Source organism: Excalfactoria chinensis, chromosome 9 (genome assembly GCF_039878825.1).
Source record: "Excalfactoria chinensis isolate bCotChi1 chromosome 9, bCotChi1.hap2, whole genome shotgun sequence".
In the NCBI taxonomy this organism is placed as follows: domain Eukaryota; kingdom Metazoa; phylum Chordata; class Aves; order Galliformes; family Phasianidae; genus Excalfactoria; species Excalfactoria chinensis.
In genome coordinates, this window is record NC_092833.1 from 16,510,414 (window position 1) to 16,582,502 (window position 72,089).

The 72,089-nt window shown below is 42.2% G+C and overlaps 1 protein-coding gene across 3 annotated transcripts; it reads left to right on the forward strand.

The window, feature by feature from the left end:
• Positions 1 to 21,609: 21,609 nt before the first annotated feature.
• GOLIM4 (golgi integral membrane protein 4) lies at positions 21,610 to 48,289 on the forward strand. Of its 3 annotated transcripts, XM_072344472.1 has the most exons (17): positions 21,610 to 21,951; positions 32,620 to 32,694; positions 33,457 to 33,506; positions 34,134 to 34,187; positions 34,697 to 34,847; positions 35,996 to 36,078; positions 36,515 to 36,598; positions 38,276 to 38,314; positions 39,443 to 39,601; positions 39,939 to 40,271; positions 41,177 to 41,415; positions 41,889 to 41,968; positions 42,441 to 42,553; positions 43,490 to 43,657; positions 44,388 to 44,456; positions 45,813 to 45,893; positions 46,249 to 48,289. In XM_072344472.1, the coding sequence occupies exons 1-17, from the start codon at positions 21,765 to 21,767 to the stop codon at positions 46,408 to 46,410; spliced, it is 2,127 nt and encodes a 708-aa protein (XP_072200573.1). In that variant the 5' UTR covers positions 21,610 to 21,764; the 3' UTR covers positions 46,411 to 48,289. The 3 variants fall into 3 exon arrangements, with proteins under 3 accessions (XP_072200573.1, XP_072200574.1, XP_072200575.1); XM_072344473.1 differs by lacking the exon at positions 38,276 to 38,314 and having other exon boundaries at positions 21,613 to 21,951; positions 46,249 to 48,288; XM_072344474.1 differs by lacking the exons at positions 36,515 to 36,598; positions 38,276 to 38,314 and having other exon boundaries at positions 21,615 to 21,951; positions 46,249 to 48,288.
• Positions 48,290 to 72,089: the final 23,800 nt, after the last annotated feature.

Sequence of the window (72,089 nt, forward strand, 5' to 3'; positions counted from 1 at the left end):
CATTACAGTAATTAACTTAGCAGCTGGGGTAACAGACATTTACCATTTGTCTTCACAGTATCCCTGATTTAGGATTGTTCCAAAAACCGATTTGGACTTTGTTCAATTCCCATGCACAAGATGAGAAACAGGGATGCCAAGAGAGAGACTTGGGGAAGAACCAGCTGCAGAGATGGTACCTGTTTGTGAATGCAGACTCTCCATCCGTGCATCCTCTGGACTCCTGAAGTTTGCTACAACAGCCTCAGAGTGGGACTGCCACCTTCGTTGTGCCAACTGGAAGGCAGACCAGCGTGACAAAAGAGCATTAAAAAACAAAGTATGGATTGCTGTGTTGCTCAGAACATCAGTTGATTAACCTTTAGCCTTTCTGAGGACTGATTAATTGAAAACTGCAGAATGCTCTCTTTCCAACTCATATTCTTAACCCCAGGATTCCCTATGGTTTGTAACTCCTTTTTCTCTGTGTTTCACAGTCAGCTCTACAGATATAAACACTTTTAGGTAAATATTTCCTTTCCGTGCCATCTCACTGGAGTTCCTCCTTCCACAACAAGCGGTAAGAGCCAGGTTAGAATTACAGCAATATTTGCAAGTCTGTGGCTAACCTGAAATTTAAGAAGGAAACAGAGGTGGCCTACAAAGCCAAACCACCTGACAGAACAAAGGCAGCTTTGTAATTTTAATTCATTAATGGAAGATATTTAAAGGATTCCTTTTGCTCACAAGGTCATAGGAGCACAGTGCGAGGCTAGGTCCATTTTGCAATTCGTCCTGGCCAAACAGAGCAAGTTCTCTACAAGACTGAATTAAAGAAGGTTTGTTAATGCCCTCAAAGATGTGAAGCAGTGTACCAAGGCAACTGGAGACTTCCTCTGCTGCAACAAATTAGCGTTGCTCCATTGCAGTGAATGAGGGAGCACTAATCTGTGGTGAGGATCTAGCCTGCATCAATAATCCTAATTATGGACTTGCTTCCAGAGGTACATTTTCTAAAGCAGCTGTGTAAGGTGAGAAAAATTAGTTCAAATTATTTTATCCAACAGGTAAGTATAAGCAGTACATAAATACATATTGGTGTTGCAGTGGGGCTTAACATCCAATAGCTTTCTGGCACTGCATCATTCCTTGATATTTTCCCCTACATCACAGAACAGTAAGTTTCTGATAACAGTGCTCACAGACAGTTTTGATTATCACCACTTGTCAGGGAATGGATAACTTGGAGAATTAACTCCATGTTTGACTGAAAAAATGCTACCTGAAGCACATCAGCACAGTGATCATTCCTGCTAGTAGAAGCCTCCAAACCCCATCCATTAATCCGGAATCAAAATCCCTGCTTCGTTCCTATTGACAGTTTTGGTTTGGGTGTGAATTTGCTGTCACCATCCTGCTTATTCCCCATCTGGGGTTGGAACTAGATGATCCTTAAGGTCCCTTCCAACCCAAGCCATTCTATGATTCTATGATCTCCTCTACACCATCCTTTCAACAGGCAGCAACTCTGCTTTCCCATTTGCCCCGAATAACAGAGCTGTGTGCTCTCATTGATGTTCAGTATTCGGGCTGAGGAGAGGGCAGGAAGGGCTGGGAGGGATGAAAAAGAAAATTTGACCCCAGTGTAGCCTCTCTAAAAGGAAAAAAATATAGATATATTAAGAAGTATTTCTTTTTGACAGAATAAGTAGAAATCTATTGATATTCAAGTCAAGTATGTATTTCTGTAGGGAGCTCTTACATCTGATGGAGAAAATAAAATGTTACCCACGTTCACAATTACTTATATAAAGGCCACTGACCTCATCTCTTAGCTTTTCGCTTTAACATTAGTTAACCAAAACCCCAGCAAGAACTGACTATTGACAGTGTAATCCTGAAGTATGTTTTACGTTAGCAGGCAATAACAACTGGGAGTAGTTTCATCTATTTCTGGATTTGGAGTAATGACACTCCAATGAGTGACTGATCCAGCATACTTACATTCAAATTAAGATCACACATCTGGGAGACTTTGCATCTTCCCTGCCCTACACAGGTGATAGCCAGATGTAACTGAGGCTCAGCAGAACTATCCCAGTTCCATTTCGAAGCAAAGAATGAGGGTGCAGGCACTTCAGAGTTTCCCAGAGCAGTGCAAACATTACAAATCATTTTCTATGAGAAACTGTTGTTTGGGTGGTTGTTTTTTCTTTTAATTTTTAACAATTCTTTACTGAATTCTTTAATTTCTTTGGGCCATTCTATTACCCACCCGTAAAGCTGCAGACAGCTGAACCAGCAGCTCATTCCAACATTCAGCAGGGTATCTGTGTGCTGTGTGCTCCCAGAAATCAAATCTGGGCAACTCGTGCTAGGAGTGTTTAAAAGCTCATCAAGTGAGGAAATGCAGCGAGCACCCTGAGGTCATCCCTGCAACGGCAGGTAAACAACACCATCTGAATTCCAGCTATTTTTGGTCTATCTGAGGGGAAGGAGGTCTCAAAACGTTATTCTCTGAGAAGACTGCAGCAGAGAAATGAAAAAATAAATAAACAAAAAAAGATTAAAATGTGTAATGAAATCACTCTCTTTTGCATAATGACTTCTTGTTAGCTGGTAGCACAGTGCAGCAGTGTCAGGGCTGAACTGGGATCACAAAGGGATGAACTCAACCCCACAAAGCAGGCACTAACAACACTGCAGCAACTCCTGTATGTGAATTACGGTCTTAACCAGCGCTAATACTTCAAGAGCTCTAATTTATCCTCTGGGGTAGGCAGCCTCCTCGCAGTTTGGTTTTAGATGTCGGGACTGGTAACTTTAATCTGCATCGCCAAAAATGCAGTTGCAAGATATATCAAAGGCGAGAAGTGCTCAGAAGTAGAGCTCTCCTCAGGGTTTCCCCGTCCCTTTGGAATTGCTCGCATATCTCAGATGTGAGCTCCTTGGAAAGTCTGCGTTTTCTCCTTTGTCTAACACAGAGCTGAGCATATCACTGCTACCGAAAATACCCAACATTCAAAGGAATACAAGTTTTGTGGGTTTGCTTCCAATTAGGAGCTAATGAAATCCCAGGAATACACTTTCACACAACTTGTCACAGAAGAATCGAAACTCCACAGTGCGTCTCTGTGTATAACTGTGCATAACTTTCAGTTCTGCTGACACAACTAGATCACACTTCATTCTGAGATGTGAGAGCTGTACTTGGCCATTTTTCCCTCTGAATTATCTGCTTGGCTACTGTCACCATTGATCTCTTAAGTCCTTGACTGAGTAATCAGTCAGACAGCTAATTAACGTAGTGGCTTGGAGAGAAAGAAGGAGGGAAGGATGAAATGAAAGAGGAGAGCTTTTTCCTCATTCTTCATGGTTTTATTGCCTTTGAAAGATGCCGTATGTATGGCATCAAGGAGCCTTGCCTGTGCTTTTTCCTTCCAAGGTGAATCCACTGCCAATGTGCTTACTGACTATTGACAGGAATCAGGAGGATTTCATGGGAGTTAGGAAACTTGAACTTGAAATCTAAACAAAACATTGAATACCTCATGGATATCTTTTCCTATTAACACTTGAGGACAGAGTGATGGGTTTGGAATGAGTAGCAAGCACAGGAGCTGACCCTCATTTTCAGTTTTCTTAGAATATACCATGATTTAAAATTCAGACAACTTCATACTTTAATAGAAAGAGAAGTTTTTCCCTTCCTCCTGGTCCCCTTCACCTTCTCATACAACAATGATCCACATGATCTAGATAATTAAAAATCCCTTTGAATTTGTTTTAATCAAAATGAGTCAGACTCCGACTCCTTCACCTGTTCTTCAAACAGCACTGCTCAGTTGACTTTAGTAAGAGATTAAAGATGTGAGGAAAGTGAAACCCTCACAGGGTATTTGCAAGCATCCTTCCATCCTTCCCTATCAAGTTACCAACCAATATCTCTTGAAAAGATAAATGAACTATTAAGAAAGTTGGCAATAGAGGGATTCTGTTTTCCTAAGCGTGGCTACATGAAAGGCACAGAGGGCTCTTCTTTGTGACAACTATGTACATAAAAAGGTTTTCATTTCCTTTATTCTCAAGAAATCTTAAGTATCCTTGAGCAGCTCTTTGAATACATTGAGTTGCCCTGATATTGCTGTGCACATATATATCAGTATTTACATATTACAAGGCAGGATTTTCACATTCTTGTCTATGGGGAGTTGATGAACTGAAAACGGTTTGATAAGTTTTCTTTTTCAAATCTCACAGGAGACAGATATTAGCATCAGCACTATCATCAGCATTTGTTGCTAAATGCAAATAAAATCATTCCAAGTATGGGAATTATGCTGACCAGGCTTCCTCAAACAGTGAGCACAGGGCTGCAGAACGAAGGTGGCAATCCAATATTTCACGCATGCCCGTGTGTCTGTTTATCTGCAGCTTACCAGGTCACACTGTGATCATACCAACCACAACCAAACACTGTTGGAATGGAATTGCCAGCTGCAATGCCCTCACCTATTACTGACTTCTGGAGAAGTCTGCAACGCTACAAAGACTTATAGAAGAAGTGTTTCAGAAGTAGATAAGGGCCCAAAGCACAGTCATAGCTCCAACAAAATCACTGAGTGGGTGAAGTACAACAGATCAAACCTGCTTTACTAATTTGAATAGCAAGAAAGCAATAAATCAAGCTAGATTACACGCAGGAAAGGGCAGTGTCATTGGTTAGAGTTGTTTTAGACTGAACTCAAAACCTGTCTAAAAATCAGAAATTTCTGAGGTCTATTTCTCAGCTATTTCTCTTATAATTAAATATTCATGGACACAAATTCTGAAAAGTTATGAGGGAAAATCATGCCAAACTAAATCAACATTCTTTTATAATTGCTCTTTAGGTGCAAACTCTTAATCTGTACAGCTTCAATGAAGCACTTCTTGCATGTGGAGCATCATTACTTTGACCTCAAGCAGCCTACAGTGCACGAAAAGCTAAGGAGAATGTCATTGTGAGCGATCGTCAGAAAAGAACTCTTCAGTTATGGGACAGTCAGTAGCGAACCTCTCAGCGATGAGCCTGATGGGAAGAAATGCAGTGCTATCTGTGCCATGGGACAAGCAATAGGTATGGCCTCACTGCGTTTGCTGGTGAAAAAGCTCAGAGAGTTCGTTGAGAGAATATCATGCTAGAAAAACAAGAAGACTTTGAGACTGGTTGGATGAAATCAGAAAATACAAAATGTTAGGTGATACACTTTGGGGCTAACAACAAGCTTTGCTATGGCACACAAAGAAAAGGAATCAACAGTCACACGGTTCTGTAGAACGTCATGGGAAAGCTTTGGTTTGCTTCTAAAATACAGTGCCACATGGAAATAAACACATACGGACCCCACTTGGAGATCTGGTGCCACTTCTGAAGTGCCAGGCACAATTTTGATTATTCAGGAGTATGGATGTGATGCAGGTATGGAAGTGATGGACAGGAGAAGAGGCATCAGGAAACTGGAAGTCATTCAGTCTGTTCAGATGAGCAAAAGTAAGGCTTGTTGTGACTAGAAGAATGAAGGCTGGGGCAGACAGATGGATCACTGTGACTGACCTCTTAAAGCACACTGCAGAGGAGGTGGGACAGGATAAGTATCAGCAACACACTTGAATGTTGGCAAAAAGAAAAGACAATGCTGGCATAAGAACGAGGCAGCTAAACTAGCCATACATATATGTGTAAGCAGGAAATTATGAAGGGATGTTTAAGCGTTTAACAGGAGAGTGTCTAGAATAGCTTCCTATTGCAAGTGATTGGAAAAACAAGAAAAAAAAAAAGCAAGCTAAACAGTGGAACTTTGTAATTAATTAAATGAATTCTAAAATATGTTTTTGTGTGATAACAGGGAACTGGATTTGGTCACCAGGTGATGCCTTTCAGTCCTGTGTTCCTGGCTGTTTTTCAGCCTTTTAATTAAGAATCCTATCACCATAACCATAGTGTGTTGCAGCCTCAGGTACAAGAATAGCACAATGATCTTTTCTTCAGTAATTCATGTGCTGAAAATGAGGCTCTACTGTAAGCAGCTACATGAAATAGCTTCAGAGGCTGGAAACTTAACTAAGGTTTGCTGATTTCCAACAAATGAACCTTTTGCTTCTGAAAGCAGGAATCATTTTTTGGTTTATATTCGGGCACAACAGAATCCTGAACCTTGCTTAGTGGTCCTTATCATCATGCTAATATAAATAACAACAATAATAACAGGCAGTCTGACCCCCAAAGCACAGCATGCTATCATGTTTCCCCTTAAGAAGAGGGCAATGTCTGTCCTTTAGATCACACAGAAGCACCTAGAGGCTGAATAAAAGCAAGACCCAGCTATATTTTTAAAACACTTCTCTTGAAACCATTCTTTGACTGATAAAGCACATCTACCAAGGTTAGCACTGGTGGGTGAGCAGGAGAAGCAGGCAGGTTCTGTAATATCTTCTTGCAACATCAGCTAAGTTGCCTCCTAAATTTGCTTTACAAGAGCTTCACCTCCAGCAATGAGGCATGCAGGGAAAACTCTGGCTGATCAGCAATTGCAATGCTGATTTCATGGATCTAATGCTTGCACAATGTACTTTTGACCTGGATACTGTTGGCTACAAAGGAATAAAATCTCACTCCTACTCCATCACTCTTTGTAACATTTTTTTCCACTTTGTTACTGAACTCTGGGTAGGAAAATATGAGAGAAACATTTAATTCCATAAAGCTGATATGGCAGACAACATTCACTTAACATCAATTAGCTTTTATTAGAGTTGATAACTTGAACCCAGGCAGTGTGACATTGACATTCGGAGCTTGGTCCAGACATGAGAGGGACAAAGTGGGATGGCTCTATGGCTCTGCTGCCCCTTCTGGGTCACTTAACTATGGGTAGCAGTGCCTGGTTACTGGTCCCCATGCTGCTCCAGATACCAGAAATTACAGCAGTGTGCTAAAATCTAGCACGGAAAGTGATTTCATATTGATTTCCTTTTAATTCTCACTGAAAATGATGTTTGTTTCCTGAACTGGCTGTGCTGGCTGTTGGAGCACTCGTGAGCCAGAATCACTGCAGTCAAAGAGAATTTCTTACATCTTCTCTTTCACGTGGGAGAGCACAACAGTGATAGTCCACAGACACACATTTCTAATGGATAAAATATTTTGTTCATTCTAAGGCTTGCTTTCACTTAGCTGAAAGTCTGCACAGGAAACAGAATTTGAAGGGTCAGGTATTCAAACAGAATCACAGAATCAACAAGGCCGGAAAAGTCCTCCAAGTTTGTCCATTCCAACCATTCACCTGCCACCAGTATTTCTCCACTAAGCCATGTCCCTTAGTACAACATCTGAAATAAGACTTTGGGTTTGTTTTCTTGCTCCCATTGCTTACAGGTGACCTAAAAAAAGTCACAAAGAGAGTTGTAAATGCAGTTAATTAACTTGAGGCTGTTTAGCACTTTGAAAATAGAGGCAGCACCTATTCTTGCTGCACTAAAAAACAAATGGACATTCAACACATGGCAGCTGTTATCTATAAGGAAGCCATTCATATTATCCAACAAACACAGAAGACAAAACTCATCCTAAATCACTGCTCTCTCTGAGCTTAAATACAGCCTGTGACAAACTGTCTAGATCACTTTGTTAGCCCATGCTCAGAAAGCTGTGGCTGCATGTATGGAAGATATGAAAGCCATCAGAGTTGCGCTGCCATACAGCTCCTGGGCTCAAGACAGAAGTTTGCACTGGGGAAGAGAAGCAGGGTCATCCAAGGCTCCTTCTGCTCCTGCATCCCATGGTTAGGTGCAGGGCACTGCGCAGGATCTCACAGCATCCTCTCTTGCTTATTTCTAGAAAAACAGACCAGAGGAATGAGGAAAGCAAAACAGGAATCAGTGAGGGGTGGGTCAAGCTCTCTAGTTCTGTGCTGATGACTGTCTGGAGAAGATTTAGCGAAGTTAATTGTTTCTCTTCCTCAAATGTCTTTTTCTATGGACAGCAAAGGCAAAAGGACAGTGGACAAAGAGCTCTGATAATTGCTCTTTGAGGATGAAATTATCATACTTAAAAGCAACAATCAGTGTGACAAAACCTCTGCAATGGACTATTAGTTTTTTGTTTTTCATGCAGAAATCCTGTATTTCAGAGCAGAGAGATACTTTTAAAGGGAGAGGAAATCAAATGTTTATTTGTCAGTAAAAGTAGAAATCAAGAAAATGTTACTTATTACTGAAGGAACCAGAACAAAAAATCTCAGATCCTTCAGGGGGTAAATATCAACATACAGATACGGCTGACCTGGACAAGCAGAGTAGTTAATGATCACTATTTATCCAAAGTGAAATTTAAAAAGTCACTTCAGGAAGTTCAAAATTCGTGTCGCTGCTTTCCCAGCAGGCACCCAGCATGGATTCCTGTGTCGCTTCTGCTGTCAAACAGGGGCTTTCCGTCCTCCACCATTCAACAAGCCAGTGATCCTCAGTGCCTGGTGAAAGACGTGATGTGATCCAGCAGAGCCGCCGTCCTACACCAGCTGAGAACCAGCTGCTTTGTGTCTCCACATTCTATCCAGAAACGAGATGCACCGTAAAGATATAATTGGCAATTACAAGGTCACATTAAATGGTACGGAGAGAGCTATTTAAATACATCAGAGTTAAGTATGCAACGAATACGAGTACATCAGGTAAAAGGCTATAGTCATGAATAAATAATGAGATAAAAATATCACAGATCAGCTCGTTCCGTTGCATCACATTGAAACTTCAGTTTGGTTTCAGACATGTGAAAGGTCAAATGAAAGGCAGAGCAAAGACAGGAGCTGCACTTGGAGAATGATTCCTTGCTGCTGTTGTGTGAGCTGACGGCAGCTCAATGGTGAGCACAAATATGTGAGCAGAACAAGAAGAAACTCTGGTTGACATCTCCTCCCCTGTCTGAGATGCAGGTTTTCTGAGTTGATAGAGTTAAGGTACATTGTTACCTACTTTGAGGGGAAAAAATAGACAATAGACGTATGCTGAAATAAGGGAATGACTTTGTGAATGTGGACAGCAGAGTGTACTCCATCTTTTCATGCTGTCATGTTCCTTTGTTGATGTCTCTCTTCTAAGATCAGCTTGCTCCATGCCTCACCAATTGTCTTTTGTTTTCTCACAGCAGGGAAGTCTCAGTTAATCCATATGTCACCACAGAAATTCAGGCTTCTCTTTGATAGGAACCAAGCATGACAGCAGTCTATTGTAAAGGTGTTTGGAACTATCATTTCTTCCAAGCTAATTTATTGACTGGGTGGCTTTCAGAAATAATACGTCTGTTTCTCAAGATAATGAGCTGTGACTTATGAAGGCCATGTGAGCACTTGGACAGCCTAATGATGGGAAATAAACTCATAATAAACTATCGCTCTCTAGAAATCACTCTCTGCTGTGTGATATGCCACTCCAAACTTCAGACAACGTGAATATTTCCACCCGTTCCCTGGTGCAATGATTTTGTTTGATAAGCCTTAGCCTTGTAAAACAAACTCCTAATCATGAAGCCTTTGACAGATCAGGATACCAAGAATGTATCTGATCTTAGCACTGAGGATGACAGCTTTGCTGAGCAAACTGCAGCTTTAGCACTGTGGCCCTATGGGGCAGATGCGATCCCATTAATATTTAGATAGGGCTCCAGAATCCATAGATTAGTAAATCAGAGCTGACAAAGCGAAGCATCCATGCAGATAAAAGATCTTTAACACACTTCACCAACCAACCTCCTCCCAGGATACTTCAATTAAATATATATACCACAGTGCCATCACGTAAACACTGCATCTTTCTGGTAGCACTTGGAGGATCATTTCAACATTTGTTAAGAAGTGGTTTCTGTTGTTCCTGTTGCCATTTCTAGGAATGAGGATGGACAACAAACAGCTGCATTTCCACAGTATAAAGAGTACACAAAACAAATGTGACTTTCTTAAGGAGGGAAGTCAGCTCTTTGAGAGGGTAGATAAGAGCAGGACATGGGGAAATGGTTTTAAGTTGTAGGAGGGAAGATTTAGGCTGGATGTCAGGGGGAAGTTCTTTACTATGAGAGTGGTGAGGTGCTGGAACAGCTGCCCTGAGAGGCTGTGGATGCCCCCCGTCCCTGGAGATGTTCAAGGTTGGATGGGGCCCTGGGCAGCCTGGGCTGGTACTACAGATGGAGGTTGGCAGCCCTGCCGGCAGCAGGGGGTTGAAACTAGATGATCCTTTAGATCCCTTCCAACCCAAGCCATTCTGTGATTCTATGATACCCAAACACAACAAGAAAATAATTAAAAAAATATACCTATGGTGTCACCTTCCAGAAAATGGGACTGTGCTCAGTGTCTGCTGAGGCTGCAGGAAAGGCCACCATGGCCCAGTCCAGCCTATCTTTAACTGCAGGACGTTGAAGAAAGTGCTGTGATGCACGGAGCTTTTCTGGCACGTTTGCAACATACAAAGAAAATGGGTATTCAAAAAACCCATCATAAAGTTTTTGTGCCTTTAGGTGTAAAGCCAGCAGGGCTTTTTACGATTGCTGCCATCCGTGCTCATTCTGGAGTAATCAGCTATAAAGCGGTTGAGCACCAGAAAGCTCTGGGCCGCTCTGTGTTTATGGTTCTTTTAAGGCTAGCACTTTAAAGGCTGACCCTGAATCATCCTGACCTTTACGGAGGTGCTGAAATGTCTGTGCTTTACATCATCAAGGAAAGAAATTGCTGCCTTCAAATGTTCTTGACCTTGTTCAACACATTCCTCATGCCTTTGCTGATTTGCTTTTAGTTGCCAATGAAGCACCATCAATGAGTTTAGAGATGAGAAATAAATTGCAGAAGTTACATTCCAGGAGCATTTACAATTTCTTCTAACAATTAAGAGTTCCCTTCCAGCACTGTGAACTCCAGATTGCTGTGGATGCTCTGTCTTTTGCTTATATTTCTATGAATTATTATGTGATTTCTACAAACACACTTCAGCATATTGTACTTACATCAACACTTACCAATGCTTAACAAAACTTTTGACAAACATGGTCTGTTCTGAGAACATACAGAGAAAATAATATTGAGCTACAGAGTCATCAGTATTTTCTAAGCCCTCTTTTCTCTTTAGCACAACAGATGTCCATTGAAAAGAAAAATATGTTTTCGATGCAGTCACAATTAGGGGGATTTTTCCTCCACAAAAAGGAGCCCTTAAAAGCTGTTTATGAGAAGAGTGGGTGAGCAAAGCTCTTGCTTCGAGCTGCCCTGCTGGGTCACTGTGTATTCAGAATTCCACTTTCCACCCCAGTTGGAGCAATTCTGGTCAGTGTGGGATGGCGCGGTAGTAAAATTTCTGTTCAGCATAAATGAACTGATGCAATTTTGTTTGTGAAGTAAAACCTGGATTTTGAAGGGTGAAATTCTGAGAAATGAATAATCTCATTGTGCTACAGCAGCCCTTTTACAATAGGTTTAAAATCAATTTGCCATAAATATTTGTGTGCAAGCCTAACAGGCAGTCCAAGTCTTCTAAAGTGATACCTTGTAGGTCAGATCCAACTAGTGCAGGTCAGTCAATTACCTGTTGGTTTCAATTAAGCTTTGCGAAACACCTGTGCGTCATAGTGTGCCATGAAGGAAAATAATGAGGCAACATAAACCAAAGTGCTTCACTTGCAGAGCAGAGTTGGGGCTGTGTGAACGCACTGAAAATAGGCAACTCAAACACACGTAAGGATAGCAGGGCAATGAAAACAAGATGAAGAGCTGAAGGGCAGGATGGAAGACTTGCCAGGACACAGCCCAGCTTCCACTGGCTGTGTACTCGCATTCCATGACTTGCTCCCCCTGCAACTCCAAGGTAATAAGCAATGCTAGCATTGCACTTGGCACTGCTTTAGTGTGATCATCCTGGTGATCTTGAAACACATCACAACCTTCTGGCAAAGGCTGCCTTAAAGTTCTGGAAAAGTTTCCCAAATCTTATAGACAGGGAAAAAAAATATTAATAAAAATCATGGAAATCAAGCCTTGTTTCCATTATATTAACATCCAGGAATACCCACACAGATGAGCTCAGCTGTGAAAAAATACATAGTGAGAGATAAAATCTTTACAGCGTAAATAAATAACGCATGTGAAGATGAGAAAGATCATCTCAAATTTAGAGAGAAGCAAAAGGCATGTATGCAATGTGTCTAAAGAAATCAGAAGCAGAAATGAAATGCTCGGAGCAGAACAGGACACACAGAGCACAGACAGGATGCTTGGAGCAGACAGCTTGAGGCTCATCCTGCTGTCCTTGCCAGGTGTAGTACAATAGAAATGTTCTCACTTTTTTCCACCTCTGTGGTCACCTTATGGAGCAGCAAAGGAAAACCTTTCATCACATTAAGTCTGAAACAAAAACAGATCGCTTCAGCTCTCGAAGGACTTAGTGCTGTCAGAGAAAAGAGAGACAAAGATAAAGCCAAGGCACACTTCGCTCACTTCAACCACTCGAATCAGAACCATGGCAATGCCCGTCACAGTCAGGATATAGGCAGAAGGTTTTACATGCATCAGTAACTTGGTGCCATCTGGTGGACACAGACTGGAAGCCTACAGCACCATCTGCACGGAGGTTACAGAGAAGCACTTTCTGGAAGTTCTGTGACAGGACATCCACAATCCCTCCCTCCCTCCCCTCCCACCTCCCCCTGTATGAAACATCACTGAGAGGATATCCATGCAAAATGGGGTTTGCAGAAGTCTGCCTGTATGTCCTTAGAGTCATATTCTACTCGGCAGTAAATTGGATCAGGACACATGCTGTTGTTGTTGAGGATAAACTGAACACAAAGTGCAAAAAATCATAGCTAAAGAGCTAAATCTGCCTAACAAGAAAGAGGGGAGAAAGGAAAAATCTCATACCAGCTTCAGCCCCAAGGCCTGGATGCATGGCCACTCTGAAACCTTATGTCAGTCAGAGAGAAGCATCTTCCATAGTCACGAAGAGCAGCTTCTTCTGTAGTGAGCAAGTTACTCTGCCTTTGCTGAGAAATTCACACATCAGGGCCATCCGTACACTGCAATGAATAAACACAATGTGATAATTAACATTTAATCCCCTCCAAGCAGTGTTAAAGCAACCAATCCATCATGACTACAAACCAACCTAATAGCAGGCACGACCATGCTGTGCTAATTGGGGCCAGAACATTTCAACACTTTACTCACAAGAAATATTTCTGTCGCTATATATTCTCATTATAAGGTGTTAAAATTGGCGGACAAATATACTGATCCTTTTTAATGTATTACCTGACTGTGCTACAGTGAGGGCTTCTTGTCTCAACGAAAAGTGAACTGATTTCTCACAAGCACTGATGCCACTGATTTAAACAGAGGTTTCCATTCACTGCCGCTGACATGCTGATAGGATTGAGAGCTTCAATGCATATTCTTGATCTCTGTTACAGAGGGCTGACCTGAGAAGGCATTTAATAGCCCAAACATCACGTTTGAACAGATTGTTTTCCTAAAAATTGCATTTCAGAGCGCCATCCAGACTCTCTGAGTTAGCAGTGGAACCACAGTATCCCAGATTACCCAACCCAAACCATCCTATGATTCTGTGACTCTATGATTCCCACTCAGAAAACGTGGAAAATCACTTTCCATGAAGAGAAAATCCTGTTTTGTTTCAGACCAGTCTGAGTGTCTCTGATATTCATAGACAAATGTTTGCATATTTGGCTGTAAGTGATGGATAAAGAGGATGGACCATTCTTACTAATCCCAGTGTCTTCAGGAAATCATATAAAACTTCTTGAACAAGTTTCAGTATTTGTTCTGGAACACACGAGCAGAGCCCTCACAGACAGAGCATGCTGACCTGAGGGAAAAAAGGCAGCCTAGGAAAGTTCAGACAGCCCATTCTGAAACATGGTTCCAAATATCAATGTGAGAAGCAGCAAAAATTCCATGTTTCAGGGTGAACGACTCCGGAACGGGCAAGAATCTTACAATGCAATCTCATCTATGCTTACTACACCCTACCTCTCCAACTTCATTTATTGGCCCCAAAGCACGCACATCCCTCTTCCCTCAAAATACCCCTACAAAAGTGAAAAATAAGTGTCTGACTTCAAAAGCTCCTCAGCTCTGTAACAGTAGACCAAGAGTATTTTAATTAGAAAAAGATTCAGACAGAATGCTACAGGTCCAGCTCTGCACTTCAAACTGCTCCAAAACACAGCTTGGCTGTTGTATTTCAGCTGGGGCCTCTTACTTTTATTGTGGAAATAAAGATGAGGAAAAAAAAATCCCCACTGTAGCATTGGTGTGAGTCCAGATTGACAATAAAATTACTGGAGTTTCTCAGGATTGACTCTAAGAGGAAGTTTTATCACTGCATATTGACACCAGTCATCCACCAGGTTATAAGGCAAGGAAAACAAAGGGATCACATATTAAATTGGGAAGTCAGAAGAAAGTAAAAGTGAAATCTTAAGTATAAGATATTCAATAGTCTGACGGTGAACTTAACAGAACTGGTATGTCAACTGACAAAACTGTCTGCAGGCACTCCAGTCTTTGTCTCATATACATAATATTCATCACACAATGTGCTTCTCTTCTGAGAAAAGGAATAAACTCTCTTCATTGTTGGTATTCAAGAGCTAAAATATTCAATGATGTATTTTGATTTTCAGTCATTTGGGTTCTTAACCCCTTGGAGCAAAAGAGCTCTATTCCAGATGTACTTTAATCTTCCTACAACTTCTGCCAAATTTCTGCTTTCTGTTTTCCATTCGCTTAGTGCCCTCATCACATGCAGTGTGTCTGTGTCACTTCCTCCCTATATGTTTAGGCTTTTTCTTCAGTCATGCAGTATGTAAGAACAGCCAAAACAAGAATCCAGGCTCTTTATGGTTGCTATGTTTAAGTATAGGAACTTCTGTGGGGCTCAGTTTGAAAATGAGATTTCTTTGGAAGTTAGTAGTTAGAACATGCTGCAATCAGTTTGCATGTACAGCTACTCTCATCAATTCTCATGCCCTGAGCACAAGTGAGACTCCAAAAAGCACCAAATATCTGAAGAGAAACAACAGGGAATTGGGTTTCCAAGCATACCTGACACTGCAGGGATTTGGGCTATGTGCTGAAACAAATGGGCTGCCAACAGCCATCTGTCCCAGCAGGCAGCTGATATCTCTTTTCTCTGCCCTGTATCAGCCTCACTTGTGGTAAACACAGCTTTGATTCATATGGGTGCAAAGCAAACTGCTCACAATTCAAACCCTCCTCACAAGGGTTCAATAGGTGGGGAGGAAGAAGGATTTTTCCATGTTGTCAGATGCTTCTTGATGCAACATTTCAGCTTTTCTCTCTCTGCTCTCCCCAATCTACCCAGCCACCTCTTGGCACGAAACCTTCATATTCAGCCTCTGTGGAATGCTGATAATACCAACTAGTAGATTTTACTCTAAAGGCTTGTTATTTATAATGCAGTACTTCCAAAGAAAGGTTCTTATTAGCAGCCACAGTGCTTCTTTATTCACAGTGTAAACGTGCAGTGTAAATGCTTGTAAAACGTTATGAGCTCCATTGCCTCCAAGCACTTACAGGGCAGATGATGATGAATAAATCACACATGCACACTGCATCACATCTCCCCTGCCACTTCCAGCAGCACCTCAGCCGGGCTGTGTGTCACACTGCAGGCAAAGAGCTCTGCAGAGGCTGTGCAGGGATTTCATTGACTCCCTTTTGTCACCTCTATGGCTCACCAGCTATTTCTTCTCCTCGCTCCCTCCCTGACTTACTGGTTCTTATTGATGCTGCTGTGCTCTCACACCACCATCAGTGATTACTTAATTTCAAGGTCTGACCTGTACGTGGCTTTTTGGGGGTGTGAATCATAAAATAGACTGGGTTGAAAGGACGTCAAAGATCATATACTTTCAACCCCCCTGCTATGTGCAGGGTCGCCAACCACCAGACCAGGCTGCCCAGAACCACATCCAGCCTGGCCTTGGATGCATCCAGGGATGCTGCAGCCCGGTTGGTGCTGGCCCTCCTGGAGCACCCACTAGGTGGCACCGACTCTCTGACTTTCCCCTTTCCACCCACTATGCATTTCCCTCGCTTTGCTCCAGGTTTTCTCTCCCCTTTTTATTTATTTAATTATTTTGCAGCATTTCCAAACACTGAGCTCATCGGGATTAACCACTGCAAAACCAAACAGTTCCTGACATCTTTTATTTCCTGAGCTTACAGAGCTGCATGGACCTAAGCCAAAAGGCAAGCTACACTTCTGCACAGATGAAAACATCCATTTCTGATGTCATTTCTACACTAATTCAAGAGCCTTCCTGGTGTAACTTTCAATTACTTCTGTCAGGAGCATCTTTATATAAAAGGTTCTTGGAGGCTCCTGGCTTTGTCAGCATTGCTTACATGTGTATGAAAAATAAACCCAACCCCTGTGGGAATTCCTATTTCCCTGCAGCTGGGTAGGCAGGGAGAGCTGCAGGGAGAACTGCAGGGACAGCTGCAAGGAAAGCTGATGTGGCAGTGACTGGGAGCTGCCAGCAGGTATCCAACAACATAAGCTCATGAAATGCTAATACAATTGTTGGTGGTTGTTTGGGCTTTCCCCCCCCACCCCCCTTTTCAGTTGTTTTTGTTTGTTTGGTGTTGAGAATACATTTAGAAACAGAAAGGCTGGGTAAGGAATTTTGTTGCAAACAACAGCCAGCCAAGGTCCTTTGAATTCAGAACAGCTCTGTGGGTCAGTTCTTGGTTCTGGAAAATGCACACAGCTTTCTTCTATCTTTCTTTTTTTCCTTCAAGAAAAGGGGCTTGAGAACATGGGACCAGCAGGGAATCGGAAGGTGGAGCTTGCAGGAGATGCAGTTAATAAGTTATGCTACATCCACATTGCTCAGAGCACCTTCTGCTGCATCTATGCAGCATCTTCCCAGAAAGCTCACGGTACAGCTTATATAAAGGAGTACAAATAACTCATAGTGACATGACCAGAAGACACAAATTGCAGCAGTTGTCACTGAGCATTCCAGGAACACTGAAACACTTACCCAGGAAGTCAGCAGGATGCCATGGGGACAGCAGTGCCGTGCTGCAGGGAACTCCCATGCCATGCTGCAGGGAACTGCTGGCCCCACTGCACCTCTGCAGAGAGCATTTCTGGTGCATTTGAGCTGTACAAAAGCTAGCAGTGACTAAAGCTGTATTCCAGAAATAACCCTGAAAGTAACAGGAAAAGCTTTCTATTTTCAGGCTTGGGAGGCCAAGATAATATCACTAATGGAGATGGCACTCCTCTGAACATAGAAATGAAGGTGAACACGGATGTCCTAGTGCTGACTGCGTTTCAGTTTCACTTAAAGTTCTTTATCTGCATGTCTTCAGATTTTATAGCTAGATTCCCGAGTGCTTGTTTTCTCTCCTTGAATTAACTGTAGAATATAAACAGTTCTCTCCTAACTCTACTTTTACAAGTGCCATTCCAGATCCTTAAGAAAAAGCAAAGTTGTCACAGATACCAGTGTCAATGACATGTGCATTAGTTCATCGTTCACTGTCCTTATCTTGCAGTGCCAAAGATTTTTCTTTCCTACAAGGTCAGACTGTTTCCCAGCTGTAGGATATCAGACTCTGGCTTTTATTCAGGCGCTGGAAAACAAAAAGATGGTGAAAAAAACAGACTCATCTGACAAGACTGGGAAAAAAAACAGGGAATGGAAAACTTCAGAATTCACTGAACTATTTACTCCTCCATCTGCCATGGCTCCCAGTCTGGCCAACCCAATGGGAAATGCACCAGGAAAACGTCATCACCGGGGATTACTTTGCGTACCAGAAAAGCATCAGTGTCTGTAGTCACTGTTCCCAAGTTCAGCACTTTCCTCTAACACAAAACACAGCATCCAACTGCTATCTATTGAAACAGTAGAATGGGGAAGCCCATTCCTCCCTCAGAAGCATTCAGATAGGAAGCAGGATTCCCCACGCTACCAAACAGTACCACACAGGAACACCCCTGGGCTGCTGTGCCAAAATGCTTCTCCTTATATCTGCACGGTGCTCCCCGAAGAAATTCTTCCTGCCTGCCTGCAGCTCACTGGAGGCACAGTGCATCTTTTGTGTGCAGCTGCTCTCACTGCACAGCACATCCACCTGCCTGAGTCAGACACAGCATTATCACTGTTTGCATTTCACTTAGTGGTTCAGATTGATTTGTAGTGTAAACACAACAGAAGCGAAACACAGAAAGATCCCTGCCTTGCAGCACTTCTGTGCTATGCAAATAACATGCTGTCAGAGAGTGCCTAATAACTTAAATATCATCCCTTCAACCATACAAACATTCTTATTTCCAACACTGATCAAATATTACTATTTTCCTTGTGGAAAATGCCAGCCCTCAGGAATGCAGGGGTTTCCAACTACAAGTTTCTTATAAGGTGGATCATCTGACCATTGCCCAAAGCCAATTAGTGATTTAACAAATGGTTTTAAACTGATTTGGAGTCCTAATATTTCTCTTAAGCTATTATTATTGAACAGTTTTTATGGCAGCAGTCACCTTGAGAATAATGGGGCTTAAGGGCATACTGTAGTACAAGGAGTGCCTCTCGGAGGATTGCTGACTCAAATTCCTGTCTTTCCCTACAAGCAGTCAGTCTTCAGTTATTGTAGTGAGAAGTGAGGCGCCAGAAAACATAACTTTAGTTGTCCAATTCATCAAAAATAATAGTAATAATAAAGATCTGCAGTCTGATCTGTTTAACTGCTGTGTTCACCGAGTCATTCAGGAAAAACTCATTGTTCTTCACTGATCTCTTATTAGGAAAATGGTATCCCTTGATACAAAATAGTCAAGAAGTAAAGCTTAGTAAAACTGACAGCAAAAAAAGGCGAAAGAAAGCCCAAGAGAATTACAATAAGAGGGAAAACAATCAAAGGAAATGGACAAGAGAAAAACGTGCATTTCTCTTATGGCCAACCTTCTTGAGCTTCCCATGCCTTGTGGTTGATAGTGAGAACCCATGTTCCAAAGAAACTGGATGTCCCTCCTCCATATAAATCCTCCATTATCCATTCGAGACTGAGCACATTGTCTCTCCTTCTCTTAGGGAACTCATGGGGTTATTCTTTACATATTCCTCCTCTAATGTCTCAAAACTTGCAGGAACTTAATTTTGCTCAACATTTTTCTGTCCACGTTAAATCTATCTGAAATTGGCCAGTGAGTTGGCCAACTGCTTGGCCCTACACAGGAGAGATGGACGGATGGTTTGATTGCATAAGCCTCATTTTCTTAGGAAACCAGGTTAAAATGAGAGAAAAAACAGTGTATATAAATGTCTCGCCATGAATTCCTTGCTGCACACTCTTAGAAGGCTTCTTATGGTACAACATGGCTCAGGAAGCAGCCAGACCCCTTCTTTCCTTGACTGTAACTCACTCAGTAATTAGTCAAAGTAACATTCCTCTCCAAGCAACTAATGCAATTTTAATATAATACAGTCTCTTTTAAGTCCAAACCTTTCTATTCTGGGACTTCCAATTCAGATTTGCCTAATAGCTTCACATAATAGTCCCAGGCACCCAATAAATTGTTCATTTTAATTAATTGGTTTGCTCATGAAGAATCACAATTTACATGAGCTGAAGATGAGATGTACTGCAGCCATTACAGAATGTAGGTAATATTTGATTAGAAAAAAAGCAGAGAGACACTCATTTCTTTTTTTTTTTTCCTTTCCACAGTACTTGTTAATGATATTGCCAATTTCTACAAGCAGATAAATTAGATTTACCACATAATCAATTAAATGTATTTGGAATATGTTTTAAATAACAATGTTAATTGAGTGTCCTCTTGAATTTATGATGTCTATTCAATGGATATAAACCATAATGATAACCAAAAGTGACTACTGCATGCAGATGCAGTTGCTGGGCAGCCAGTTAATTGTTCCTCAGCACAGAGCCATCAAAACTAAAGGCGTAGGCTGGTTCTATAGAAGGTAATGTGAACAACAGCTGAACACCCAAGAAGTTAAGAAATTCAACAAACTGCAGTAATGCAGCATAAATCACCTTCAGAGATTTCAGCCTCAGTCCTAATATAAAGAACTGCCTCATTGTACATATCCCATCCCAATGACTTGGCAAAGCAGCAGTGTGCAGGATGAGCCTGAAGGACTCAGGGAGAGGAAGGGGAACTGCATTCTGGGTGATACCATGAAGCCTACTGAGGCTAATTTGAGGAAGCAATTGATATTTAGTGAAAATGGGTCAGTTTCGAACCAAAGTTTCAACACATAACTTGGAGACTTTCAAGGAGCTTCCTAAAGGCAGGGGAAAAGAAAATGATGATGATTATTTTTTTAAGTATCACTATTTCAAAGCATTTACAATGACCACCCAGTTGCCCAACTCACAAGTTTCAACACTTCAATCCTCCACCTTGTTATTAGGAAAGCAAGGTACTCTATTACATTAAAAGGCAACAAATAAGAACGTGAAATACATTCCGACTGCTATTAATTATTGGTCCATGCAGGATATTTGAATAACAAATTTTAAACCACTTTCATGTTGCTTTCTTTTAAGGCCAGAATTATTCCTGTGTGAAAAACACGAATCAATGAGCTGAATATGCTTAGAAACATAACTTCGGAGCACGTCTTTGATATTTGCTTAATATTACTACCAGCTTAGCCTGAGGTGAGCAGGGTGTTTCTTTTTAATTTGTAATAAACACAACAGCAGAGAGAACTCCAGTATTGCCAGCTCTGCAATCACGCTGGTTAGGGATAGATGCCATGAGGCCCGTCTCACCTTTTTGCTCATGAAGTGGCACTGGGGAACGCTGCACCACACAACACAACACAACACACACCACACAACACAACACAAGCACTCAGCAGCGGTCTCAGCTCGATTCTTGGAGAAGGCAAAGGCCGAGACTAGAGAGTGCAGCACACCTCCACCCCCGGAGATGCTGAAGGCCATGGGTGGGCCCTGCGCAGCCCGAGCTGGTGGAGGCAGCCAGCTCACAGCAGGGCGGACAAATGGGCTCTTTCATCCTCTTTCACCTCACACCGCCCGCTCCGCGAGACGCTGCCCCCTCCCCGGCGCTACCCGGGCCGCTCCGTGAGGGGAGGGGCGGGCGGAGGGAAGCGGAGCGCCCGGCGGGGCCGGACGGACACCGCGTGCACCCAATGCGCTCCGGCGCTGCCTCTCCGAAGGGAGGGGAGAGCCCCGCGGTCGGGCCCAATGAGGCCGCGCCCGGAGCGGGACTTCCTTCGGGGATCCCGCGGCGGGGAGCTGCGGTGAAGCGGCGGTGACACGTAAGTGCGGGGTCGGGGAAGTTTCCTTTGTTCCCTCTCAGGTGGCGGCCGAGCCGGGCCGGATCGGTCCGGAGGGGCCGCCCGAGGAGAGCAGGGAGCCGCCCCTCTCCCCGTAGCCACAGCGCCGGGGGCCGCCCCCTCCCGCCGCCCGGGCGGCGCAGCATGCGGGCCGGCTCCGCCTGGAGGCGCGGGGCCCGCAGGCTGCACGAGGCCGCCCGGGGCGTCGCGGCGGTGCCCCGGGGCTGAGGCGCTCGGCCGAACGCACCCCGCCTCCTTCTCACCCCCGGCGCGGGCCCGGGGCCGCCGATATCTCCGCCTCATCGCCGCCGCCCGCCGCCTCCCGCTGCTGAGCCGTGAGGGGCGGGAGCGCCGGGACCCCGCCGGGGACATGGGCAACGGGATGTGCTCCCGAAAGCAGAAGCGGATTTTCCAGACCCTCGTGCTGCTGACTGTGGTGTTCGGCTTCATCTACGGGGCGATGCTGTACTACGAGCTGCAGAGCCAGCTGCGGAAGGCTGAGGCCACGGCGCTCAAGTACCAGCAGCACCAGGAGTCCCTGTCGGCCCAGCTACAAGGTACTGCTGCCCGCCTACAGCCGAGGTTTGCACGCATCCCCCTTCTCCGTGGGAGCCTGGCTTTCTGCTGCCCCACTGCTTGCAAAGTTTTGCTCCTGAGAGGCTTCCCTCCCTCCTCTCCCTACCAGCTGTGGGGCTGCCCTGCTGTGTGAGACCCCCCAGCTCCAGCAGGGTAGACGGCTCTGATACAAAATAGTAGGGGTTGGAGGAGACCTCTGGGGATCGTGGGTCCAATCCCCCTGCTACAGCAGGTTCTCTACAGTAGGTGTAGAAACATGATAGGAAAGCATCCAAGCATCCCTCGCTCCCATGCATTGTGTAGAGTGCTTGTCAATCCCAAAGGCATGCACAGCACACTGAAGCTGTTGGCATGAGTGTAAAAGGCAGCTATGCTGCTGCTCAGCAATACAGAACACCCTTCTGGGACTTCCATGCCTCTGTGCTGTCCCAGCTGTACTTGTTCTGTGGTGCTTACCGACTGTTTGGCTGCAGAAGCACGAAGTTCTAGTTGCAGGAGGACAGGTAACATGGAAATGACTCCAACAGAGTGAGGAACGTTGTGATAGTTTACTCCCTGAAAAAAAGAAGTTAGAGTGTAAAGTTCAAATAAACTGTATTGGTAATGAAACAACCTTGAGTTTCTTGGCTTAAAGCTGTCACATAAATGCAAGTTCTTATGTAGCTTGGTTTAAGGATGCACCAGATGTAGGCTTTGCGTACTTGATGGAAAGCTGCTGATCTCTGACATGCAGGAATCAGATGCAAAGAAGCAAACACATATGTGAAGCATCAGCACTCTTGGGGGTGCAGGACCTCAGCACCTGTCTAACTGTGAAGTGTGAGGTTGTGAGAATGTGAGCCCAACACATACCAAGTCCGGAGCCAACTTTCAGAAAGCTTTAGGAATTCCCCCCCCCCAAAATGGTGTAAGACAGAATGAACTGCTCTAACAAGTGTAATGCTACTTAACTTCAGGGTGAGCTTCCACCAGACTTGTCTGTGTGGGAGCAGACATAAGAGCATGCCTAGAAGCATGTAGCTTTTATACAGAGATAGCAGAGTCTAATAGAATAAGCCTACATTAGTTTATAAGTTGGATGCGTTTAGTTGTGACCCAAGGCCTCCATTACTTTGTTTTTCAATTCCAAGCAGAAATGCTCTAACAGAAAATAGTTAAAACTTTTCATTTGAGTTGCCAGCGTGGTGTACATGTTTGGCTGGGAGGTGGGTGTGTGGCAGAGGGCTAAAAGGCTACTTTTGCTATTCTGTATGTTTGCCAACAGTATTTGAAGGGGAAACAGGAACATCTTGTTCTCAGGTTAAAATTCAACAAGTTAGCTTCCTCTGTTGCTCTGGCAATGCCAAAGAGGAGCATGCAACAAACTAAACAAACAGAGATGGGCTTTGGATCAGATAGGTTGAATGCAGATTGTTAGTTCATGTGTTCCCCTTTTGAAACGTACCATCAGCTGTCCCAACAAGTTCGTGGAGAAGTCCCTGTAGTTGTTGTATGATGTTCTTTGGAATGGACTTGTGTGTCATCATCTGTGCTTTTGCTGGAGGAGTTTGTTAGTGGTGGGAGCGCAGAGGGCTCAGGGGCTGTGCCCAGTCGACTTGAAGCTTCACAAACTCCTTACTAACTGTTGATACACAAAACCTAGAGCTATTTCTGAACGCTTCCCACTTTGTTGACCTCTTTCATATGGAGTGACACGAGGGAATTTGTTCTAAACAGGGATGTATAAACAACACGACGTGCTAACAGAAAACCTTGTGTTTGCAGGTGCAGCATCTGACTGCACTTTGAACCTTTAAATAGCCCAGATTTTAAATCAACAACGTTCTGTCACCAAACAAAACCAGCCCTACAAATACCAAAGCTACATCTTTTTGCCATCCTTTGTGACACAAGAGAGGTTTCTTTGGATTTATTCTTTCATGAAGATTGCATTATTACTGAAGCAGCACAGCTTATCTCTTCCGTGTGACATAATCGTTTTCTCTGAGATAATGTTGAGTCTTGAAGTGTGCACCAAAATCCTTTAAATGGGAAGTAGCTGGAAGGGCTGGTTCACTTGCATTGCATTGCCAGGAGGGAAAGAGTGGGTGTATTCACACTGGTTGATTCCTCGGTGCTTTCTGCTCTTTTCTGGGTGATTGAATAAGACTTTAAAGCTCATTACCAGCAGAGAAGAGAACTCAACCTTGGACATGTACTTCCTGAGCAAACATTTCATCAGTAGGCTTTTATTTACTTAAAAAAGGGAAAAAGGGAAACTTTACGGAGTTGTTCTTTTGAGGATCCCGAGCTGCACTGTGCTGGGCTGGCTGTGCTCCTGGAAGGGCTGCTGGGCTGAGATGCTGGGATGGCAGTGAAATAATGTCCATCCTCTCCATTTGGTTGGGTTTAGCTGGGACTAATCAGACCTATAGAAGGGCTGCTCTCCTGACTGCACACAGAGAAACACTGTTGGGGCTTCTGGATGAAATTTGTGCCAGTCTGTGAAATGCTTAAAGGAGCACAAGTTAGTCTGAAGTTTGTTTATCTAGTCAGATTTCAATGCCAAAGTTTTAGAAATGAATGCTTTTGGTCTGCCCAGAATATGAAGCATTCTCAGATGCAGTTGAAGCGTAGGCTTCCTTTGCTTCCTGCTGCGTCCTCTACTATTTTCTCTCCACACGCTTTTTAGGGTTTTAATCTATGCTAGGTGATAGGAAGCTTCTTTTTGGTATTTGCCAGTTCTTCATGCCTGACTGAGCAACGTTTTCTGATTTTCCTTGAAAAGCCAGTCTTGGATTTTTATGGTTTGCACAGCATTGCTTTATAAATGTGATGTGTGAAGCAGGCTGAATCTTCTGTACAAACAGGGGAGAAAATACAGGACCAAAATGTACAAGAAGTACAGATAGCTGAAAAACGATGCTGGAAGAGATGTCAAAATCATTTAGCGTGTGCAATGGTCTGAAGAGCGGTGCATATGGCTGTTGTAGGGGGTTCTGCTCCTTCAGGTGTTCGCAGCTTGTGCTACTCAGCTGAGAAGCATTTTTGCTCGTGAAATAAGGGCAGGTTGTGATGGGGACAGTGGCTGACATAGGCAGCATGGGAAGGTTAACTGGTTAGAGGCTGGATCTTAGGCGTGCCCTTCAAACAGTTCACATTGTAGCAGGTTTTCTCGTCAAGAGCAAGGCTTCCAGGCCACATAGAATCATCATAGAATCATAGAATGGCCTGGGTTGAAAAGGACCTCAAAGATCATCTCATTCCAACCCCCCTGCTGTGTGCAGGGTCACCAACCACCAGATCAGGCTGCCCAGAGCCACATCCAGCCTGGCCTTGAATGCCTGCAGGGATGGGGCATCCACAGCCTCCTTGGGACCCGCTCTAAGAGTTCCACATCCTTCCTGTACTCAGGGCTCTAGGCCTGGGCACAGTACTGCAGATAGGGCCTCACAAGAGCTGAGGAGAGGGGGAAAATCACCTCCTTCTCTCAGCTGGCCATCCCTTTAATGCAGCTCAGAACACAGTTGGCCTTTCAGACTGCAAGCGCATGCTGCTGCTTGTGTCCAGCTTCTTGTCCACCAGGACCCTGTGGAAAAAAATGTCAAACTTTGGCATTTGTACCTCCTAACAAAGTTCTGATAGGCAGGAGAAAGTAGGGCTGCTTCACAATGGGAATTAACCAGAGGCTACATTTTGAGATGAAACAAAATCTCTTGGCTGCTAAGAAAACCCAAAGCCATTGTTATCTATAAGGTGTTCTGCTGAGAAGCTGATCTTCCTGGTAAGCTGATTATTTTAAATCTCATTCTCTGAGCATTAATGTGATTGAAACATGGAGACAATCTTATTTAATATTTCTTAAAATGATAAAAAAAATAAACTTGATACTGTTTGCCTCCTGCAAAGATGCCATCAAACTAAGTCTTAAGCTGCTGACTGTATAGGAATGGACTTCATTGCTGAAACAGATATGTGCTGACAGCTGTAGACAAACCTGATGGTATCTTGGACTGCCTCGAGATTAATGCATCTACAAATGGGTTTTTAGCTCTCACAACTTCTGTCTTCCCATCCTCTGGGCATTAGGTAATTCCTTGTGTACTGTTTTAATCTGTTTAATCTGTCTTAATCCCTAATCCTAATGACAGCCTACATCTAGTGTCTTTTACTACCTTCATTTTCCTGATCTTTCTGTTAGAGCCTTAATGTATCTGCTGCCTTCAGGCAATCTCTGCAGTCTGAGACTGTACTGTAATCTTGGGCAGCAACCCAGGAGGGGCTCTGAACTCAAGAGGTCAGAGTTGGCACAGTTGCAGACAACGTGTGGCTTTCCACAAAGCTATCTGATCCAGTTCTACAAAGCTTCAGCTGAAAAGCCAATAGAGTTCATTGTTGCCTCTTGGGCAATTCAGCCTAGACTGAGGCCCCTCTTGGGAGGTGACCTGCTGGAACTTCATCAGAGGCACATGCATGTGCAGAATGCATCAGCAACATAGTTCAGGTGATGGCTTGCTGTGCTAAGCACACAATGTGGGAAGAGTGGAAGAGGGTGGAAAAAGACTTTGCAATTATATTGACAACTTTGTTTTTTACAGTTCATGTCTGAGGTTACATACTCTCCGAGAGGTTCAGTTACAATTCTAAGATTAGGTCTTAAATGTAACGTGCCAGACACATTGTCTCATCGGGCTGGTTGTTTTGGCTGAGCAGGATACAGTATACTCAGCCAATGTATCTAGGTGGGGCGACTCCATGACAGTTTCCATCCCCTCTGAGGTTTGAGTATTCATTGTAGCATCTCTTATATGGCTGTGAGGATGTCTCCAGCTATTTGTGGTTAGTATAGTTCAATAGTTTTGCAATAGGATCCTTGCACAGAAATAATATCAGGTCCTGTTCTGAGATTTAATTGCAATGAAAGCTTAAATAACTGAAATTACTGGGGGAAGAAAAGAATATACAGAATGATTAAGGCAGAATCTTTTCACCTTTTGTTAAGTGACTCGTGTTGGTGGGTTTAATAATGAGTTAAAGGCATGACGTTCATATCATGTTGGAGGCTGAGGTCAGTGCTGGGGGAATGCAGTCTGTTTGGGTGCTCTTTGAACAAATGTCTTCTGTGCTGGATGCAATTCTGTTCATTTTTTGGGCCGTTCAGAATAAATCAAATTTCCTGAGAAAAGAAACTACAACTGGATTATCTCCTCTTCCACAGTTTGTTTTGGTTTTCTTTCCTCCAAGGTGCCTGGTACCTTATTTCCCTGTGGTGACTCAGGTCCCCAAGTTCAGTGGGACTGAACTTGGATTCCCTCGGATGCCTATTTTTGGGTGTTATAGCAAGCTTCTGTTTAAGAAACAAATCACAAACCACTAACTCAAACAATTCATTTCTGTATGCAGTTCTTCAGACCATACACCTGAAGCTGGCTCCTAGCCCCTACATTATAGCACTCACGAACAAATCGGGGGAAGTGGTTGAGCAGTTTTGCAAGGTGATAATTATAGCTGTTGTGTCACTTTCTGCCACATTCCGTTATGATAAGCCAGCAGATGTAGGTGTCAGTTGGGATAGACCGTTGGGGTGTGTGGGTAATCAACACCATTTCTCTTCAGTGTCAGTTTTTGCTCATTTCTGGATATACATATATATATGAAAAAATAAAGTACATGGAAAATACACATACGTAGGATTTTAATGCCATTAGAATCGCTGGACTTTTTCATAAAGTTGAAAGGAGTCCAAAACGATTTTTTGAGAGCAAGAGCAGGCTGTTGTTTCCTGGAGCTGAGAGATGGATGAGCAGAGCCAGACAGTCAGAGGTGATGTGAAGGAGGAAGCCGTTGTCTCTGGAGCTCTTCTGCGTGTTTGTGTGTTTTCTACAAAGCGATCTCCTGTGTTATGACAGAAATGGCAGGATAATGGAAGGAAGAAATGAAAAAGGAAACAAAGTGATTCTGTGATTCTGGGAATTACTCTACAAGGGCATCTGCTAATCATCCCGTGTGGTTTAAAGGATAACTTGAGCGCCATTAGCAGCAGAAGAATTGAACAGTCAAGTAACTGTGTCTGGCAGAAGAATATCTTACAAATGCAATCATGAAAATACAGTTAAAAATGTGAGTCTAAATGCACCAAATAGGTTTTGTGTGAACGACTTGCATTCATCACTTCAAAACAAGAAAACTAACAAAACCACTTCAGCAGAGACAGGAGTACAGGAAATGCCATATGGGACGTGAGATCTTAATCTGACCGAGTGTATCACAGCCATGTGTGGCACCAGAGGCTGGAAGAAATCTTTGGAGTGTACAGGAAATCTCCTCTGGGATGGAAAATATGATCTTTTTTCCAAGTAAAAGTCATGTCTGGAGCCTAGCAGCTAGGGATTAAACGTTCAATCATGTTTAATAATCCTTCTCAAACTGGAATAGCTGCCGCTAAAAATAAACGTTTGCTGCTCCAACGTGATAAATACCTTCCCTCGTCCCACCTCTTTGCTCGGTTTTGCTTGGGATTTGTTTTTAAACCTTTTTGTTTCCTCGAGGTGCACTTACTTCTAAGAGAGTACACGAGGCTGAAATAGGATTCTGTTAATTTAGATGTTTACTTCACTTTGGGATTAATTTTCGCATCATCCTGATAATTGAACGGAGGCCAAAACTATTTCTTAGAAATAGAATTGTGTCTTTCTGGGATGAACTCTATTAGTGTGCTGAATTCCCCAGCACTGCCCTGTTTCACAACTGCATGCAAGCAAAACCTTTAGGATCTGCAGCACTTGTGCACGTTGTGCTTTGGGTTTTCCTCTTTTCTATTTGAGGATGCAAAGCTGAAGGTTTGATAAGCATGTAGAAGTTTCATGTCCTTATCTGAAGCCTGCACACATTCCAGAGCGTTTCTGAACTTCGATCACGATTGGTTCTGATATCTTCTCCAGTCTGTTTCCACACTCAATGGTACAGAGGTTGGTAAAAACCCCTGATGTAGGGCAGGTTCCATAGGGACCATCAGTGATGGTTCTTGTCCGGCAACACAGCAGGGACTGAGTTGGATTTTGCAGAGCTGGAAGCAGGAGATCCCACTGTTAAGTACAAAGCGCTTTCTTAGAATCATTAATGCCACGCACAACACAAATGACTGGAGAATTAGGTCAAAGCAGTGGTTATTTTTAAGTACAATTACCAACACACGGTTTAGTTGCCAGGAGAAATTCTGCTCCTTTGTGAGAACTGGTTGTAATTTGACAAAGCTGTTATCTGATTGTTCTTTACGTGTGAAAACTGCCAAGTGTAGGAGTTTGTTTTAGAGGGGACATAAATGGGATACTGCAGACAGTGCTAGCTGCGCTTTGCAGTGAACAAAATGAGAGCAGTCCATCCCTGCCTGTGTACAAAACTGTTGGGTAATTAAGCCAGAAGAATGCTTGTTCTTCACGCATGATCAGCTCCACATTATCTTGGCTTCTATTTCAGTTCTTTGTAAATTAAAAGTCGAAAACATACAGGGCATAAAATATGAAATAGCTTCGATATTTTGTTCGGTATATTGTAGCTGTCTGGTTTTGGTATAAAATATGATTTTTCTGGTTTTTAGTATGGGAAGCCTACTGTGGCTCTACTTCAGCACTTGCAGTAGGGGCAGGGCAGTGGTAGGGAGCTCATCCAAGAGCTCCCCATGCTGTAAGAGTATGTTCCTGATCAGGTGGTTGCTGGTGGCATGTGAGATCTCACTATCTGAATCCAGATGTGCTGCCTTCATGGCACACAGAACTCAAGGCTCCAAGAGACTTGCTGTATTAATCATGTGTTCTCCCAGCGTGAAACATTAGCGTCAGATGAGTCAAGAAATCTCTTCTGAGATCAAAATTGTAATTATTATCATTGGACTAGAAAATCTGCATGGATTGAAGGGGCTCTCACTCGTCTAATCAAAATGGGTTTTCTCTGAGCAGAAAAGTTATTTGCACGGGTTCACATTTCAAATAGTTCTCTTCACAGGGGTGAGAATTGGAAATGTAACAGTATTTTTATAATGAATGTCTGTGTTGTACAGACCTTCATAGCATTACTAGAAAGGTGCCAGCGTGGTAGGGCACGCTCTGCTGGTTCCGTTCAACTCCACCACAGTCTGAGACAAAATACCATTGGATGTTGCCAAGACTATAGAAATCTTCTGGTTTTAAACCAAAGATGACATTACTCTCAGCTCAGAGAAAGACTGCAGAAGTACAGAAGAGATGATAACGTTGCAAGTAATAAGACTTGTTGAATTGTGTTTGTTTAAGTCCCAGTGTATTCTCGGTGTGGAAGGTGATGGGAGTTGGGGTGTTTTAGATGCTCTCAGGTTGTGCTTCTGACAGCCCAAATACCAAAGTCACGTAGCTGAAAAACTGCTGACAATAACAGGAAATACTTTTGATGTATCTTATAACAGCTTATTTTTCTTAATAGTTTGACTGTGAAGCAGAGTGGACCAACCATGAATATTAAATAATCTCGCTTTCATCAGAGCTCTCCACCCCGGTGTTGCAATTAACGTTCAGCAGCGGTCATGGTGATGTGAGCTTCCTCCCCTTTCTCAGAAAAGAAGGTGATAGAGAAGTCTTAAATCTTAATTCAGGAACTGCTAAACATTTCATAATTGAACACAGAAGATGCCTTAGTTAGCTGTGATCTCACTGGTTCTGTCGCTGGTCTTTGCTCTCTGAGGCTAGATCACCTTGCTATGGAAGAGAGAAAAGTGTTGCTGAATGTGTTTAAACCAGCAAATTAAGTAGGAGGGGATGGAGGAGAGGAACTTCCCCTCAGCCCTTTCCTCACTTGCTTTTTGGCCATCTAAAAGGCTATTTTAGGACACGGTGAGCTTTGTTCCAGTGTTTCAAAGGCTTCAGCACAGTAGTGGCAGAGGGATGTGCCACCCAGGGGGACGTTAATAGCACTTTTCTGAAGTCCTGTGTGAAGTCAAGGCAGCCAGAGCTTAGCAGAGCCAAAATTGGATGTGAAAGGTATGAAGTAATGTGGTTCCTAGAAGCTGAGATGTGGCATTCCTTTTCTTCCTGCCCTTATCATTATGGCTTTATTGTGAAGGGCTTCTCCCCACACTTGCTAAAACATGGGGAGGAGCTGAAGGAGATCCGCTTGCAGACGAAGCAGTGTAATGAGAAATGTTACCTCCAGATCCGTTTGTGGTTTGGTCTAATTGCCAAGAAGCCTATTTCCACTCCTGATTGCGTGGGAGGGGAAACCATGATGGATTTTCATTTCTCTCCTGAGTTGCTATGCTACAACCACTGCTCCTTTTGCAATGCAGTTCAGCATTCACAATCTTCACTGCTCAGATAGAACCATTACTGTCATGGTGCCATTTTTTTCTTCTTTTCTGGAAACTTACTTGCTGGTCACTTTGTGAATATTCATGAAATGCTTGTTTTGTTGCAGAGGATGTCGATACATTCGTTCATCTTGACTGATGCCCTTGGCTTTGGATGATGAATAGCAAAGCAGAGATAGAAGCTGGATTGCTAATCAATCCTTGTCACCTAAGCCAAAATGTAAACACTTTGAGATAAGCCAGGAGACAAAGAGCCTGCTGAATGCATCTTGCTGGAATTACGAATGCTTTTTAAGGTGCAAGAGGAGTTTTCTGTGGCTGCCAAGATAAAAATCCCTGTTTGAGGCTTCTTGTTGAAGGCTTACATTCACCAATGGTCTGCTTCTCAGCAAATGTGTTTCCTAGTTTCGAAGGGAAAATCACAGTTTCCATTAATTTGTATAGTTCCTTTGAGGAATGCAAATTAGATATATCTGTGTTTGTTAAATTAACCAGTTAGATAAATTCATAAACTGAAATCCCCTTTTGGAATGTCATAAGCAAGCCGTTGCCTTGGATGGTCTTTGAGGGTCACAAATTGCTGGGGACAGTGGCAAAGAAATGCTGCAAGCTCCAGGTATGCACTCGTTGGTAGGGGTCTGCTTGTGTGAGCGCTCAAGGGATGGTACCATAGGTATGTTGGTACTGAGATGTGACCCAGAGCGGCTGCCATGTGGTGCAAATCTACTGCTATCCAGGCTTTACAATTCAAAAGAAAACAAAGTTGTCCAAGCTTTCAGAGGAACTTAGGGATTGATCTTGGGTTTTCCGTGTCTTAGACTAAACAGCAAATCTAGTGTGCTGCTGCACCTTTCAGAGCCATCCTGCTCTGTGCATCTGGCTTGCTTCTCTCCCATGGCAATTTGTATGCTGCAGGATCTCCTGTGGCAGTGCTGGGGGTAGGGCTGTCCTGGTTATGTCCTCATCTCTTTACAAACAAGGCAGAAGAGAAGGAAAGAATGAGAAAATTGGTACATTTGTACCCTAGGAGGAAAACGGATCGGGTAGGTTTTCTGTAGAACAACCGTAGCTGACTCCCCATAAACAAATAACTTATAGTTACTGCATTCTGTTGCTATACAGTGGAGATGATCCAAACTTCAGGTTCGATATCAGACACAGAAAAATGAGCTCAAATCATGTCAGCAGTCCTTAACCCTGTGACCTCATTCTGCTTGTATTTTCTGGGCACGTTCTGTGCTGATGCTTTGGAATATTCTGGGTGGGGTTGGATTTCTTTATTTTCTTTGCATCTGTCACTTGTGAACTGAATCGTATACAAATTTTCTCTCCTTAGTTGTATATGAGCACAGATCCAGATTAGAAAAATCACTGCAAAAGGAAAGGCTTGAACATAAGAAAGCAAAAGAAGGTAAAACATTATTTTCCCTTTGATTTCTGTGATTGGTTCAGTATTTAAGAGAAAAGTAATTTCAGATGCATTTTGTTGTATTTCAAATGAATTACTGATATAATGAATCAGTGGGGCCACCTTGGCAGATCTGTGGATTGTGTTTTTAGTACTCGTTGCGGATCACCACAACATGGCAAACCATGCAAGTCTCCATTATTCATCAAACTGATGACTCAGCCAATGAATTAAATAACCGCTGTAGCAAAGGTTCCAAAAATGACGTAGTGTGCGTGAGGTTCCTGATGGCTGCCTGGTGCCATCTGCTGGACGGCTGCCTCGTGATGCACAAAGGCAGTTTGTCATTGTTGTATCCCAAACTGAAGCAAAAGGCCCCTTTTATTTTTTTCCTTTTGCTATACTTCAGCTTAGTCTTGACTTTCTCGCTTTTTAAAGTACACATCTTTATTGTAATAGAAAAGTCACAGAATCACACACAACGTGTTTGTCCTTTTCCTTTTGAATAAAGCCATTGAGAGAGGCTGAGTAAGAGATTCGTGTCCGTGGCCTTGAACTTGTTGCCCCTATACCTCATACAAATACTTAAATATGTTTTTATTTGTGATTAAAGGAATGAAAATACTTTTTCAACACTTGAACGTTCTGTTAAATTCCTCTGTTTCTGAAGATCTTTTGGGTATTTCAACTGCATTGTATATTTAGGTACAGATTCCAAAGTTTTCGGTTTTGTTCTTAATGAGTATTTTTCCTTTTATGTTGCAGATTTTCTTGTTTATAAACTGGAAGCACAGGAAACCCTAAATAAAGGAAGGGTAAGTTATCAGTCCTAGTACCAGCTTTTGAGATTTCAGTAATATTTGATGCTATGTGGGCTACAAGAAAAAGGCTGTGCTCTGCAATTACAGCTGTTCAAAGAAAGAGGTCTTACAAGTGCTCATTGAAGGAGCTCTCACTGCATTTCTCCATTTCTCCTCTGCCATTCTTAATTGTGTGAGTTGCAATAAGAGATATAACTAATAAGCTGTAATGATGCCTTTCCAGGAAATTACTTTAAAAGATATTCTCCTGTTTATATTATAGTTGTTCAAACACTGTTATTAGTTTTAAAGGGACAGGGGAATAAAAAGGTGTTAGAAACCTTTCCATTGCTTGGTCCACAGAGAAAAGAACAGCGACAGCTTTCTAGCACATGGTCTTTGAACAGGAAACCACATATAAATAATAATAAAATAGTTAAAAAACCCAAACAATAAAGTGTTTTAGATACCAAACCCAGAAGGAAAGCTGTCTTTGGCTTGTTATGTTTCAAAGCAAGCTTAATTTGTTTCTTGATGATGTTTATGACTCCTAGATAACTGCATGTATTTGAGGCTAGGTGAATAACAGTATTGTTCAGATTAATACTAATGTGTGCTTGTTTGCTTTTGTTTGTTTTACAGCAAGATTCAAATAGCCGATACAGTGCACTGAGCGTCCAGCACCAGATGTTGAAGGTAGGTAACTGAGCTATCCAGTTTCACAAGACACTGGTATTCTGTAGCTTGAAGGGTATATGGCCTCAGTCATCTCATTCCAGAATGTCAGCACACTGATGGTGCTTTCCTTGTACAACAGTGCTGTTGAAAGCTGATTTACTGTGTTTTTCAGTAATCAGGCTTTCCACTGGGTAATGTAATCTTACCAAATGCAATTACTTGTATGGAGCAGCGACTTATCAGACTTTACATAGTTTGGCATCTAAGGAATTTCTCAGACACATTCAGCATCTCCCCATGGGACAGTGCAACTGCTGGGTGAGGTGACATAGCCCTAGAAAAGGAGACTGCTCATCACAGAGATCATTTTGTATTTGAGAGGATCCGCAGGCTGCATGCTTTGAGTAATAAACTTCCTGTTATGAATGCTTCATATTCATTTAGACTTATTCAATAAACTGCCAAAGTCAATATTAGCCAGATATGCTAATACAGAGCTGTTCCAGTGTCCAACTTGATACTTGCAGAGTCAACATGAAGAACTAAAGAAACAGCACGCTAACCTCGAGGAGGATCACCGAAAACAAGGGGAAGAGTTCAGCAGGACATTCAGTGATCACAAGCAGAGATACTTAGAACTGCAGCAGGAAAAAGAGCAGGAGATCTCTAAGCTGAAGGGTATATGTTGGCTGCCCATATTTAAGTGTGTGTCTGTCTGTTTTGTGTGATGTGAGCTAGACAGGCACAATGTCTATTCTCACTAATTAGGAGGTGTAAGCTGTGTCAGAACTATTATTTTCATTATGATTTTCTGTGGCCTCTTTCTGAAATCTCTTCTTTACAAAAGAAGTTAATAATTTTTGTCACTTCTAGCTGATACCTAATTATGCCTCTTTATGAAGAGCCTTTTCATACCTCATTTCTCACAGATCTGTTTTTCTCTGTATTTCCCAGCTTGTCTGAAACATGTTGCACCTGTGTGCTTAGAAGATAAAGCGTTCATTTTTATTTAGTGTCCAGTTTCCTCTTAGAAAGATGTCTTGCAGTTTGCAGAACTCTCCAATCCTCATTATACAACTGCATAAAACAGAAGGATGAGGGGCTCCCCATCATGGCCACTCTCTCCCATGTGTCACTAACACACGAGTTTGTTTTGGAGCTCTCTGCAGTTTTGTCTGCACAGTATTTCACAGGCAAGGGCTGTGTGTATTAGTTCTGCCTTGGCACTGCACCAGTGCAGTCACACAGCGAGCTCTGGGGCTGGGCTGGATTGCAGCCTAACAGCTTGGAGTGTGGGCAGAGCTTGCTTGTGTCTGCTTGCAATATTCCACATCAACATAATGTAAGAAGTGGGAAGAGATGCCCCCTCTCCCTGGTCCCAGAACGTAAAGCTCCTTAAATATGCTGGCCATCTGGGCACCTCTTCCAAAATAATAGCTTAGTCCTTTGGAATAAAACTCTCACTCACCAGATGCAGTGTGGGGGAAGAGGGAAGAGGGGAGGGTGGCTTCCTCTCTGCATTTTAAAGATTCAGATTACCATAATGAATTTAGCCATCTGCAGTCCCTGGAATGAATGGCAATGTATAGTTCCAGTTGCAGGCTGGGTGCACTGTAATAAAATTTAACCAAATATTGCAGTTATTTTTCGATTGAAAATGTAAGATTCTTTATAGGATAAGCGAGAGATGTAAGGAAAACAAATCCTACCATTTTGCTGATCCAGATTTAGTATTGGAATTGTGTGGATTCTTAGGTAGTTCCTGCTGTGGTCCTTTAGTATTATAAACCTGACCGGGTTTAACCTCCGTTGTTTCTTTTAAATAGAATCCCTGTATAATTTACGGGAGGAGAACAGACAGTTGAGAAAAGCTCACCAAGATGTTCATACCCAGTTACAAGATGTAAAGGTAGGTTTGTTTGGAAGGAGAGCTGCCAGAATTGTTAGTTAGCAAATAGAACAAAAATCCCAAGATTTAACATGCAACAAATGGGCTGTGACAAAGACCTGTCATTTCTCCAATGTGGCAAAAGGGAGACGAATATGGTTGAACTGCATTTCTTGGTTTTTGTCACCTGAACTTACGGAACGTAATCATTTTAAATTTATGTGTATATATATATATACACACATTTAAGAAGAGACTAAATTGAAAGAGTTTAGTTGTAGAAATTAGAATTGGAAACTTGTAAGTAGCAGATTGTGTGTTTGCCATAAAGAATGTTGCACTTTACAATGCATCAAATGATCTCTGTAGTTCAGAACCCCCTAGGCTACCTGACTTACCTTTAGAATAAACTTTGTGAAACGTGTCATGCTCTTCTTTTTTTTGTGTGTGTATATAGCAACAGCATAAGAACTTACTCTCCCAGCACAACCAGCTTGTAGTGACATTGGAAGACCACAAGAGTGCACTAGCTGCTGCACAGGTCAGAAAGGAAAGCAGCTTGTATTAGCTTTAACCTTCCTTACAGCTAGTTTCTCCTAGTTCAGCTGACTGTAACTGTTATGCATGTAGCCTTTCGCATGGGGAATCTGCAATTAGCACAACGCTGCACACTGCAGAGAAATGCATGAGTTTAAGGGTTGCTTTAAAGAAGCTGCAACAACTTACAGGGCTCTTAGGAAATACAAAGCTGTATTTGTAGGCCCCAGAGTGCATGTGTTATTGGGAAGAAGAGAATCTCTGCACTTACGGGAGCTGTAGAATTCCTTTCTTTCTGTCTTTGATAGAATTTCTATTAGTTTAAATCTCTCTCTCTGAATTTCACATGTATCACTTTTAAAAGACCTGGATGCTGATGTCTAAGGAAGTTTCTTTTTGTATATGAGTAAGACTTTGTGCATCTGTGGAAGGGAGATTGGGTATATATGTATGTAGATAAACAAGCTCATTTAAACAAGCTCAGATAAACAACAACATTTGAAATTCAAATTGGTTTCCTTTTTATTTTAAAAGCTGCAGCATTGTCTTAGATTGGTTTCAAATGAACCACCCATGTAGCCCAAACTTTGCTAGGCTATGGCAAATTCAGTCAGCTGTACAACCCGTGTAGGTCACAGAGAACTGGAAATTGGGTGTAATGCTGGAGAAAGGAAGACTCTGATGCAAGATGAGAGGGAAGGTAAAAAGGCAGTGGGAAGTTACTTTTATTCCTGACTTAACTTTCTTCATCTGAATGGTTTTCAAGGTCCACCAAATCATGAGTTGTGTTAAAAGGATTTTGTTTTTTTAGGGGGTTCTCTTTGTTTTGTGCATTGCAGGCAGATATTCAAAAGATAGGGAGAGACCAGGAAAGTCTTTCATGGACTATATTGAAGATTCTTAATTTCCAGCATTAAGCATGCTGCAAGCTGATTTTAAGCTCTGTTCCCACTGTCCTTGTTAGTTACTTGGTATGTATTTGTAATAAATGAAACTCATTCAGGGCAGAGCAAGAGCCAGAGTTAAGGTCTGCCAAAGCCAAAGGGAGGCTCCTTTTACTTCTCCTGGTTTTGGATTTAGTTTTGTGTCACACAAAGCCTTTCTATCTGTAAGTGGAATGTGGCATTGATCATTTGGAGAACCTCATTTAAGCGGAGGATCTCCTGCAGCCTTTCAGAACAGAAGGTATTCAGCACACTCACAGTTTCTCCTGCAAATCAGCTGCAGAAAGTGCACAAGGGATTATCGCTTAGAAATACTGCTCTGTAAATTACCCTGCTATTTCTAGGTGTATTCTAGACATTAAACATCAGTAGTCAATACAGCACTAATGTATTTGTGACCTGAATCTTCAAGGCATTGTAATCTCTGTCCTTTCCCATAGCTCAAACAGCCAGACAGACTCTTTATACATTTTTATAAATCCCGTCTTTCTGCCAGCCTTAATACCTTTTAGGCTGTGGCCCTGAATCACAATGTTCAGCTTACAATGATTTCTATGGTGAGATGGAGTACTTGAAGTCTGATCTAGACATGCACAGTTTAAGTACCCCAGCATATTGGTCTCTCTGCGTGGTCAGCGAATAGGGGGGAAAAATAAAAATCAAAGACCTATGTATCTGTCTTATGTTGAGTAAATACTATGTTTTGCTCTAAAATTTCACATTGGACTCTCCAACAGTTAATCAGGACAGAGAAGTATCCCTCTGGAATGATGAAAGTAATTACTTTGCGTTCTGCTTTGCTTTGCTTTTAGGCCCCTCTGTTGTAACGGCTGCCTTAGTCTGTTGAGGATGCTTCGAGGTGCGCCTAGCTTCGGAGCTGTAATGCAATGCATCATGTCAATCTGTAGCACTGTGGATATTGTTTTGTATGAGTATTATGCATTGTTCATCGATGCATCGTGCCTGTCTGCTGTACTATTGATTGCTATGATACCACATAACACACTGAATGACATACAACGTTAGCCAGATTTTAAGCTGAGTTTTTAAATGACCTATGAAGTGCACCTCTGACTTCAGAATAGTAAATGCTCCCACCACCTCCACTGGAGTGACAGAGGGACCCTGCTGTGGGGCACTACCTCTCACATAAGCAGTTGGTCAGCTCTTATTGCATTTCTCAATACATTTTACTTTGTGACGAGCTCTCTTCTATGCCTATCATATAGGCAGCGACCAGTCCTTGCTTCTCATGCTGGTTTTCAAGGCGTGAGAAAAATATTCTGATCTTGTACAGCATTAAACTGCAAATCAGAATACATCCGACTGTTACAGTTTAGGAAGAGTTAAGAAATTTACATTTGGTCTTTTTTTATTTTTATTTATTTTTCCTTTTTCCTTTCACAGAAGGTGTTCTGTGACTTTCCTTGCCTCAGTTCTGTATCTCGTCTGTTGTCTTTTGTAACACCTGTCTAAACGTTGAGGATTTGGCATTTTCATGATGTGTATATGTACTAAAAGAACTGTGCTGCTTTCTATCAGTAAAGAAGCTGGGGTGCTCTGTTTCCCCTTGCTTTAATCTGCCAAGAAAAATGCATCATCGTGACAATTCTCCTGCTTAGCATGAAAAAAACAAATCTTCACCTTTGTCCTATGGGGATTTTTCCAACAATCTTCTCATGCACGTGCACTTTGGCTGAAAAGATTATGATGAATCAATGCTGTTTAGCGCATGGAAATGACCATTCTTTAAAGGTCTCATCCCTGCTACTCGCTAGTAGTTGCTGTGATGTGAATATTGAGTCTTTCTATCGTATGTCTTGCCAGCAAGCTCACTCTGGCATCTCGCTACGTTTTATTAAGAAGTTGATTTGGATGTGGTGTAATTAATGTGTTGACTTCAGTCCCAGGTGGAGGAATACAAACAGCTGAAGGACACACTGAACAAAATACCAAGTTTCCGCCAACCTGAGAAGTTGGAACCAAACAAACAACCAGAGGTGCAGGCGCCATCTCCCCACAGTGACCTCCCAAAACACCGCAGAGCTGGAGAGCACGAAGAGGTATAAAGCACTGACTTCCTATATGAGCTGTAGGAAATGGTTTCTGTTCAGTAAAATACTAGCTATGTGTTTAACTTCCATTGGAAACACGCATATAGGACTACTTGATGCTGCTGCTGTATTGTGTAACAGCTTGTTTAGGTATGCAGAGCCAAGAATCAGGTATTGATACCTCCTGGCAGGAAGGGTAGCATGTGCTAAGGCAGCCAGTTGGCTCTCCTGACTACAGTTTCACTACTGCAGGTGGAAATAAAGGTATCTGTATCTGGTGCTTAGCTCTCCTGAAAAGATGAAATCCCTAATATCTTGCATTTGTATAATGTTACGTGTTTTCCAGAGTGAGAAGCCAAAAGAGAGAGAAGAAATAAATACCCAGGAGAGAGATGACAGAGCTGAGTCTTTTCATCTACAAAGAAGGGCTAACGAGGGCCAGCATGCCAAAGAACTAAATATTCAGGAGCAACAAGAAGCTGGAGAGGATGACGATCAACGTGTTGATCAGGCTGAAGAGGAACGCAAAAAAGAACTTGAAGAAGAAGAAATGGAGCAGGCAGGTCAGCCTCAGCACTTAGAAGAGGAACAGGACCAAGCACCAGAAGAGCATGAGTGGAAGAAACAGGAACAGAAAGAAGAAGAAACCAACATATTGGGTGAACATCTTCCATCAGAGGTATGAAGCTCTTTTCTTACTGACTGGTTAATTAATTCACTGTTTAATTGGAGGCATCGCTCATCTTTGCTAGCCCTGGTACTTCACTTGCCTGTTCCCGGGTAAAATTGGTGTAGCATTTACAGAAAATTTGGGATTCAAAGCACTTACACGCTTAGGATCAGCACATGCTTACTGCTGTGCTTGCCAAATGCAGCTTAATTAACATTAATTCTGCTGATAAAGAGCTACAGGTGGAAGAAAATCATGATAAATCCTGTGTTCTATTTTAAATTTGAAGCCTGTGGTAGGTAATGGAAAGTAGAAAGTTTATGAGCGTAGAATAGCCTGAGCTGGAAGGGAATCGTGATCAGCACTTTGATGAGAAGGTGTCCTGCCATATTAATTTGATCAATCTCAGCAAATTACAGCCCTCCCTTTTCAGATATACCTTCCTTCTATAAGTGTGTTTCCCACTCAGTGTTGGCTGCCATTTAATTGGGAATTTAAACTGCAAGGTGAACACAACTAACATAGGGGAAATCAGTGTGGAGCAGTAGCAAGTCTTGTTCTGTGCAGCTCTAAATAAAACCACTGAGCGCTGGATTAATGTTCTAGATCAGATCTCTAATGGAATACACATCTTACTGATTCCTTTTATATTAATGGAAAAGCTTCCTGCAGTTTCTTATCCTCTTTACCGTTCTCCACAAACACTCCTAAAACTCTCAAAGTCTGTTAAAAAAATTGCTTTGAGTTTAAACAAAGAAAACAAATAATGAAATAACTTTGTTACAATTTTCTCCATTGCATAAAGGATCTGTATAATTTTCTCACTTACTTTTGGTGTCAGACGTTTCTTCATGCCTGCTTCTGATCACTGAATAATAGGATTTTAACCTGGGACTAAAACATTTCTTTGGCAGGTAACACCAACAAAAGCTGTCACAAAAAGATATAAACCAGCCTATGAACAGCAGCTGGAGCAGCAACAGCTTGCAGCCCAAAGAGCAGAGGAAGCCAATCAGCTCAGGGAACATCAGGAATCGCTGCACCAGCAAAGACTTCAAACGCAGCTATTACGGCAGCAACAGCTTCAAGAAAAAGAGCTTCAGCTACAGAGAGAGGCAGAGCAAGGAGAAAAATTCTATAAGAACCGACTGAGGTTAAAATCTTTTACGTATGTTTGTAATGGGCTGGGCACTACATGGTCTGTGCTCTGGGTATTGTGACATCTCCCATACCACCACTGAAAAGAGGCAAATCTAATACAAGTCTGGGCTGTCCAGAAATTAAATGAAGTTAGCTTGATCTCCTTTCTATGGATAAATATGATGGCTGCTATTCAGAGTGGAGGTTGGTTGGGTTTTTTTGTTTGTTTTTTTCCCCTTTTACCATGGAAGCCTCTGAAATCTGGAGAAATGAGAGCATGCAGGTTAGTATAGGGAGTGCTCATCCTATAATGGGCATTGTCTTTCAGGACAGGTGATGCTAAGAAGTAACAGCTAATATAAAGCTAGAGTGGCAAACGTTCTGGCAGGAGTTAGGAGAGGCAGAAATGCAGGTATGGTGGTTTATTTCTTGAAGCTAAAACGCTTTTTGAAGCTGAAATAATGAATTTGCATTTACTTTTCTCAGTCAACAGACTCGTTATGATAACATGGACCATGATATTGTACAAGGGGAAGAAGAGCAAGGTATTCAGGAAGAAGAAGGAGGTAAGGTTTCCTCTGAACTGCCTTCCATAAGGTTTTTGTGTTATTTTATATTCAGATTCAAATGAAGTATAAACAAAGAAAAAAATAAGCAGTTTAAAACCCCAAGCTCAAGTAACACTGTCAGAACTGACTGAAATACAGGTTTCACTACAAAGATCATATCCATATGTATATGGACATGGATATATGGAGAGATGTCCTTTTGATTAAGCTCCTTGAACTGGGCTTGAAGTCTCTGTTACATTTATGGCTTTGCCTATGATTTTCTTTGATGTCTTCAGATTTAATGATCTTTTAGTGATAGTTTCCTTCTACAAGTAAAAGAGCTCTGTTAGCATTACCTGTTTGGTAAGCTCTTCAGGGAGAAGCTGCCTACTGCTAAGAGCACGTATGGAAGCTACTGTATGACACTCTTTGTTAAAAGGGCTACCTAGAAACTGCAGTAGTACAATAATGTCAAAAAATTTGTCAGCTTATGAACATGACAACCAGCACCGGGATGAAGGTGAGGATGAGGATCAAAACAACGCAAATGAACAGCACGAACCAGAACGTCAAGGAGAAAATCAGCAGGCTGATGAAGCAGTGAGTATGAATTAAGATGCTATGGATTGCAATTGCTACTGAAATGAAAACCCAGAAGTCTCATCTAACATAATTACACATTACAGAAATAAGGTGAAGCAGAGGTCTGCTGGGAAGACGAGTCTGACAGTTTGAAACTACATCCGCGATCTATTTAAAGTTGCTGTTTCTAATTTGGGAAGAAATGAAAGAGAGTTTTCTTGTTGGAAGCCAGTTGCTTTTGTAAATTCTTTTGATCCGTGCGTTAGGTAGAATAAAGGATTTGGTGATATTTCTATTAGATAAGAGGATGAGAGCCAACTTAATAACCACTGAAACCAGCTGGAGCCTTTCCACAGGAATCAGTGGTCACTAGATCAAAATCCTGTCAGTACCACAAAGCGTGAGTTCTTGAAAGGAGAACATCACTTCAGCACTGCCAGCAGTCCCAGTATGGATTGCACACAGGTTTAGATGCAGCAGGATCAGTATCATGCCTTCCCCAAGTTCAGTTTTTATACACGGTATTGTGGAAAATAAAACATGTCATCTCTCCTCCCCAACCCATAAGCAAATGTGGTGTAGTAAATATTTCTAAAGGACCTTTGTGTTATTGGCTAGAAAGATACTGGAAAGACTGAATAAACAGAAAGAAAATGTTCATTTTTGAATGGCAAAATATGGCGAAGACTAAATACAGATGAGGTCAGTGTTGTAAAACAGACTGATACTGAGAGCTCTCATCTCTTTTAAGCTGTGTACATTAAATTCTTAGGTATTTTTTTTAACCTGGTCTTCCTCAAGGCATTGTCAGTTTTCAGATATTCAGTAAACAGATGAGTTCGGCAGCCTACGTGGCTCTAACATATCTTGTGCTAAGGTAGCTTTCAAGTGAAATGGAATTTGACTGCGAGATTAAATGAATGTGTATTTAACTTTCATATCTGAAAAATACAGAAGGCAGCCATGGAAGATGTGAACCCTGCTGATGACCCTAACAATCAGGGAGAAGATGAATTTGAGGAGGCTGAACAAGAGAGAGAAGAAAATTTACCAGATGAAAATGAGAAGCACAAGCAGAACAGTGAGAAACAAGGGCATCCCGGAGTGGAAGAGCACCTAGTGGTCAGTAAAGGGAAAGGAAGCACCTGTGGGTCCTCCATAAAAGCAGCATAGTAGCATTTGATGAGAGAACACTTAACTCCAAATGTAAAGATCTATTTTAAACCATGCATAGGTGAAAGTATGAAATGACTCCTGGTGATACACCAGTACGTCTTTCATGACTAGCTTTGCCCAGAAAGGTTCCATAGTCTTATTCTTAGGGGCCTCTGTAATGACCTTCACACAAACCACTGCTGGAGCCCCTGTTCATGCAGTCTCCATGCTTTTATTCTGTTTTTCCTTGCTGTGCTGTCTCCATGCCATCAGCACTCAATCAGCTGTAAGCACTGGCATCCCATACCTTCGTGGCCATTCCAGTGAATGCCGCGCCTTTCAGTTATGTTCTCACTGTAAGCTCCTCTAGGCAGAGATAATCTGTATTTTTACGACATCAGTCTGTATTGATGTGACTGTTTCATTCCCAATTAGTATGGAAAGTATTGCTTAATTTTATGAAGTGATTTTTATTATAATCATTCTACTGTCTATCTTTTAATTTAGAGCAAGTCTAAGTCTTATAGCCAGGCTATCATTAATGCTAATGAACGCTCTGTAACTTCTCATCCTATTATATTTTTTCTTTTCCTTTACATAAAGTTTTTAGTTCCAGAACAAGAATCTTTAACCCTTTGTCTTCTAAAATTAATGGCTACGTGCACAAAAACTGAATTTTCACATAATCTTTCTGCAGATGGCAGGAAATCCTGACCAGCAGGAAGATAATGTGGATGAGCAATATCAGGAAGAGGGCGAGGAAGAGGTAAGAAAACAGATGTAAGGCATATGTGGATCAGATAGCATAGCAAATGTTCATTAACTTTCAAGGCTGGTATCTTTTATAACTGCAAAGTGAACCCAAAGCACGTTGCCAATGGTAGTTTCTGACTTTATGAAACCTCGCCATTACTCTGCTGTGCGCTGATGGACACAGAGACATTTAGTGTCATTCCTGCTTATGTGCTGTGATTTGTTAGCCTTCCCTATAACACAATATTAATTGTGAAATAATTGAAAAGATTAAGCCATTCACAATGCAAGGATAAAATCCTGCAAACCTAAAGCCCTTTGAAGGTCACTGCAAACCTCATTAACTTTGCACCTCTAATCACACATTGCTGTTCTGGGCAAACTGCTTTCTTGGTCAATTATTTACTGTTTAAGACCGACTTTGATTTATCTGTGCTCCTAAGCATTGCAAGTTAGCCCCTGCTGCTCTGGAGGTAGGTAGGAAGCTGTTAGCACATTGCTTTGAACTGGAGAAATAGAAGGAGGGAAAAGGGAGATTTTCCTTCATACCTTGAATGGCATTCCCATTAACATGCGCTACCCTGCATTGTGCTCTGCAGTTCTTCAGTACTTACCCAATCAATTGCTATTTTCTACTTCATACATAATGATTTACAAAAAGCAATATAAACGGCTATTCATTATTCACTAATGGGGATTAGCTGGTATGCACTTAGAATTCAACAGTTCAAAATACAGTACTTAAATCAAACCAGTCATTAGGAACTGGGAATGGCTGGCATTTAGCAATTACTTTGGCTACAGGAAATAACTTGATGCACGTTTCCTAAAGGACTAGAACCAGCGTGCTTACTGGAAGCATTAATTGTAAGCAGCAACTGAATGGGTAATCAAAAATGAGGTAAGATGCTGTAACTAGGAATAGTTTCTGTAGTAGGTTGACTAAAATATTACATGCTGCTGTTGTTCAAATCCTGTTTAAATATCAGTTGATCCGGGTTTGTTAGCTTCTCATCTGCTGGCAGCGATATCTCACCCCATACAAACCGTTCACAAGCAGCTCTGACCTGCTTGGAGCAACTGCTGAGTACACTGTCCTGCTACAATGAAGGATGAAAGAGAGAGGGAGAGGGAAGCTAAATAATTTGGCTGTTGCTGTTCAGGAGAACGTGAGAGGGAGCCCTGCTGGAAGTGGTTGTGTGGTTATGAGCAGATTCATGATTTGGGCTTTCTTTCCTTTGACCTCTCTGTGCCTTTTCCTCTTTTTCAAAGTCTTTGTTCAGTGAAGATGTGCACACTCTTATGCCACAGGCTACTTTAAATAAATAAATAACAACTAAAATGTACAGAACGTTTCTGTGCTCTGCAGATTCAGGAAGATTTGACTGAGGAGAAGAAACGAGAACTGGAGCGCAATGCTGAAGAGCCATATGGTGAAAATGATGAAAACGTAAGTGCTGTGTAAACCCATAAACTCAGTGGGTGACATGACGGGATTAAACACTTAACACAGCTGTGATCGTATCACAGTGACATTGCATAATCGCGGCTTTAACTTTCTTCAGGCTATAGATCTTAAACTTTCACACTCTATCTGAATTTCCTTTTGCTCATCCTTCCACCCCTACATCCACTGTTGGTGCTTGGACACCTTTGGAAAGCTTTTCCTATGCATGGAAAGCAGCAGCAACAACTAGCCAATTCATTTCCTTTTTTTTCCTTAACCTCCTCTCATTGCCCCAGAATAAACTATGAAGAAACTGCCACTTTTGTGGAATCTGATTATTTTTCTTGTAATAAATCAGGGAGATGAAAAGAATAATGGAGAAACAGATCAAGAGCAAGAAATGCAAGATGAGAACAACCCTCAGAAGGAAGTTCATGAAGAAAATTACGAGGAGGAAGAAGAGGAGGAGGAGGAACGTGGAGCTGCTGCAGCAAAAACACGGAGACGAGGGGAGATGTAGGAGATGTAGTCCTCACTTTTTGGTAGCACACACATTCCTGATTTTAAGAAAAACCTTTTTGGGATATTTAAATCCCAAGATAAGTTTGTGTTTTACTCGTTACTTTTCTATTAGATGCTCTCATACGTTTATATGAATACAGTATTTTGATACTCTAGATTAGGATTTCTTTTCTATTAAAGATGTACATAAGCAGACATCACACAGGTTTCATTTTTCATCCTTCAGGGCATGTTTTAAGAGGCCAATCCGTGATACATTTCCACTTTATCCAAGCCTGACGAACACTCGGTCTAATTTCAGATATGCTCAACATCTGAAGGAATACATCTAGTGCCTAAACCCAGTCAGCATTAGTCAATCCAGCTCTGTCTTCCTTGACACCACTCACGTGACTAATGGCTGGCCAGCTACCTGTCCGAGGCACAACCTGCCGTTCTCCTGAAGGCCCACAGGTAGTTTCATTCATTATAACCTCATGAGATTCTTCAGATCCTTGACGATGAGCACATGCCCAGCTGTTTGTGGGACCAAGCCTCTTACAGATGCGGGACAGTTATAAAATATGCAAGTTTTACAAGCCTTCGAAATACAGCCAGGTTAACAGCTGTTCATTTTGGCAGCTGTTTATATACAGCTAAATTATGCATTTATTTTAATGAGCATGCCTAGGTACTTCAATTACATGCACTACATAGCAGATAACGTAAATGGTGCTATGCTGAGATGAGAGCTAGGAACCGATTTAGACTTGATGATCCTTCATGACAAATCAGAACACTACAGCTGTCACATGAATTAGGATTTACAGAAGGAACAATTCTGTCATCCTAGCTAATATATTAAAAATGTGACCTACCAACTGTAATTAGATCACCTTCATGACATGCTTTCTGGAGACTGGGGAGAGGGTTAAGGCATTCAGAATGTGTTGGTGTGATTTGCTGCCAGATGTTGGACTGAAGCCTTTACCTTCTTTTACTTAATTATTTCTAAGTCTAAGCCAGAAAAATGTCTGTGTCCTCAGGTGTGAAAATCAGATGAGAGACAAATCCCACAGAAGTTTTTTCAACATCTCTAGCACTGCATGCCTGGGTGTAACGGAAAAGGGGTGGGCAGTGACACAAAAATGGTGCCTTGGTGTGAGCTACTATGAACATAATCACAGTGCATGAATATATACAATATTTGTATTGGTACAGACCGTAGTTATTTAATATATGTTTTAAGGAGAGTGGGAATCTGGATTTCCTAGGCCATGCCCCATTGCTGGAAATGAGGCACGCAGTAGCTCCCCTTAGGAAGTGTGTGTTAATATATAAAAGGAGAGGGTTTGGGATTTTTCCCTTTATAAACAACAACGCTTAGCAACGGTTTTAGTTTAACTTCTGTTACGAATGTAATTTAATTCATTTTTCTACTAACTCAATTACGTTATGTTTTATAATTGGATTCCATTCCCGGTAATATTCCTGAATATCTCAGACATGATGCTTATGTTTCATAGGAATATTTTTGTCAGCAAGTACTTTGGGTTTCCAGTTACCGTACATCAAAGTTACCTTATGTATAAAAAAAGAAGTTTACATGATACTGTAAAATGTATAATATGTACATAATCTGCAGAATACAATTATTTTGGTAAATTGGCCTGTATTTTTAATGTCACTGTCGCAGTATTTAATTATTTGAGGCATAATAAAACCTGACAGCTGTCAATAAACTAGAATATAATCTGATTTTTCAGAAGCATGAAGTGCTGGAGTGTGAACACATCATCTCTTTACCTTTCTAGCAAGTAAATGAAGACGACCAGCTGTCCTCTGCCCAACCTGAGGTGTAGGAACCCAGTCAGTAGTGTGTGTTCAAATAGGGGAGTCCTCTCTCATCCTGTGGCTCCTTCATTACTCCATGGCAGAAGGTTAAGGCTGTAACTATGGAGGTAAATGTACAAATATTAAACTAATGCTGAACATGGGAATACAGCGGGCTCTGTCTCGCACAATATATACTTCATTTATTTTAATGGAAACAGCATTACTTGTTACAGGACGTATATGACAGCTTTAATGCTGGTGGAGAGACAGAGTGTGGTTATTAAGCAGCTGTGATGATCCCCTTTTGTTTTCCTTCAGGCCATGAGGCTTTGCTTGGCTAACTTGTCACTCCAGCAAAAGTCCAAAGTGACAACGAAACTCTGCCCAGACTTGGGAGCTGCAGAATAAGGGCTGCTATTGTGTGTTGTATGAGCCAGTGTACACAGCAGATGCAATATTTACTTCAGCAAACAAAGCAAGTTCACATTTACTATCAATAGGCCAAGAGTATTTTAATGAAAGCTTGTTCTGTCCTTCACCAAGGGCCTATTCACTGCGGAGAAAAGTTACTTGACCAAAGCTCAACTTTCTAGGCAGTGTTTTAGCCTTAGCTGACAACAACACTGCAACCCATAACACCCAGCTCCTACTACAGCACAGCATGGTGGGGCTTTCCCAGGGCTTCCCAGCCCAGCTGCTGGAGGTTGGCATGGCTCACAGCATCACTGCATGACTTCCAGAAGTTTCCATCAGCACAAACCACACGAGCACAACTATAGCCATTCACCCTGAACTGCCAGATTCCATCCCCTTCGCCTGATACACAGCACTCAGCACCAGACCCTAAGGTCCTATTTGGTAGATCAGCAGCTGTTATGAATGCAAATGCTATCCCCATTGCTATCCCTACAGTTCTGGGATACAGGGAATGGCAACTATTTTGCTAATCAACAAATTAATGGATACGCGTGGAAAAACAAATTGGAGATGCCCCACGGCTGCAGCCTTGGGGCCTTATGAAGGTGAAAGGCAGACTAGCCACAAGTTAACTCCTACTGCCTAATGATAAACTGAGAAAGCAGCTAAGAGGATTTTGCTCTATCCATAAAATACATGGAAATAATAATAAAACTCAACAGAATTCATTCTATAGGTCAGGGAATCCTCCAGTGGCTGAGGTTGAATATGACTATTCTACCACTCGCCTCACTATGATGACTGCTCCTTGCCACATGGCTTGGAGCATCAGCAATTGGGAACCAGATGCAGGCTGGAGGCTGCTGCCAGCTGTGGATAGAGCAGCTTAACAGCAGCGTGCAGACTGCACGTACCTGCATGGATCCTCCTGACCTGGAGCCAGCACCACAGCCAAACTTTGGGCTTAAGCTAACCCGAACTTAAAGGTGAGCCAGCTCTGCTTTAAGGCGAGCTATAGAAACTCGCTGTGATTAAAAATGGAACAAAACGGTGCACTTCTCACTGAAGTACCAGCAGGTTCCTACAAGTTTTATCTGCTTTTGCCGCCCGTTCCCATGACAAAGGAGCTTCAGAGCCATCACTGATCAAGATGACCTTCATGCAGTTTTTCAAGTCTGAGCACATAAGATGTGTTTACTCTTTTTATTCTGCTACCAGCAGGAAATAAATGTACACTATTACAATGGAAATGGTCACAAAGCAAGAGGACTGAGAAACCCGGAGCAAAGCATCCAGAGCAAGATAGAAAGTTGCACTCAGAGTCTCTGACACATCATCAGGCTCTAACAAGGCTGCCCTTCCCCAGTTCTTGCAGGTTTAGATGCAAAGTTATTCATTATTTCCTCCTCATTATCACTCCTGAGGTGATACAACTCCATTATCTATGAAGACTGTATTTTTAAGCATTTGTTAGGGCTTTAGCACACTGAAAGGAATCACCAGCTCTGTTATGTTTGGGAGTTCAGTTGACAACACAAGGCCCCCCTCGGGCTGTAATTTTATGCTGGCATCTCTCTACAGCCTGCTGATTTTGACCATGAATTTGCATCGTGTCTGATGGAATCATCTTCTTCCTTATGGAGGGTTTTGGCTGACAACAGGAGTAAGTTAGCGCAGTTCTACTGCTGCAAGAACCGCTGCTCATGCCAAAGCTGACCGTGTTACATTTATCTGCAAGATGCAATTAAGAACTCAGCCATGTACCAAAGCAGATAAAGAAGGTTAGCTTTAATGAAAGGTTAAATTTCACAGGGAATTTTGTACACTGCCCGATGCCAGCCCAGCAAAATGTCATAGATGGCGTTTTGGAAAAGGCAGCCTTAATTAGTGAACAAATTGTACTGTTATCTGTTATCAGAATAAAATAGCCAAAGCTGTGTGAAAATGAGATTAGGAAATTAATTCACGCACTGGCTGGGGAGCGTTGTGCCACCGGTGTCAGAGGATGGCCAGACCTAAGCACTCAGATACACCCAGTGTTGCAGATTTAAGACCTTTGCAGATGATGCCACAGTTAGATTCAACCAACCTTCAGACTTGGGCTGTGCGTCACACCCACATTGCTAGTGCAGCATCTGCCATATAGGAATTATAATCAGTGCCGCAAGGAGTGAAGGTAAGAAGGGGGAATTAGAAGGGAAAGCATAGAAAAATAAGGATTGTTTGTAATCTGGGAAACTTGTAAAGACCCAGAAGCCCTGGCTTCCAAGAATAGTCTCCTGGCTCTCCTTGGTGTGTTAAAGGTGTGATTTTTTTTTACCCTGCATACAGCATCACACATGCAAGGTTTACAAACCACCACAGCCTGCCTGTATTTTAAGCCTCTTTCCGTATGAGGAACCCATGCTTTACTCAGTTGGTTCATGTTGATACAGATCAATTGCAAATCCAACGATCTGCTAATTCTTTTGGCGATTAGAACTTCCCACAGCCAAGTGCACACTGACACAGAACCTCACTGCTTTTGTTCGCTCACACTGCTCAGTATCAGTTGGACTTGATGACTTTGGGGGTCTTTTCTAACCTTGATGTTTCTATGATCTCAGCCTGCTCGAAGGCAGCTGAGCTCTGCGCTTCATTCCTCTCACAGAGCGCACAGTTCAACATGAGTGCAGCACAGAGCCAGATCTTGGCTTTCAGAAAGTTTGCTTTCTGGTTACTTGCCTGCAAGGATGGTATTTTTCTCTCCAATGCTGTTTCCTTGAGCTGGCTCGATCCAGGAGCTGGGCAGCTGTCGATCTGTCTGCCCAGGGCACTACAGAGCTCTGTCTCAGTCTCTGTTTGCTGATCATTCAACCACCAATTAACGCCCCATCTGTAGAGAGGCTCAGCACCACCATAAGCTGCCATATCACTGCAGAGCATCAGCTGCTGACAGAGCTCAGACTCCAAACACCTCCCTGCCTCTAAAACCAGCAGAATTACAGTAAATGCACACGAGGAAAGCACAGAGAAAGCGTCCACCCTCATGAAGGGGCTTCGATTCCTTCTGATTCCACAAAGCCCTTCCACACATTGTATCACCCAGCTAATACTCAACAGCCCCATTTGCAGGGAGAGGAACCACTGACCTCATCATCCATCCCCCACAAGGCAGGGCAGTCACAAGACCCTTAGGAATTTTTCCCCATCCCTCACAAGATTTGGGCCCATATGGGTATTATCTGTTAGACAGTATCAATGCCAATGGATTGATGCACCATCTCTTCCCATAAAAACCACTTACAGCGTTCTCAGAAAGCACCTGATCACTGCAGGACTTGCTTTTACCTACTGGCAGCAAGCATGCCAACAGCCAACGTAATGCAATACCTAATAAGAGGATTAAGTAGAGAGGATTTCTCTTTAATATTGCATTAGCGAAGGCAGATACCTTCCCTGCCCGTTCTAACTCCCTCGCTGGATACGATGTCCATGCTTGTAAGGGAAGCTTACTGACATCTGAGCAGCTGATAAATCTGGTTTTGTTTTTAATGACCCCAGGAGCTGTTCCCACATGCTCACATAATCTTACCAACAATTTACCTTCATGAATTAACAAGTAGCCTTAGGGCTTTTTAACCCTAGAAGCTAATTTAGCTCCTTTGCATTTCTCCTGGTTGTAAGTGAAGGCTCAGGGCAGACAGGGCTGCACCTCCCCAGCCCAGCAGCATGCTGCAGGAGGGATGCAGCTCCTATACTGGTGACTTTAACACCTCCACCCAAGCAAAGAGACCTCAAAAGGAAAAAGGATGAACAGAGTGTTGTAACTCCTGGATCAGAGTAAATGTTTTTGTGTTTCTGCTGCTGAATACTGCTTGACATTTGCAGTTATTTTCCCTTCTGTGCTTCAATTTGTTGTTTCTATAATGGGTGGGACAGCACTTTGCTGTCATACAAGCCCTTGATCAATGAGAACATATTAAAGATTAATAGATAAGAGCATTAAAGCAACCACGCTATGCTAATGTCTCCCACCTAAATTCCATGGAACACTCTGTGGGCCTTTGACTGAGCCATTAAACAAAGGCCTGGCAGATCATAGATGTCTGAGAAAGAAAACAGAATTAGATTCCAAGATGACACAACAGGCACTTCCCATAAAAATCAATGGGAGAGCATGGCAGTAAACTGCCAGGGAGATGAGCTTTATTTCATGGCTCATAAGCGAGGATGCAATGCTACCGACCTGACAGCAGTGCTTGGAGGGCTGACCTCACACACTGCAGTATGTGGGGATACAGGGGGGAACATGGCATCACTTGCTCAAGCTGCACAGATACCCAAGTTGTGGGGATCACCTGATGCCCACCTGATGCTTCAAACTAACAAATGATTCACTAAAATGTCACTGCTGCACTGCAAAGATGGAGGAGCAGAGAAAGGAGGTGTATGGGAGATTGGTAATAACAGCCTGAACCTCTGATTAATCAGCTGAGGCAAGTATGGGGTCAGCTGTGGGAGCACAGGTGAGAGTGATGTAGCTGTGCTCCCGGGAGGGGTGGAGCTTGACTCCATCCCCTCTGAGACCTCATTTAAGGGCTGACTCCCACTGGAGCAGTATCTCTTGGAGATCGCTCACCAGGGAGGACTGCCCCAGCTGCTTCAGTCAAGGCACCACCATTGGTGAGTTTTTCCTTTACTTATTCACTTATATACCTTCTGTACATTTTGTTTCCATCTGTACATTAAAAACCAATACAGGAGGCAACGTGCTTGAAAACAAAATTTATGACAAGGTGACAAACTGAAACAGGACCAGGGCTCCCACCAAAAACCAAAGCAGAAAGATGGGGCACTTCTAGCTGGTTTTGTGTTAGGGAAATTGTTAACACACAGCAGCCATCAAATAAGACTGGCAGTAACTGCAGCACTACAAAATACATTATGAGAGAAGATGCATATTTGAAAGACTGGGAGTTCGGAGGTTGTGCTGTGCTCACTGAGCTGCTGGGATGGCTGAATTTGGGGGGAAAATACATGTTAATATGCAAGATGTCCTGCAAACATGAGTAGCTTTGCTGCTCCCTTGGCTTGCTGGCAGAATATTTTTCTGCCCTCATATGCCAGACACTGAGCATGTGCCAATGAATTCTCTTTCTGGATTATCATACAAATGGCTCGTTTTGATGCTGGCTGCTCACTTCGGGAGCATAGTACCATCCTCCAGATTCATCAACAGTAAAAGCCAACAGGGGATATACACAAATCAGAACTCTGTGGCCATATCTAGAGTTAAAGGCCCATGGGGACAATAGATAGCATTAAGTAAGTTATACAAATCCCTGAGGTTCAGAAAAAATTAAAAAAGATTTAAGGCTCACCTCCTACTTTTCTAATTTCCTTGCACAGAGGAGATCTTTGTATCTGACAGTGAAAAACATGAGCTCCCAAAGTCTCAACACAACAAATTAACCCAAAACACGAATGCACTTCCCTTACAGCCAAGTTCCTAGCCTTATCCTCTCCCCAGACACTGCTCTTGCCTTCAGCTCTCTCCTTCAGTCTGTCAAACCCACATGCAGCCCCAGCTGGGCAGGTGTTTCCATCCATCTCTGCCTGATCCTCAACCATTTTCCTCTTCCATAGTGTTTCTTCCAGATAATGATTTCTTACTGCCCTCCAAAAGGCATTTGAATCTGTTTTCCCAGTTCACGTGGCACAATAAATTATCAGGAATCAAATTAGCTATCAAAAGGCTAATAGACTTGCTCCTTCAAGGGCTAAATTAGTTTTATCACACTTTATCTGGAAGAGGGGAGCTCTAAAAACAGGTTTTGTTCCTCATTATGTACACTGAAGCCTATCTTCTGCAGCCACTCAAGGGACCAAGAAAAGTCAGTAGCTCAGCACAGATGGCCTTGAACTAAAGGTCAAAGAAAAGAGCATGAAAAACGTGGAAATACTTCAGAATTGCTCTTTCAGACAGCAGCTGCTGGTTGAATAAGTTTTCTGTATGTGCTTTACTATCTTTGAAACACATTCTCTGTATTATTGCATTCAATTTAAGCTTGCAATAATTACTTTTGTTGTTTGTTTTGTTGTGTGGTGTACGTGGGATTTCTGGTGTCTCTCAATAAAGAAAATATATATGTGCATGCTTTACTGTGAGAGGCTTAGGAAACTGAGAAGCAGGCTGGAATCTCTGTTATGTAGTACAAGTACAAAAGCCCTCAAAACCAGTCTACAATAAATATTTTGCCCTGTATATAACATCATGATCCCCATTGGCAGCTGAGCGGATGAGGAGCCTATACTGGTTGTCACGACATCAAGAAAAAGCAGTGGGTAAAACTGCTCTCCAATCACAGCTTAGTGCTGCACTGTGCACAGTTTGTATTTAATACACTTGTATATTGTATGAAAATAGAGATCCTGGGTGTAACCAGTCATGAATATGGACCAACTGTGAGCTGCATTAGTCAGATGCAAGACCAGAAGTCCTTCCAGCATGGAACCTGCTCTTCTCTAGGTGAAGCTGGACCAGAGAGGCCCATACCCTGCATGATCCTCTCATCTGACATTCATAGTAAGAATCATTAAGGTTGGGAAATACCTTTTATGATCAACTCCAACCCCAACCCATCCCACTATGCCCACTGACCACATCCCTCAGTGCCACATCTCTACAGTTCTAGAACACCTCCAGGGACAGTGACTCCACTGCTTCCTGGGCAGCTGTGCAACTGCATCATCACTCTAAGAAGAAATCTTTCCTAATATCCAACCTTCAGTTTTCTGTGGTGATCTTCAATCACCGTAATCTTCCCACCATAATCACTACAAGTTGCCTTATGCCATCCTCAACAAATTCCACCAACAAACCTAGCAACAGGAAGAGCTCACCCAACCCCCCAGACAGATGAAAAGGAATACTGAGATGGCTTTATTTAAAGATGACCATCACTGTGGAAAGAGGGCAGGAACAGTTCATGATAGGAGCTCATTATAGATTCACTAAGGCTGGAAAAGTCCACTAAGATGACCTAACCCAACTACTGGCCCATCACTACCACACACACTAACTGTGCCCCTCAGTGCCACTTCTCAGTTCTGCAGTACTTGTTGGGAGCTGAGTATTTCTATGCAGAAATGGCACCTTGTGAGTTAGGATACTCTTAGAATTAACTAGATGTTCCTTCTAAGATGTGCCATTGACAGTGCAGACGATTGGGAGATCCAAAGGGGCTTAAGGAAGAAATAAAGAGCAGAAAATTGCAGCTGATTATCATTGCTAAAAAGAAAGCCAGATTTCTCTGTGAAATCAGTGCTTCTTTTTGCTGTAGCTCAATCCACAGGAAAAAAAAAAAAAAACAAAACAAAAAACAAAAAACAAAACACCTTTTATTTTCTCGTTCATTTCAGCTTTTGACAATGATGCTCATCGGCACCTGCAGCACTGCTCTGTCCTGTTTCCATTGGTGGAGAATTCAGATCATATTATTCACCCCCCTAAATATTAATTGCCATGTCAATTTTTGGTGCTCACACAGATATCTAACTGGTAAGCCAATTCTGTGAATATCTTCACTTCCAATCGCTGTGTTTTGTCAGAACAGAGTTAAGCACTGAAACTAATAAAAGGAGATTTTATAGTGAATAACTACAGTTAGTACTGAGGGAGTTGCAAAGCCTCCTGCTTTAGGAATGAGCCCTGAAGGGGCTGTTGATACGTAGGCTTGCCCTTTGCCAGTCTCTAGACAAGAACAAGAGCTAAGCATATCTGAGAAACCCCATTCATCTTCTTTGAAAGATTGTACCTTGGCTCTGCTGCAAACAGCACACCATCCATCCGTGCAGCCCTATCTTAGGCTAAGGGATGCATCTCCAAGTAAATTAGAAAAACAATTTATTTTAAAGGAAGTGATGAATTGTAACTTAATTAAAGCTACGCAAGAAGGCTGGAAAAGGAAGGATTAATTCAGACCACTCCTAAGGGAGCTCCAGCCCTAGCAGTGCTTTGAAAAAAGACATTCCATGACCATCCATCACCAGCACAGGCACAGCCATCTGTTATTCCCAGGGCACAACTTTTCCCAGGTAGATGGCTTCACAAATGCACCTCTTTACCACAGCCTGCTTCCTGAGCCCAGAAATCACTCACTACAAAGTCAGTTTGTATTTAGAAACAAAAAGAAGCTAAGCCTGAATGGGAACACAGCAGCATCCTGCTTCTGAAAGATTTAGGGTTGCAGCAGACAGAAGAGGCGATACTTGCAGAGCATAAAATGCAGCCTTAATTCACATCACAATGACCAAAAAGGGTGTATCAGCATTCTGTCCCATGTTGAGAAGCAGACAACGTTACTGGAAAGCAGATAAATGCAAGGAGAATGCTAACCTTCAGCAATATATCTTCTGTAAAGAAATTTGTTTTCCAGCTGCTTTTCTCCACCAAAGTCACATTCAGTAATTAATAACCCAAGATTTACAGTCTATGAGAAGGTGTGTGATAATTTGCTCACCTTTTTTAGCACCATACTGCCTCCTTATTTGCTTCCATTTGAGTACTGGTAGTTGTTCCCAGACCAACAGGAAGAACTTCAGCAACCACAGCGAGACTGGGAAAGCAGAGCACAGGAAGCCCCATGAGCAAGCACTTACACAAAGCACACAGCCCCTGCAATCCCCTTCCCTACCAGTCATTCACATCATAACCCTTTATCTGCTCTGTGTTAGAAGCAGAAACTCAGATATTTTTTCTTCCTAATACTGCCACATAATACCTCCCACTGCAGTTAGCTACAGAAACACCATTTTTCTTTCTTTCATAAATAACCATTTCCATGCTTTTACTAACCAATCCACCCCATGTTCCTAAGGCCCCGATCCTGTTCTTGCACTACAAGCTGCCCTTTCCAGCTGTGCATACTTTGAAGCTGCTTGATGCTAATTAAATACACACACACTTACTGTACCACATTATATTTTGTTGTGACAGTAGATATTTGGGATATTTGAGCCTTTAGTTACTCATCTCAACTCTTCCCACTGTTAATACAACAGAAGACATTACCTTTTCAGGTACTTCTGAGGTTGCAGATGAGAAGATAACTGAACACTGCATCCCAATCACAAAGAAAACACTGCAGTATATCTTCTGGACCATCAAAGCATAACACTGCAGAGCAGAAACATCTCTCCAGCACTCATCCACCCCTCCATGATCTCCTCTGCAGCTTTGTATGGAGTCAGGCAGGCTGGTCTTGATGAGCTCACCTGTGCTGTGCTGAAATTATCCTGCAACTAGCACCTGAACCCATCCAGCACTCAAATATTACTCTCTTAAATAGGAATTTGAAGACCTAGGATTTAAAGGCAGGTTTAGGCTGGACTCAGCTTTTCAATATCAGGCAGACATCTGTGTGACAAATACATCCAACTACAATAAACAGGACTGTATCAGGAGAGAACTTTGTCTCAGACTTATTCCAGCAAATTCAAGCTGACAAATATAACCATAGAATCACAGAGGTTGGAAAAGATGTCTAAGATCATCAACTCCAACCATCAACCCATCACCATCATAATAATTAGGCACTCTGCTACCTAGAATGTTTCTGTGCAGCACAGGACATGATAACAACTTCGACTGCTTCTCTCTGTAGTTAAATTGATGTTATATTCCAGTTTCTCTACAGGCATGGATCCATACTTTCCAAACTTAAGCTGTGCTATCGGGGATGTGTCTGTTGTAGTGTTTAAACAAAGCCACTGAAAAAAAACCACAAAACAAACCAGCAGAGGAAAACAGAATGCCAATACTTCAAGTTATAATCAGTGGTAAAATGTTAAGCTGAGTGAAGTGCAGCAGGTCTGAGCTCCTTAACCTGCTCCTTAACCATACCAAACACACCTAGCATGGTGGTGTAGCTGAGGTGGAACCAGGGATATGGTGGAGGAAGCAAACGGTTGGGGTTGAGATCTAACAAAATGCTCATAGCATCCTGAGCAACTGGAGGCATCCTGGGCTGTCATATCATGCTTAAGGGAAGCATCAGACCAACACGATGAAAGTTTTTGCTGCCACACTGAGCTAACACAGAAAAAGATGAAGGATAAGTCCCCAGGGAAAGAAGCTCAAAGATGTGTAATGCTGAGAGCTGAGTACAAGGTGAAAAAGGTCTCTGAGCCCCCAGGGCAGATGCAGTCTCCTGTTTGGCTTCCCTTGTGTTCAGAAAGTTGGAGCTTTGTATGTTTAACACAGAAAATTAAAGTTGCATCAGAGGAACGTCTGACTTCATCGTCAGTTCACCTCATCAGAAACATCCTTGAACTGGCACAGTGCTCAGGTTGAGAAGAATAAGTGTAGCAATGCAACAGAAATGAAACAGACTGTACATGGAGTAGAAGTGAGAAATACATTAACGGATAATAAAAGTAAAATGATCTCTGAAAAACAAAATAAAATAAAATGAAGGCTTGGATTTTACTCCCCTGGGCTGGCTGCACAGTTTCCTGTAATTTGCCTATTCATGAACTTTCAGGTCATTCTCGATTTGTTACCATCCGTGCTTGTCTCGTCCCTGCTATGGCTGTTATATTTACTTTTATAGCTGCTTTTATCCAAAGCATATGTTGTCAATGGCTTTCTTTCCTTATCTTCAGTGCGCCCTGTCACATAATGCAACGTGGTACCTGGCCATTCCAAAGCAAGTTTATCTTGGATGATAGATTACGAATGAAAAATGAATGCTCAGAGACATCTTAATAGCTTTTTTTCCCACCCATGCTTCCTGCCGATGTGCCTCTGTGTGTCTCACACATGTACCCAGACAGATTAAAACATCCGTCTGTATATTCACTAAATTCATTTTCAGTTGGAATGCTGATAGCCAGGAAACCATCAAAAGTGATGAAGGTTTTTTACCGAGCAGCAAAATTTAAATGGCAGTGATTGAGGGCTGCATCACACAGAGGAGAAGGCATTTGATTTTAATCCATCAGGAAGTAAATGGTGACACAAATGAACACAGACTGATCTTCAGAAAGAGGTCCTCAAGGGAAACAGGGGGGGCTGTTCTGCTTCCCAGAAGAGAGCAACCTCACCATGCCCCTTCTGGTAACCTGCTCCCTGCTTTGTGAGCACTTCCCTCCCCCCTTCCTTCCTTCCACACCAAATAAAGCCGTGCTCCTGCAGCTCTGAAGTCATAGGAAGCATTCCTGCTAAATGTTAGGCAAAATTTTGGGAACACTGCTAAATTTTCGTGAAAAGTCAGGTTTGAAGCTTTGGGGATAATCAGAAATAGCTGATCACAGCTGATTTTGTGGTACTTCAATACCAGGCTCCCAGGTAGTAGCTATTATTCTAGATTTCAGAGCGTAATCACAGTAAATGAGATCTGAAAAGCTCAAGCAGAATAAGAGCTCTACTTTTGTACCATTACTGAAAGGTCTTCTCAAAATCATAGGCTAGGTTTAGATTAGACCACTCCATAACTTAACTGTAGAAAACAAGGGAGGATAACACAATTTGCAGCTTGCCCATCTTTTCTTGGGCTTGGTCAGTTATTTCTCATGACTCCAATGTGCTCTAAGCCAAAAGCCCATCTTCAGAGATAAGAGAATAATGAAACAATCTCCCCTCCTCATGGCAGATGCAGCAAATCCTTCCAAGCCGATGTCCTCAGTGGTGCTGGGCCTGGGACACTGATATGGGGCAGGCTTAGATCTTCCTCTTAAGAATGTCAAAACCGAGCTCAGTGTAAGTTTGGCAGAAAAAGAAAGCTAGGTAGTAATAATCTAATTTAGAGCCTAAAATGTGTATTAATTTATCCATACTTTGGCCAGTTTCCTGCTGCTGGGGTTTCCAGCTGACTGGAGATGTTGAAATGTGTCCAGTGAGCTTCCTCTGCCTCGTGGCTTTCGTCCAGCCAAACAGCTGGAAAGTAATTGCTCTTTCTCCCCAGTTTCCCATGTGATATGGCTGATAGTGAACGTCTCATTTAAATCTCATTGCAGCAAAGTGACACAAACATTACCAGCGCTTTCTTGTTCCTGGATGCACTTTAAATAAGATCAGCAGGACTGTGTGGATATCACCTTGTGATCCTCAGGGACTGCAAAGCCCGAACAACCCAAATAATGACAGGAAAAATGGTGAGAGAGGAGCCATCTCCCTACTGGGAAATCACAGATCAGCATCTATTCCTCTGCCTGTGACCAACCCAGGGCTCAGGTCATGACAGCAAAGCTCTGAGGGAGAGAGAGGATGACAGAGACAGAGACAACAAACCCATTCCTCACTGCAAGTGTGAGCAGTGGCTCCCCCAGGCCTACCAGCTTTTGGAAGTGGTGCTTTCCCACATTCCTCCTCATCTGAGAAGATCCTGTTTTGATGCTTTCCAAATACAGCAGTTGGGTATAATGTTGCTTGTCACATCATCCTATTTTTGGGTTAATCTCTAGACTTGAGACAGCATAGCAGCCTAACTCCTCAGAAAGTTTTTGACTTCTCTTTTCTCCTCTGTGGGAAAGATACTTTTCTGGACCCATTTGCACAGCACACACTGCTTTACTTTGCCTGTCCGAAAGCTCTGGATGCCTTCTTGTTTCTGCAGAAACTGTGTCTCTCCTATGGATCTGTGAAAGCTTGTCGAATTGTATCAAGGTGAGCCCTCATCCTGACACCTCTTTGCAGCAGCCCACAGCCTTTTTCCCTGCACGGCATTAGGACATACATTGAGCCAGACACAATTATACAAGCAGAATAGTGTGATCTTAGGTCATGAAATGCTGGGATTGACTGAATGGACCACTCGGCTGCGGGAGAGCCAGGCTGTTCCTCTTGCCCCAGTCCAACACAGACTGAGCTACAGCCTTTCTGTGCACTCAGAACATACAAAGCTGAGAGCTCATTATTCCTCTCTCTGTAATTGAACCAAACTGTGCCCACAGCCAACACACAGAAGAGAATTTATTGACTGTCTCTGGAATTAGGCAATTCTGTTAATTGTCTTCATTTTCTAGGACTCTGTCATTCTCTTCCTGAGCCATTAAGGGCATAGCTATTTATGTGCCAGTGTGAGCTGACTGGAAGAAGGGCTAAAATTGAGCAGGAAATGAATCAAAGACAAAGACAGGCACCTCTCACAGATAATTGCATTCAGATATCCTGGGGAGCCCTGAAAAATCCCTTTTGTGCTCCCACACCTCTTTTCCCTCATTGCAGCTTTGGGCAGACAAACCTTTACTAAACGGCAAGACATTCCTACGCAGCACAAGCAGCCAGCTGACAGACTTCTGTCCTCTTTTGTGCTCTACTTTGTCACTGGTTCTTCCACTCCGTTTTTTTCCCTTAGCAACATGGACGTCGATCCCTGCATCATCTCCCAGAAGGAACATGTGGTCTGGAGTTGGACATGTCTTAGGTGAATGCAATGCAAGTCAATAATCATGAGTTGTTGGTTGGTTTTTTTGCACGGAGTTCCTAGACCAGAAAGTCGGCCAATATTTTAGATATGTGACATTCAGCACACGTATCATGTCTTATTTATATTCCAGTTATCAATACTCACTCGATGACTGTGGTATCAAGAACACGCTCAAAAAAATAGTATTTCTGGTTCAATGCCAAAAAAAAATAAAATAAATAGTAATTTCCATGTACAGAATGTATTGATTCTTTGAAGTAAGGTGATTCTAGCACAGCTGTGATCCCACACAAATGCAGTGCTAGAGTATAGTGCACATTCTGGGCAAAAAACTGGTAGCTGGGGGTGAACAGTCCTCTGGCAGTTTTGGGACACCATCCAGTATTTTCAGATTTGGCAAACTGGAGAATACACTGAAAAAGGAGATGAAAGATCAATAGAAATTGAGATAAATATTCCTTGAGATCTTGAGGATAAAGCAGGCACCAATGAGAAACTATCAGGGGATTCAGTGATATTCAGATGTTTGTGTTGATGGAAACCTTGATTTGGCATGTGTTGCTGGTAATTTAATTTAAAAATTTCAGTTTTCATTCCGCTGTCCAATTTTTCTGTCATCAAACTCTGGAAAGCACCCCAGGAATCTACATTTTGAATGGAGTAGAATCAAACCAGCTGTCTAATGTAAAAGAGAGCACATGGTGCTAACCTAGACTGAAATACCTGGACTGCTGAAAATGAAGGATTCGTACTACAAGATGCACAGCCCAACTTTCATCCTCCTGCAATAGAGAACCTGAGCTCTCTGCAAAGATTTCTACTCTTCTGTAGGCACAATGCCAAAGAGAAATGAATGGCTGTACCTCCCATTATGCTGTTCCTTTCAAGCAGCGTATCAGTGTCTCTGATCTTGGTCATTAAGACCACTCTCATTTTTCCTTAGAAGAAGAGTCATACCCCCTGAAAGTGCCACACAGGGCCTTAACCCACATGCTGTGCCATTTGCTCTGCACCTTCTGAGGTGAGCATGGATTTCAGGACTCAATCTCAATACACATGTCAGGGCTTTATCGGTGCTTGAAAATGATTCTCTGTCCTCCAACACTGTCAGTGAAAGCAGTGCAAGAATTATTGCCAAAGCAGTCAATTAAATTATTGACTTTAACACTGGTCGGATTGGGGGCATGGAGAGAGTAATTGTTAAAAAGTGCTCTTCAGCTTTTCTCCCCCTACATCTTTTGATGTGTAAATAAAATGTGAAATTCATTATTTTAAATGTAACTTTTGACTTGCACTTTGATATCTGCCTATCTATCCTTAAAAGCACAAGCATTTCCATCACACTAGCTAAGGACTGTCTCCAAGCCCAACTCTGTATATTTCTGGAGTTTGTAAGGAACACGCTTCATTACCCTTTCTGACATACATGTAAGTTTTTCTTTCTAGCAACAGGATTTTGGAGTCCAAATCAGTTGGGAAGAATGAAACAAGGGTGTGAATGTCCAAGTGTTCATGACATTGTAAGACTTACTGTTGCCTGTAGCTTTCTTGGAACTCGCAGGGATTCCTCTTGAGTACAAGGGATTCAAGTGGAGTATGTTTCAAGTCTGATATTCCACTCAGTGTCATAATGTTATTTTCAGCCAGTGACAGGTGCTGAATCTGAGGTAACTTTGGCAGCTGTCTGAAGGATGTAAAGTAGTTTTTATTGACATTTAGTTCTCTGCATCTGTAAAGTACAAAGCATATGACATCACTGATCACATCTATAACAGTGCATACCTCTAAGTCAACACAGGGATGGTTCTTCACCTATCTGAAGTCATGGCATCGTAGAGTTTCCAATAAGAGGTACAAGAATTTTATACTGAAGGACCTGTTTTCACACTTGTGTTATTTTTGCTAACCAAGGCCTGCAAGATCAGATCCCCATACTTTACACTCTCAGCTTTTGTTATATTTTACAAAAAGATACGTCATTATTCCTGTTCTCTGTATTGTAACTCTCAGAATTCTTTGTCACAAGACATCAGACTAGTAATGGATCCATATTAAAATAGTTGTAATGGTAGCACCTGACCTCTCACAATATCTTCACATAAATTCTTCCACTGTTCAGCAGGTTCTAAAATATCACTGCACTTAGTAAGACTCATGGCTTCATTATAAACCAGGAATAAAGCAGACATCACCTTTTACCCAATATTTTCAATTTCAGTATAGCATGAACACAGAATAGAAATACAGTGATGGTTTCCCCATACAATAATGCCCCAAATATCATATTTTACCAGTTATAAAGGTTTTGCTCCAGACATTACTTAAGTAAATAATAGTTTTAATTCCTATGATAAAAAAACAAAAAAACATGAGCAGGACATCTTGTCTACCTTGGCAACCGTATGGCACTTAGGTCTGTCAAAGAATTGTCCACCAACCAAAGTCTTTCCACCCGTATCAATCTTCGGAGAATCCTTCTGAAGTTTTCCACCTGGTAAAGATCACCCAAGTCCTGAAATGAAAGGTTCAGCTCCTAGCAAGGGAAAAATAACAGAAATAACTTTTTCTTTGCATTCTAGTAGCTATATTAAATCTTTTAAATGTCAGAATAACTTAAAAGGTCAATCTATTTTATCATGCTGCTCTTCCATCCATTGAAAACAAACAGTGGTGCCAGATTTCCTTTAGAATCACAGCACTGCACAATGTTATAAAAGTATGAGTCACCTGAAGTGGTACAGTGGAAAAGGCTGGAGCTTTATGGTAACCAGATAGCAGCCTCCATCTCTCTCTACAGTCATGTTCTCCACTGGTCCATTTCCTCCACCCACTCTCCAATAGTCTTTCCCATAATCTTTTACTATCTTTACCTTGTTATTTTTGTATTTTCTCCCACATGACCACCACCCCTTAGCCATGTGAATCTTACTTCCCCAGGTGCCTCTTTGTGACTGGGGATGTGTGTGCACAACTATGATCACAGCTTATACATTCAACGTATAATCTCATCTGGAAAACAATGCCCTGCATCAGCCAAACAGTGGCATTCTCTATCCTGTGTTTGTGCACAGGGAGAGGCGAGAACCAGAACACTATGTAAGATAAGTAAGTTTCTACATGACTTCTGTCTTGAGCTCAGAGAAGCTATAACTTACTGCTGATGAGAGCCAGCAATAACGTAGTACATCCAGACAAAAAAACTGCTCTGACTGCTGTGAGAATAGAGAGGATAAGCTGAAATGGAACCACTCCATTCTTTAGCTGTTCACTCATCAATTTTTTGGCAAAGGTCCTATGAAGGCAAAGGATTTAACTAGCTGCTATATGCCTGAGCACCAAGCTTTATCACCAGAGCAGAATTTACTCTTTGACCTGCTTCAAAAACCCAAACTACAATGTACTGCAGTGTTTCTTCCAGTTTGTGAAAACATTCTGGTTTAAAGTGCTGTGGTGCCAACCTGAGCTTTAAACTGACTAACTGCAAGGAGCGGCCAGTGCATCACTTCTTTGGCTTATTTACTACCACAGTGCAAAGAATTAATGAGAAAGTTTTACAGCACAGTTTTCCCAGTTCTCTTGCAGTTTCTTTTGCCACTTCTCTGTGTCAGTTTCTTGTTTTCTTTTTTTCAAGGTATGTTGTTCTCCTCTGAAAAATAGCTCTTCTTCAGAAGGCCCTGCTCAGAAAGAAAAGATTTACAACAGTAGATGTGGTATGAAACCAGCATTTAATTCCTTGTTGAAAGATTACATATATGTCTGGGAATTATACCTGAAATGTAGGAATATATCTAGTGTTACAGGTGCGTAGGTTTCCAGACTCCCATGAAGTGAATGAATGTGAAGATGTTCTGCCATTTCTTGGCCCATTACTCAGCAAGCAATGTAAGGTCATGGCGATCTACTATGTGGTTAGTAACTGACATTTATTCTGGAGCTCAGAATAAAAGCTTTTTCTAAATGGTTGTGCACAGGGCAGGCATCTGAGTTCTAAAATACTCTGTGTATTCGTTTGTGTGTTTCAAGTGAGGTTACATAACAGAGCTGTACTTGTACTTTAATTGCATCGAGACAGGATTATGTTTCCAGCTTGCCAGCCATTGACAACATCTACAAATAGGCTTTATAACCTTATTGAAAACTTATTTGTGTTACTGAAGGCAAAAATTCAGTGAGTCTATCAAAATGCTTTTACAGTTTACTCATACCTTTAAAATTCCATCTAAAGGGCAGCGTGGAATGTTTTCCCACTGTTTAGCCCTGAACATGCAAATAGTGGGTTTTAAAATTCACCTTTCAATCTTCGTTCTTGATTATACCTTTAGATTGTAATTGGGCTGATTCAGCCTTAGAATAAAAGGTGCGTTACTGTTTGCAGGACTGGATTTCACTCTTGGTTTCTTGTCTGGCATATGATTTTAGTGTTCTGAACAGTATTTAAATGTTAACAAGGTTTCATGAGGTAATAATAAACACTACAATACTAAAAAATTTAAAGAGTTGTGACTTTGCTTTCCTGTTTTCAAAGTACAACGTGGGCTGAGATCCTGTCGCTTTTCAAGAGAGCGGTAAACCCCACGATTTCATCTCTAACATTTAACAACATGCTGATAGAATAGAGATGAGACTTCAACCCAAGCATGTCTCTTCGCTCTGTACCTTCTCTGACTCGGGGACAATGAAGCTGACTTCCTCGAACATCATGTTCCTCTATGTCATGCCAGCTGAGATACTTGAAGGGATCAGAAGGAAGCTTAAAAAAAGCAAAGCAAAGAAGTAAAAGAATCAGTAACGTATTCCAGTTCTTGGCACTGCACTGTCTTATATTTCTGGCTTTATTGTAGAAGCAAAAACACTCATACGTGGTTTCACCATCATCTGCCTTAATACCATCTGGTTAACAGCAAAAGGACACATGGTGGTGAGGATACAGTGGCATGAATTTCTGTATGCATAAGTGAGAAATCACATTTATAGACCTTCTTATATACAAAATAGCCTGAAAGCAAATGACGCATTCAATCTAAACACAGAATACCTGCCGCGGCATTTGAGAACATGAGGTTTCTGCCCTTTTTGCCTTTCCACTAAAACATTTCAGGGCTTTTCCCCCTCTGGTTACAGCTGAGCTACGCACACATATACAGCAGCTGGCAGTGCTGCAGGGATTCATGTTTTAGGTGTAGTTTACCACCGCCCTTTCTGGATTCACAATTACTTGTATGCATTGCCTCAAATATTGCACACACAATATCTGTTACCTTTCAGAGCAGTACTGGATATGACATTTTATAGCAAATGCATACAGCCTCCTCAAGACTTATTACATGCGTGTCCACTGCACCAAGTTCTGAGCACAGTGCTCCAATGCTTCCTAGGCCATTAAATCCCTGACACTGCTGACACCATAGCACATAGTCTTGTGACCTGATCCAGCTCTGGGAGATAAAGGCGAGCAAAACATAACATGTTCAAAGGCAAAGAAGAGATTTCAGCCTTAGTTACTCTGTGTCAGTGCCTCATCTATAGTTTTGCAATCAGACTGGTAAGGCAAATACTTACTGGAGAAGATAGCTCTGAGTCACAGCTCTGCCTGATGAATCCTCTGCTTAGTGATAAAACTGGTGGAACAGTGTGTACGTCACTGAGGATGGAGCAGCAGGTTGAATAGGATGTACAGAATTTTTGATTGCTCGTAGTCAGACCTGAAGAACTGAAGAGGAGGTGTTAATCCAGTAACAGGTTCTGTTCCAAACAATGAAAACTATTTAATAAATAACAAAGTACAGAGCAGTGAGGGGCAGGATGTGGCACCAGATGAGAGCCTCATGATCCTGGTCAAACCACAGTTACAGCACTCCCCTCTGGTACCTGGAGGGAACCTCTCACCTAAATACCATCTATTCACATAAAAGAAGCAGTCTGTTAAAGAACATTAACCTTCAAGATCACAATATGTCCTGTTTTCTCCTGTATCACTCCTCTGCTGCATGCTTATTTTAATCCTTTAAATAAGTTTCAGTAGAACATCAAAGGTCCAAGGAAGAGCAAAGCTTTGTTTAATATCTTGAGGTTGCGTGTGTGTAGGCTTTGCCAGTTTACACCCAAGAACACTTCCAAAAGTGTATTTTACATACTCCAAATGGGGCAATTTCTGCAATTGTGCTTCAGAGATATTTAATAATTTGCAGACCGGCAGCTGCAATTTAGAAATTTACCATGGAATGCTTGAGAAAAATAATTCTGTCTTAGTAAGTGTGTGCATACAGCACTACAATTTGACTTTTACTGTACCAGCTCAGCGAGAGCTTGTCTGAAAGCATCAGCTGTCAGAAAGAATCATTAAAACAATTATAGTCAGGAGCAGAAATGGAGAATAAAAAAGCAGCTTTTAAAATGGTCCAGTGAGAGTGGTAATGACAGTTTCACATTGAGTGTAAAAGACAGGCTAAACAGCATGCTGGTTAAAACTTAGGATTACAGACTCATTGGAAAATAATCTTGCAGCTACTTACTGTGCTGACCTCCTAAGACTTTTGCCTTTTTGCAACATTATCAAAACCAAACATTACTTCTTGCCTGGAAGTGCATGCTGACTGCAGAGCACATTACTGACATACGGAACTATTCCTCCCTTCTTGTTTTATGGTTTCGTTGTGTTGTTGTTGTTCGTTTAATACAATCCAGGCAGCCACAATAAACCACAAGGGACTGAGAAGAAGTAGAGCATGCTCAGCATTTCTGATAAGAACTGCTATGTATGACCCCCCGCTCCCCCTCCCCTATACAGAGATCCACAAAACAGCTATGTATGACCCCCCTGTATAGAGATCCATAGCACTGCCCCATAGCACTGTGCCACAGGGAAAGGGCATTTTACAGATCATCCTCAGACAGACCATTTTCATATGGGTGTGCTGCTGCAAGTCAGCAGGCATCCACACACACAGCAACCCTGTGAAAAGAGGATTTACAATGTATAAAATTACAGTTTATAAGAAGGAAAAGACATTAAAAACTGCATGGGGAGGTCTTACATAGTAGTAATTTGGTATTTGTATTGCTTCCATTCCCCTGTATGTTAGGATGCACTCAAGTAACTGTTGAGAATCACAAGACTTCCCCAAACCTTCCTCTCCCCCAGACACTGCCTACCCTGCTGAGACATGAGTACGCACTGCTGGTCCCTTGGAATGTGGGCGAACATATATTAGCTGGATGATTTCTATTCTGATATTTTGGCAGAAGCCCACACACCAAAGTCTGTGTCAGTGACAGAAAATACAACATAACACTGCAGAATCAATATGTGATAGATAACACTTCTCGAGTCGGGTGGGCAGTGAGATTTTTATTGGAATGAGTGGCAGAAGGAAGCATTTTTCATCTCAAAACTGTCTGAGTTTAATAAGCACCAGCTGGAACCTAAAATTATGTCAGAGGATCTTTTGGAAGGAACAAATGCGACATTGCTTTTTGCCCTCTTGCTTTGTTTTCTTGACCATTTTGCTGTACAGTTGATGTAAAAGAAACTGCAATGAATGAGGCAGGATGCAATTCCAAACAATTACAAATCACACAATACATGAAAGTAACAAAATTTTCTGCCTTGATTGTGAGGCCCTCTGGCTGGATATGAATCTCCAATGACACCTTTGGGAGCAGCACACCAGATTATGTCAAGCATTAGGGAAAAAAAAAAAGAGAGAGATTCATGATGTCTGTCCAGGCTGAGTCATTTCCTCTCACTTTGCCTGCAGTGAGAAATTGGTGGTTATTATAAATCATAGATCTAAATTCTTATGAGAGAGGAATTAATTTCAGTAATGGAAACCCTCAGTGGCAATAACCTTCCTCCATTCTCTCTCTTCCTGGGGTCTATGGGAAGGCATCAGTGATGTCTTTTAAGCAGAGATACTTAGCTATATTTTAAGAATCCCATAAAGGACGATTGGAGATGAAACTTAAAAACTAAACTTAAGAAACTAATTGGAAAAATCTTAACTAATGATAGTCCCAGACATCAAGATATCAGTGTCAGTTGTGTCAGTGGAATGGGTTTGTTTCAGCCCCATTGAAGTTTTAGAGAATTTCTCATAGGCAACAAAATGCGATGAATTTCCTAATACAGTTGACTTTAAGTGCAGAATATATTTAAACCCCCTTAATACTCCAAGAAGACATAGCTGTGCTACTTCTGAAGATACACCTGGTGAAAGATATTCTGAGTAAAAATGTTCCCTCCTGCATAATATTTTAGGTATTTGGTCTTTAAGAAAGGACTGACAGTCAGAAGACTTTTCTCCTGATATAACTGGCAGCTTGATATAGAAATATTCCAGACACTCCAGCACATGTTCAGCTTTGCCTCATGGAAAACAGCAACTGGAAAGCTCAGTGGGTGAGAAGTAGGTCAATGAGGATGGATGAGATGAAAGAGCAGTGGACAAGGTAAGCTATGAGGAAGCTCTTGTAACTGGGATTTGGAAGGTTTCTGTCCTGGTGATTGGAGAAGTTTTGGGATCTGGTCTAGCTTCCAATAGTGTTACCTCCAGTCACTTTTCAGGACTCAGGAGCCCCAAGGAGGCTTAGCTTTTCACCAAACAATGACTACTTTCTACGTATATCATCAATACTCTTGATATGCTGGGTCTGCAAGATTTGAGAGTGAGAAATAGGGCTGCTAATGTTGTTCTTGCAGACATCCAGAGTACGAATACATCAGGTAATGGCTACAGTTTGATGTCTATCTCAGCCAGAGAACGTGCAATGGAAAGGTGGTGTGCTCCCATGCAGAGCACTCGACAGAAGTCTGCTCAGATTGTTATGCAATAGCAAAGTGCTCCAAGGCCTTTTCCTTCTACTACTGTGCAAGTGAAAATCATGAATCACTGTGAAGGCCAGAAATCAGGTGGATTATAAGATAATCTTTCAGAAAAAGGAAGTAAGGAAAGGGTGGTAAGCCCTCAGAAAGCAAAGAATTATTGTATTTGGGTAAGAGCCACTGATTTTGCAGAGGCTCTGAGAGAGCTGGTGATGGATCTGCCCAATCACTGGCACACGTATCCCATTGCCTGCACAATACAAACACCCGGTTATTTACATTGTCTCGGTCAATTGCGCACGCCAAAGCTGATCAACAGAAATGAATTGCAGGGTTAACTTACAAATGCAATTTGTATAGGCATTCAAAAGCCAAGAAACTCAAAATTCAGGCTGTGCCTTGGTCAAAATGCAGACAATTTACTACCATGTAGCAGGTGTTGCTTGTATGCAATATTTATTAAAAGAAACCTTTGAGTTTAGAATTGTATAGGACTTGGACATTGTGTTTTCATGCTCTATTGCCCTTCAATTATTTTTATAGGTATTATAAGACATTATCCAACACTGAAGCAGTTTGTTTGAGCATAATTTAGAGACAAAAACACCTGTGAGTTACAGTTACAACGCTGCCTACTGTAACAGCAATTAACTTGCTTTACACATCATAAAACTGCCCCCTAAAAAGATACAATTAACGTAATTAGTTCTTATGCACATAATTGTACATACCTAGTAAATTAACTAACATTCCACACAGCTCATCACGGATCTAACTCGCTGCCACACACATGCCACATCCCAACGTGCCTTTTGCACATTTTTATAACAAATTACACCTTTTTGCTGAGACACTTTAATCATCCAATGGAACCAAGAAAAAAAAAAAAACACATTTATTTTTCCCCCTGTTTTCACTGCACAACAATCTCCACCAGCAAAGCAGGTTGGTACATTTTAAAGAAAGACACTCAATCCTGTAACACTATCTTTCTTGTCAAAGCATGTCAAGGCAGCTGTGCAATGGCTGCATTCACATCTCCTCTTTCACCCTCCTACCTTTCCGACATGTCTTGCTGTTGCATAAAGTCCTCGCATCTCGCATAAGGCTATTTGTGCACAGACAGCGCTTCCCTTCCCATCTTTTCCCCTGCACAGGGAGGCAGTTCAGCACCCTCTGAGGAGAGGTGACCTGCCAGGGTCCAGGCTGGGG

Bases quoted from the DNA above. Each gene is read 5' to 3' on its own strand.
- GOLIM4 (XM_072344472.1), top strand. From the start codon at position 21,765: ATGGGCAACGGGATGTGCTCCCGAAAGCAGAAGCGGATTTTCCAGACC. The intron at 44,457-45,812 runs GTAAGAAAACAG...TGTGCTCTGCAG, and splicing joins AGGAAGAGGGCGAGGAAGAG to ATTCAGGAAGATTTGACTGA. The intron at 45,894-46,248 runs GTAAGTGCTGTG...GTAATAAATCAG, and splicing joins ATGGTGAAAATGATGAAAAC to GGAGATGAAAAGAATAATGG.